The sequence below is a fragment of the Ipomoea nil genome, unplaced genomic scaffold, assembly GCF_001879475.1.
Source record: "Ipomoea nil cultivar Tokyo-kokei standard unplaced genomic scaffold, Asagao_1.1 scaffold3199, whole genome shotgun sequence".
NCBI classification, from domain to species: Eukaryota; Viridiplantae; Streptophyta; class Magnoliopsida; order Solanales; family Convolvulaceae; genus Ipomoea; species Ipomoea nil.
In genome coordinates, this window is record NW_017619627.1 from 228,386 (window position 1) to 284,294 (window position 55,909).

Below are 55,909 nucleotides of genomic sequence, written 5' to 3' on the forward strand. Positions count from 1 at the left end.
TGCTGAGTAAATGTTTCCGTTATGTGGCCGTTGGTCTCTTTTGGGTGGTTCCGCGTCAGGTGCCTGTCCCATTATTCTGTCAATAATAATAATAATAATAATAAGTTTTGTCCATGGCAGCAGCATGCAGCTTCCAACATGCATTCGATCTGCTCCTTAAATTATATTATTGATAACGTTGTTGGTTTCATATTTCAAGGCGGAGTTTGATGAACATTAAATTAAATAATAATATATAGAATCTAGGGATGGATTAGGTAGCTAGGAAAGATTTGGGTGGATTATAATATTTTTGGAGTGGAATAAGAAAATTCCAAGAGGGAATGGGATGGGATATGTTATCCCCTAAAGAAGAGGAGCTGCTCTGCTCTCATCTTTGATTGCCTCTGCTACTAGCCGACAGTTTCCCCCAACCATTATCCTAATTTTGGTCGTAAAACATCGGCCAAACGGCCTTTTGAAAAGTCTATTGTCGAGAGAGAGAGAGGGGTTTCAAAAAGCTACTCCGTAGTAGTGAACAAATTAAAAGCATGGCTAGTAGCCCATCAAGTGTTTTAAAAAGTCAAGATAAAAATGTCACTCTTTCTCTCTCTCTCCATCAAGGGAACTTGTATGGCAGAGGGCTTAGTGGTCCACACTAGGGTAATTGTCAGATCAACATCTTTTGGTAGAATATAGTTTTTCAAACCAGCTATACTAGTTTTGAAATAATCATGAGTAATACTAATAATAATCGACGGGAAAAATAGTTCACACCGACGGTGCATTAGCTTTACCATAATGTTAAAAAAGCAAAAGAGAAGTGACTATCATTGCACACGCGTTGTTTCGTAAAATGTGGCTGCACCATGCTCTGAGGAGACCCAAGGCCATTTGCTATCATTGATTCATTGCAAAAATAAAAAATAAAAAAAAAATACATAAAATAAATTATTTTAAAAAAAATCATGTTACTATCCATTAACTTCTACCTTTTGACAATCAAGTTTCAACTAATTAAGCAGTCATTTATATGATGCAGGCCCTATTTTTTGAATATGTTGGTCTCTAGTGCTAAGGCTCACTAATGTCATTTCGACATGGAAAAGGAAAGATGGAAAAGACTCCTAATCTTTTTTTTTTGGATGACAAGAGAAACTCATGTACTATCTAAGATTATGTTTTGGATAAATTCTATACCTGTGTAATAGCTAGTAAACTACACATGATGACACGAAAGGTAAACCGCTAACTCTAATAATATTTAAAAGCCCATTTGGACATCAACAAGTTTCACATTCTAGGAACGTGGGGGATACCCATACAATCTACGCCTACACTAAGGCTCAAAACCTAGACCTCATATATAAGGGAGCAACTGGATACCAGTAGACCACAAGCCACTTGGTATTCTGGTAACTAGTTAAAGTGTAGGCTAACTTTATTCTCTCAATTAATTCCTTTTAATTTGTCCTAATGGAGTAGGTACATGGCACAAGATTCATGGATAAACTAGGTTTTATGAGCATACAAAACGGCTTTTAGCCAAGTCACATCTCAGCCTTAGGAGCCCCACTGCTTACTCATCTAAAGGATTAAGGATTAATTAAGATCATGCAGCATCATTAGCATGCTTTTAATTTAGTTAACAGGAAAGATAAACATCACCTCTTACACAGTTTTAAGCACAATAACAAGAATTATTGGGGGGTTTAATGATGGCATTTTGTCATTTGCATATACATTAACTAATATAAATACAAGTTAAGCATTTGTTTAGGGTTAGTGGAGAATTGATTGGCCGAAAATTTCGGACTTTAGTGCTAGGGTAACTCCCTCCACATTCCCTTTCTCTAATCACCCTAAACAAAAAGGCTAAATCACTTTCTATTTCCATCATATGATATCAATTCACACACGTGTCCCCCTAGAAGATTTACTTGGCTTGTAAATCGAGTTTAATCAATAGTTTTACTTTTACATCAATCAACAACCCACTAAAAAAGACAGTAACTTTTACACAATCGTCAAAATTCCTGTATCACTATTGCTATGGCTGTTGTTAATAAAGAGCCTTCTCTGCTGTAATTCATTGAAATTTGTCCATTCACAAAAGAAGCTTTATTCAGAGCCACAACAGAAAATTTTCTTTTAATACTCTACTCTCAGAAGTCAGAAGGCAAGCCATGAAATATATTTGCAGAACTTACTTACATCACTTGGAGCCACCTGATATACTGTATTGTACTATTGAATAAGTAGTATTCATTCTATAGTCCATCTTAGAACTACATTTCACCTTTTTGGTATATAAGGGAACTTTTAAACAACTCTCAGGAGATACTTAAGCCTCCAGGCTCGAACAACCTGTAGTTTGTCTGTAGATCAAGCCTTTGAGCTCAAACTTTTAACCAGTCAAGTTGATTGAGGCTGAACCACAACCGACTTCAAGCCAGCTTCAAACTCCTCAGTATCAAAAACCTCCAAGTATAAAAGGCTGAACCCTGCTGAGAGTTTAGACACTAATTCTAAAAATAAGTCCTCTGGGCTCCATAAACTAAGTCCAAACTTGGAAGTATAGAAGCCCATTAAAGATTGTTCTTTCTTCTGCCTAGGATAATCCAAAATCTGAATCTGAACAGGATTAAGGAACCAAAACCAGATTTTTCCAACCAAAAATCCAAAACATAAAAAGCTCATACGATGTATAGTTCAGATATTCATCATAATATTCACTCAAAATAATTTATAGATAGATTTCAAATAGTAAGAGTTTCTCCTATACCTTTTACTACAATGTTTTTTGGCACAAAATGAAAAAGAAGCGGCGCCACTTTTTTTTTTCTTTTCCCAACCTAGTTGATATGACCAAAATTCTCTTTACTTTTTTCCTTTTGGGAAAGAGACAAGGTAGTAAAAGACATTTAAGAAAGTTACATTTTAATATATCTAGTAATACATCATGTTTAAAGCCCAACATTTTACGCTTTAACCTAGGCTAAGCCCAACTCAAACATTCAATGAATACCAATCCAACTTGGAACAAGCCAATCTGAAAAACACCCAACTTGAACAACCCAAACCATATTTCAGTTCAGATTTCAGGTGTCAAAATACAACATTTTGTTTGGATATCCAAAATATATATCATAATCAATCCAAACTGATGCCGCCTCAGACCTAGGGACTTTGTTGGATGTGTTGGAGTTGAACTTAAATCTTAATTTGCCCAGTCAACCCCATTTCAAGAATGACTATTTTGTAATATAACCTTTGTGAATCCAAAACCTCTTTGCAATTTGAAGCATAAGACCAAGCCAATTTATTGAGATCTTAGTTTAATCCATGTACCTATAATGCTACATACTACAGTCAGAAATTCTTTTGATTTTTCAATTCCCTTTGAGAAAACCAGAAGATAGTCCTTAGTGATGGTACCATGAATCCATGATAGAATACTATTCTTCCAATATACAATGTACATAGAGAATAAATATTTCTCTCAACAGCTTAGCATGAAAAGAAAGAACTGAGAGCTCCTTTTCCATCAGGGAAAAAATAATAATCGAATTATACCATATTTATATATCACCTGAATACAATGCTAAAGTGGAGGGTAATACCATGTATTCTGTAGTTTCTCATAACAGTGAAGATAACATCTAAAGTAATTCTTTTCCCAACGAAACAAAACTTACAATACAGTAACAAAAAATTTCCTACTGTTAGGGAACCTACCTCCTGCTTAATAGTTTTACTTATAAAGATGTGTATGGGTCACCAACAAAGAGAGGTAAGAAGCATACCATCCTCCAAAGAAGAGTCTGGTAAGTGATCTTCTACTTCATGTTTCTAGAAATCCAGCTGAGTATAATGGAAACTGGAAAGTGATGTTCCAGTAGGTAAGAGTGTTGCATTTGCAGCGGGCCTGATGAAAATGTTCACATGGACAAAGGTAACAACCTTACTCTCTTCCTTGCATTTGCCTGTCGCAAAATTCTCAGACGCACTGGAAGAGAGACACTGATACATAAAATGATAAGAGAAATCCAGTAATGCTTTGAGCGAAGGGTCAAGTATGATGATATTACAAAAACACAAAATAGAAGGGCCCAAACAATGGCCACAGCAACATCAGCCCTGCACAAGTAATAAGAAATTGGTATTAATTGAATATGAAGTGCCTAAATATAAATAATACGGAGTAGTTTTTAAAGGTCATACTAACTTCAGACTATGAACAAAAGCATATACCGGGAAATGAAAAAATTTCATGCACTATTATAACAAGGGGAATATAAAGTCCAAGGAGGTAGCATCTGATGCTGCCATAACAAGGCAGGCAGCACAATACAACAGAGCAGGCTTATCAATTCAGAAATGAAGAATTTCCACAAATACAATAGTGATTAAATAGGAACTCAAAATTATCAGAAAAACAGTTGGTTAAGGCAATAAAATGTAAATGTTGTAACAAGAATAACTAAGAAGGATGCTGAAAGATAAATAAAAAATAAAAAATAAAAAAAAATGTATGCATTCCTTTATAGTTTATAACACAAACAGAAAGCCATGATTCCCTGAATCAAGAGTACTCATTAACCTTGTTAACTAAGCACCAGAGTTATGAATCAAATTGTGCAAAGGCATGAGTAAACAGGAGGTAATTACAATACAACCTGATTCATTTACATTTTTCCACAATATAATCCCTCCAAGACCACTTCTAATCCCCAAATAACCTCATTACCGAGTACTGAACAATAATCATGCTTCATTCAAATCATATCCTTTACTTTTTAACCCTAATTCTGAATTCAGTATTCCTGAAATGTTCTGGAATTCCAGGTACCAATGCATTCAAAATGAACAAAAAAAGGCACCCTCATAGCCAAAACATTAATTTAATGTTTTAGCAAACACCAAATCAAAACAAAACAATATCAACAAAATCACTGCAGAATCTTCTCCTGGCAAATCATCATATACAAAATACATCCAAAGATACATAAAAACCGCGCCATGTTACCCATATACCCAAATAAATAACTATGCTTCACATCAAGTATGCCTATAGAAAGAAATTTTCGTATGCATACATTGAGAGAGAAATACCATGTAGTGAGGAAAGGTTTAGGGGAGAAGATAGCAAGAGCAGGGCACTTGTGCTGAGATCGGATCTGGTAATCTCTGAGTTGCTCAACGAGTTTAGACTGAGTTATCATGATCCCGCCCACCGGAGATGGTTTTCTGGTATCTCCGACCTAACGATTGAATTGAACCGAGATTCGCAACATTCTGCTGATTAGCTACTACTTTATTTAGGGGTGTATATGTAGTTTTAGAAACTAGAGGGGTTCAAGTGTTGTTATTGAAAATCTTGAGGACTACAACTGAAACTATCCCAAAAATAAATGCGAGTATAAATCAACACTTTGGCATCACGTTTGGTTCACGGAATGAATTTTGAGGTAATAGGAATATTATTCCATAAGGAATGGAATATGCAATGAATAGAATAGGAATTATATTCTATTGTTTAGTTCGCGGAAGGAATAGACTTTAGGATTACATTACAGTGTTTGGTTGATTTAAGGAATAGAAATGAAATATGTTTTAAAAGATATAAATACCCTTATAAAATATGTGGTGGTGGCGATGGTGGTGGTGGTGGCGATGGTGGTGGCGGCGGCGGCGGCGGCGGTGGTGGTGGCGGCGGCGGCGGATGTGGCGGTGGTGGGCGATGGCTGTGTTGCTGTTGGGGTGGTGGTGCTGGTGGCGGCGACGATGATAGCGATGGCGGTGGTGATGGTGGTGGCGGTGGTAGGGTGGAGGTGCTGGTGGTGGTAGCGGCGGTGGCGACGACGGAGCCAGTGGCGATGGTGGTGGTGGTGGCGGTGGCGGTGGTGAAATTGGAAATAAATTTAATTGGGGGATAAAATAGGAAATAGAAACTTTAGGCTATTCCCGAGAACTCAGGAATAGCCTAATACCAGGGGCCCCCCAGAAATCTCTATTCCTCTTACAAGGGGAATAGGTCATTCCCGGGAACAATGTTCCTGGGAATACAAGGGGTTACCAAACAGAGGAATAGGTCTATTACTAGGAATGCTATGTCATTCCAGGCCTATTCCGTGAACCAAACAGCCCATCAGAGTTTTTTATTGGGAGGAGGGAATTATGAAAAAAAATAAAATAAAATGAAATTTTAAATTATGGTAGGCATTAATATAGTGATTGAGAATTGAAAGGGATGAAGTGAATAAATACTAAAATGTTTTTATATAATAATAATATAATAAGAAAAATAAGGTTCAAATTGACCACTGAACCTAACCTAAAAATGCAAGTAGGCCACTGAATAAAAAAAAAAAAGTGTAATTAGGTCACTGAACACTCTAATCAAACCATGGAATTGCAATTCCATGGAGTTCGGTAGGAATGGAATTACAATTCCATCTTACCAAACACTCCATTTTTTTACGATAGAAACACGCAGTTACTATATGAAGATGTGTATTGGGTAAATATTGTTTCTCTAGGCGCTAAATTACACAATAGAGGTAAACCTCACTATGAAGCACATTTTCTTTACTGCATGGTTATAACAAGGAAAATACTACTTCCACTCTTCCTTACAAAATTTTGATGTTGACATTTTCTTTGAGAACTACTAGATGACGATAACTATCATCAATTGCCACGTCAATGAGTAAAAGTGAGAGAGTAGAAATACTTTCCAAAAGGTTGAACCCCAACCCTAAAGGTCTCCCACACCCCGGCTCGACAGAGCATCTGGGAGGATGTAAATCATGGTAACTCAACTAAACATGAATCATAGAGGCTAGACCTTTGCTTACTGCGCACAAAGAGCTCTCCTCACTTTGAGATGTTGCTCCCACACTACCGCTGAGAGAATAGAAATAAAAAGTACATGTGGTTGAACTCTTATAACAATTTAGTAAATTACATTTTTAAAAAACTTTATATTTTGTAATCTTAATCCCCTAAGCTAGTTTCTAATTTTTATTGTCACTTTTAAAAAATATATTTGGTGCATTCACTCCAAATGGCAGATTTCATTGGCTTGATCATCCGCCAAAATTATTGATTTTATTTTAATTTTTTAAATACTATATTTGTACTATTTTATGTGTATATATAATTCAATTAATGGGGTTTAATTGAAATTATTTACTATTCAATTTTTCATAATATTTTTTTAAACTTAGGTGATCCCAGTTCGAATCCCTACACTGCTGCTTCCCGTCATGACCTTTAAGTCAAGCGATGAACTCAACTATGTTAAGTTCCGGGAGACAATTTTTCATACTATTAAGTTTAGTATTAGTATATAAATTTTATATGTTTATAAATTATATTAAAAGTAATATTAAATACAAATAATTAATTTAAAACTAATAAAGAAAACAATCAAAACAGATGTAATTGATTCCATCAATAAATAATAAATACGATAAATAAAATGTGTTAGAGATGAGTATTTTATTATATTTTTAGCCTCACTTTTGTCAGCTTGAGCTTTCAAGCCAAGCAAACACCCTAAAGTTTTAAACCCTTAAAAAAAAATCATGTCATCTTGAAGGGGAGAAAATTGCAGAGATAGATCCAGTCTAACCCACAATGCAACTTTGGTCCGAAAGATAGATTAGTGGTTTAGTCAAATAGATTGGTCCAATCAAAACTAGCCTACGAAGAATTATTATTGTCAATTTGGTTGTTGAAAAAATTATTATTATCAAATTAGCCATTGTTGAAATTTTTAGTATAAAATGGCATGAAAGGTGATTATTTTGTGGTATAAATATATGTAAGGTATATTTTTTATTTGGGTCGGGTCAAAGTGGATTCGGGTTCTTCGTAGTGAAACGAAGAAATTTATATATTGTATGCTCAAAACAGATAATGAGTGAATGAGAAATTGATTCTCAAAGTAGACTCATTTGAGTTTGGAAAATGAAAGGGGAAGGCTTTGTAAAAGCACTTGTCCCACATTGGTTTGGGAAGTGAGTTTGCACCACTATATATACAAGAGTATTTTTTTTTTGGAAGAATACAAGAGCCTTTTTAATATATATTGAATTCTATAGTATAGAGGTTTACCCAGTGACGGAACCATAAAAATATTCATATAAATTTGATATTAAAATGTGACTGCGTAAAGCCATATCGAAGGAGCCAAAAAAACTGTAAAACTATATTGACAACCAAAAGATTCAAACCCTTGACCTTTATTATAACCAAATATATGCTTAACCAACTAATATAACTCATTTCTTATTGACAATCAACAATTTTTTTATACTAATACTCAAACATATACTATATATACATATATACATACAAAGATTATATATGGGGTGGGGATGGAGTGAGGTGGGCAGCTGACCCCCTGCCCCCTTTTGGCTCCGTCCATGGGCTTACCACACTCCAAAAATGAACTAAAAAAACACCAAAAGACTTGTGATTTTTATGTTTTGACCAGTTTCATGTGAAAATTGTTTTGTACGGAGTATCTATTTAATTTTCACATCAAATTTATATTTTATTTTAAATTTCATGTTCAGTCATCAATCGTTATACCGTGCACCAGGGCGCACATAGCAATGTGCGTCCCGTGCCTCCCAAAACGACGTCATTTTTGTGCATTGTTAAAATAATCTCTGTTTCGAATACACATAAAATCATAATAGATCGAATACACAGAAACTCATAACTGAATACACATAATCTAACATGATACATCATACAACCTATGCCAACCTATTCAATGAGTGTATTTTTGTTGCCTAAGTCTGTGTGTACTGCTATTGAAAGGACTATGAATCGTTATTGGTGGGGTAATGGAACTGAAAATGGTATTGACTGGAGAGCATGGGATAAATTATGTGTCCCAAAGAAATATGGTGGTCTGGGTTTCAAGGATCTACGTGCCTTTAATCTAGCAATGTTGGGAAAGCAGTCATGACGTTTGCTAACTAAAACGGATTCACTTGTATCCCGTGTTTATAAAGCCAGGTATTACCCAAAGCGGCAAACCTGGGAAATAACCCTAGCTTTTGCTGGAGAAGTATTATGGCAGCCAAGGATTTAGTTTGTGGTGGTGTTAGACGGAGAATTGGGAATGGGGAAGCTACTTTGATCTGGGATCACCCGTGGCTCCAGGATGGGGATGACCCAATGATACAAACTGAAAAGCCACCTCAGTTGGCTGGAGCTAGGGTGGTGGGTTTAATTGACTAGGATACTGGAACATGGGACTAGGCAATTTTATCAGATATTTTTGACCCCATTGATATACCCGGATACTCAAAATACCTATTTCACCAGATTATGAGGATACTTGGTTTTGGCACGGGGATCCAAAAGGCTATTATTCAGTGAAAAATTGTTACAAGCTCATTGTTGGGAATTATGTGGATACAGGGAACAACTTTGGGAAATGGCCCGCTCTATGGAAGCTTAAAATCCCCCAAGTGGAGAACTTTTTTATGAAGAGCCTTAAATGATATTCTCCCCACCACAGAGAATTTGATTAAAAAGAGGGTAGAGATTGAGCCTACATGTGCTATGTGTGGTGTTGCGCAGGAAGATGTTATGCATGCTTTAGTATCTTGTGATTTTGCGAAGGCCAGGTGGAATGAATCCCGTCTACCAATCCCCACTATTATGACAAATATTTTTTACACATGGTTTGATGGGATATTAAATGTTTTGGACTCTAATGTAGTCATGTTCGCAGCTGCAATCTTATATCACATATGGAGAGCAAGAAACGATGCGGTCTAGAAAGCCTACCTACCGACACCGAGGAAACTAGTTGCGACTGCCGCGACAGCCGTGCACGCCTGGAGGCGGGTTCACCACGCTGGCAACCGAAATCCAGGACCAGCCGAGCCGGATGCGGCTTTTGTGCACCAGGCAACCGAAACGGGGCACCCTTATGCGCCACCATGTTTATGCTATGTGGACGCCGATTAATTCCCAACAACAAACAAGGCCTCGGTGGGTGCCGTCCTTCTAGACGAATCTGGAGCTTTTCTTGCAGCCTTCAATGCCGACCTCCCAAACTGTTTTCCCCCACTAATGGCTGAAGCATTTGCATGTAAGGAAGCCTTGTCCTGAATTCGGGATCGGGAGGAACGATCCTTCGTGTTACACACGGATTGCCAGACTCTACACCAATATTTATCATCTGTTACGGGCCTTCTTCGTTCGTACGCTGACTATGTCATTGATGGTTGTAGATCTCTTATGTCTTATTTCGATTACTGCTTAATTAATTTTGTCTCTAGATCGAATAATTTATTAGCTCATACATTAGCTACTTTAGCTTTTAGTCAGTCTACATCTATGTACTGGGAGAACATCCCACCTGACTCGATTTCAGCTTATCTCTAATATATGCCTAATTGGCCATTATTTCAAAAAAAAAAAAAAAAAAAAAAAAAAAACATGATACATAATACATAGAAACTCTTAACTGAATACACAGAAACTCTTAAATAAATACACAAAAACTCGTAAATGAATATACAGAAACTCTTAAATGAATGCACAGAAACTCTTAACTGGATACACATAAACTCTTAACTGAATACACATTAACTCTTAACTGAATACACAGAAACTCATAACTGAATACACATAAACTCATAACACAATACACAAACTTTTAACAAAGTAACGTCAGCAATTAAAACGCGTGCGTTTTGTGCCTTGGTGCACATTGTTATATGCGTCGTGGTGCACGATATAAATTGCCTTGAGTCATCCTTAATAAAACTAAAATATGTAGCTTAATAGTTACTCGAAAACAATACAATAATAATCAATTATTTTTGTTTTCCAAATAATTCATCCAAGAAAATATAAAATATATTTGTTGAGTAATTTTACTTCACCCTATAAAAAATCACTTCTTAATATTCATTGAGGTGCTATTATTTAAATTTCTTAAACATTTGAATATTGCATGCCCTCTTATTAAGGGTAAGATTAAATAAACACTCAAATTATTAACAAAAATGTAATTAAGTTATTGAATTAAAAAAAAAAAGTAAAAACTTTAACGGGAAACAAGCAATTTTTTATTTTTTTTTGTCTCTAGATTAAAAATGAACTTGTTTTTTTTTTTTCTTTTATTTATTTGAAAATTTTAAATGATGTCATGTAAATGTTACATGAATTGTCAAATCATTAATATTATTTTTCTAATCATTTGAAGATAAATTTTGACTCTATTTCACTTTCATTACCTTTTAATGGATAATATTATAATAATATCATGTAATGAATATTATATATTGATTTTAAATGTGAAAAATAACATTTTGGCCTTGTTTGGTAAAATAGTTACTTTATTAAGCTAATTTTGGCTTATTTGACTACTATTAGTTGTTTGACTTGGTTAAACAATCAGGTTTGATTAATTAGCTTTTTGTAATAGCTTATTGTTCCAAAACACTAACAAGGTGTTTGGTTGAAGGGAATTTAAATTCCCTTCTCACTTAATTCCCACCTAATTTCAAAGGCCACAAAATTCCCTTGTTTGGTTGAAAGGAATTGCAATTCCATGGAATTACAATTCCTCCATTTTCATGGAATTAAAATCCCATGTCCCCCTGCGATTTTAGGAAGAAAAAAAAGATAGTGATGAGTCAAAATTACCCCTTCCTTTTTAACCTAAAATTAATGCTTAACAACAAAGATGGACATTTTTGACTTTATACTACTTATTCCCTTTCAATTCCCATGTATACCAAACATTGGAATTGAAATTCCCAGTAATTCTATTCCTGTAAACCAAACACTGGAATTTAAATTCCCACTTTATTCCCAGTAATTCATCTCCCATGAAATTGCAATTCATTTCCCACGTAATTCCCCCTCTCCAACCAAACGCCCTGTAAAATTCAAAAAACTGTTCAAAATAGTTTTTTCGATCAGTTTTTTGAGAAAGTCATTTTGTATGTAATTAACTATCGGCTAACAGTTAATTTACCAAGCATCTTTATACAATTAACTAATGATATCAACTAGTCAAATTCACTAACCTAATTAGCGAACAGCTATCAGCTAACATTTATTTACCAAACACCCCTTTATATTTAATGTTGAGTCTCAAAATTAGATTAGCTCGATTCACCTCTTCTCCCAAAAGCTCGATTTACTTTTTTCATAGATTTGAATGCAGATTCATGGATTTAATATATAGTTTGACAAAACTGAAAATTTGTGATAAAAAAAAAAAAAAAAAAAAAAAAAAAAAAAGAGTAAATACCCAAAATGGTCCCTCGACTATAGCTAAATTCACAAATTGATCCTCCACTTTTAATTTCAACCAATTAAGTCCTTAACTTTGCAATTTTAACACAATTTGGTCTTTTGTCTATTTGACCGTTTGTTGACTGTGCTTTTTTTAGGATATATATGTAATTTCATGGTCCATCGTCGTTTTTTTAAGGTTCCGGTTGCATTTCTAGACCGCACTGTTACATTTGAATCCACTATCGGCGCTGCACCCCATGCCGGAGAGATTATAGCTTTTGATAGATAGATCGCCGAAGTCCCTGGAGTGGCTCTTCGAGAAAGCCGTGACTCCAAGAGATGTAGGCAAGCTGAATCGGCTCGGGATCCCCAAGCAGCAAGCGGAGAAACACTTCCCCCCTCCGAAACGGCGCTGTCACCTCCAAGAGCGTTCTCTAAGGTGAACCGGCTCGTGATCCCCAAGCAGCAAGCGGAGAAGCACTTCCCCCTCCGAAATAACGATGTCACCTCCAAGAGCGTTCTCTTGAGCTTTGCACGTGAAACTACATATATATCCTCAAAGATCGTGGTCAACAAACGGTCAAATAGATAGATGACCAAATCATGTCAAAATTGCAAAGTTAAAGACTTAATTGGTTGAAATTGAAAGTCGAGGACCAATTTGTGAATTTAGCTATAGTCGAGGGACCATTTTGGGTATTTACTCTAAAAAAATATATATATATTAGATATTGATTTTAAAAGTGGAAATAACATTTTATACTGTATTTGTTAGTCGTTTGTTACATCAAGCAATAAACATTTGTATATTACCCCATATTGAAAAGAGAAAAAAAAAATCATTTATTTGATGAATGAACCTTGGCAGTTGGCAGTAAGGCAGTGCTGTGGCTGAGCGCGGGTACTTCGGAGGAGTGGGATTGACGTAGAGGTTGTCGTTAGCGGTGGATCGCGGGAAGAGAGAAGAGAGAAATGGGAACGAGATCGGAAAATGAAAGAGAGCTCGAATGCCTCATCCCGGTGGCCGGCTCCGACTTAGATACTCCGCCTTCCGCCAAGTTTTCTGATTCCCCTGCTGCTTCTTCCTCTCACTCCGCCGGCAGGGAGGTTTGTCGTCTCTTCTCTATCTCTCACCACTCGATCAGGCGATGAATTGAGATGCAATGTGTGATTTCTTTCTTTCCTTTTGTTATCACTGAACAACGTGGAGCTTTAGCTTTCATGTTACGGATGTCGAGAATTTATCGATTTGAGTCGAAGAAGAACACGGAAACCACTACCTTGAAACGGCTTTTCATTTTAGATATTTTCATTCTCTGCAGGCATTTAGCAAAGTGATTCGTAGCTGGGCTTGGAAAAAATTTATGACTGGATGGTTAGTATTCTTCTGTTCTACTCATATACGTCATGATCTACTCTTCTCTCCTAGCTTCACTATCAAACCGATTGTTTAATTACATGGTAACTGATCGATGAGAATGTATGTCTCAATTTTGGAGTAATTTTGTGAGATCTGATGCTGTCTACGTGTTTCCATGATTCTGCATGGCATTCCCTGTTCAGTTGTTTGTCCAAATCAAAGGAGAATTTCAGGATAACCTATCAATTTAATCATGTAGAGCTGATGGATACTGGATATGCAGTTAATATTCATAGGATTTCAGTTTCATGATCAAAGCAGTCAATTTCACTATCTTTCTCAAAAGAATTATTGGTGACTTACTGATTATGGACCATACTATCATGGATTTTCATCTGATACACAACATGAATGTTCATTCAAATTCTAATGATCTTAACTTTGTGAATGCTTGATAAATTGCGAAAATTGGCTCTTTAACTTGTAGTCCTAACTTTGTGCATTCACAAAAGCACCATTTTCATGTGTATGTTTTCTTTACTTTCTATTGCACCATTAGACTATATCTTCATAAATAGTGAATAATTTTCCATCATGGTCATACTATGCCTTTGTTAATAATGATTTCACGTGGTATACTCGGTACTACTTTACATCATTTTCGAAAAGTACCTTTTGGGACTTTGGCTCTCTCCACAAGTGATAGGCTTCTAACATTGTTTTGCAGTGTCATCTTGTTTCCCATAGCCATAACCTTCTACATCACATGGTGGTTCATTTATTTTGTGGATAGCTTCTTCTCTCCAATCTACACTCACCTGGGAATCAATGTGTTCGGTTAGTATAAAGCTTCATTTGTACATGTTTATGTGGTGTTTAATTGTTGTTCAGTATGGGACTCTTAATATTTAACTTCATACCTTTTAGTATTCTTGAGAAACATTGCAATAGATCAGTTTGACTGGTATGAAGTTCCAATCTAGTTCATCTCATAAAATGCTCAATATTCAATACCAGTATGTGCACACACGAGAACTTTAGGAACAGAGGATCGTATTGATTTTTGCTAAGGAAAGGCACTGCATAATGATGAGTTATGCATACGTTTGCTGAATACACTGTTAAAGGCATGTAATTTTTCCAGGACGGACAATGTTATACATGTGTTTGTTGGGTCAAGCTGATTAGCTGAATCTTTTCATTGTTTTCAATGCGAAATATTGCCATACACTGTCATTACTTTGGAAAGAACAAGTTTATACATCTAACATTTGTAGCATTTCACAGGTCTTGGATTCGTGACATCCATCAGTTTCATCTTTTTGGTTGGGGTGTTTATGTCCTCATGGTTAGGTACCTCTCTTCTTGGAATAGGAGAATGGATGATTAAAAAGATGCCACTCGTCAGTTACGTTTACTCTGCTTCAAAACAAATCAGTGGAGCAATATCACCAGGTAAAACCTATGAATTTCCATTAACTCATGTGTTTAGTAGATTAAACGCTGGACATCACTTGTCCAGATCAGAATACAAATGCCTTCAAAGAAGTGGCTATAATAAAGCACCCCCGAGTTGGAGAATATGCATTAGGCTTCATCACATCAACTTTGATGCTACAGAAGAGTTCAGGAGCAGAGGAACTTTGCTGCGTTTATGTCCCAACTAATCACCTTTACCTTGGTGATATCTTCCTTGTCAATTCCAACAACATCATGAGGCCTAATCTCTCTGTACGGGAAGCAATAGGTAAACGGCTAAGATCAAAGCTCATAGTCATTACAATTTACATGCAAATATGCTCATAATTTATGTTCTCTAATGATGCTAATCTGTTTGAGTTCCTAAATATTGCAGAGATTGTCATCTCAGGGGGCTTGTCTATCCCAAAGGTCTTGACTATAGTGGATCTGCAATATATGCTATCAAGCAGAGTCGGGAAATTCTCAATTCCTGAAGTTTAATGATTTGGGAAATATAAACATTGATATCAAATACATGAAGCTACCCCATTTCACAGAGGGCAAGGTACCTTGATTGCTTATATTCAAACAGAGACTCAGTTACTAGTATTCTTAGCTCCTGACTTCTTCTTTTTTTTCCCTTCAGGAGTTGTGAACAAGGTGCCTGGAATCCTTTAGTTATTTTTTGGTTTGGTTAGTCAATTTCCAGTCATGATAGTCATATTGGTTCTAAAAGTTATTAGGAAATTGAGCACGATACTGTAATTGATTAATTGTACATCATAGCTGACCTACGATAAAGAATGAAACAATTCTCTTCGAGAGGCTTCCTTGGCATTCTGAACTCATCTGATTGAAAAATTACTCTTAGTAGTGTCTTATTTAAAGCACAGAAGGCTACTCAAATAACATTGAAATTCCTGCACTTTGTGTACACTCTTTACCAACTTGGAAACTAATTTCATTTCGTGTGTGCGCGTAATGCGCATTATAACTATAACTCCGTAATTCTCTATAAAGGTCGACTGACAGCAGCACTCCTCCCTATGTGGGTGGTTGGTGACGAGTGACGACAGCAGAAGCAAAAAAAAAAAATCACTTATCGTACTGATTCAAATACCATGTTACAAAAGTAAAGGGAGACTTTCTAAATATGATGTGTTAAGTTGTCTTGTAAAAAAGAGAATACAAAACCCTATAAATCATTTATCGTACTAGTTCAGATACCATGTTACAAAAATAAGGAGAGGATTTCTAAAAGAAAGAAAGAACACACACGCACACCTGACCTGACCGAACACAAGAAGTTTTAAAAATCAGCAGATTGATATTGAAAAGAAATAATAAAGTTTTTAAACACATCCAAAATTGGTGAGCAATCATCAAAGCACAAACCAGTAAACCTCCATGGGGTCCTAAGAACAGGAAATAACACAAATGAAAACCAAGTCTATTTCATGATTAACAACTTCCTTAAGCTTGCTTGGGCCATTAATCACATTCCGCAAACATCAACAGCAGCAATATTCACTGCAAATATCATTTTGACAAGTCTACATAATTAGTACTTGTATTCACCAGAGAGACCCGAGTGGTGATAATCACGATCCCTTTGTGATGATTCAGAGGTTGCGTGGTCATAAACATAATTATCCTACTCCGTTTGATCATATCAAACATTATCACGGTCAGTCTTTATAGCTCTCATCATATCCCTGCCCATCTGGATTATCATACTCACCATGATCTTTATGATGATCATAATAGTCATAATGTCCATGGTCGTGCTCCCCTTTTGAATGTTTATGTCCATGATTAGACTGTTCATACCATACCTGGTCTTCCTCGGTCTCTCCATGATCATACTTTCTGTCCCTTTCATCATGCCTGTCCCGCTCGTGATCATAGTCTCTATCATGATAATAACTATGCTCATGATCGTAGTCATAGTCCCTATCGCGAGAATAGCCATGCTCGTGCTCATCAACATCATAGTCCCTACTTCTACCTCTATCCTTCTCGCGATTATGATCGCGGTCTCTCCCACGATCACGCTCCCTACCATGGTTACGCCCTCGCGTTCGATCACGTTCTTTATCACGATCACGCCCATGGTCTCTCTCATAATCCCTGTTTCTATCACGATCCTTGTGTCTCTCATCCCTATAATCACGATCCCTTGGCCTTTCATGAGATCGCTCACGAGACTTCTCTTGTTCTCTTTCCCTATCCCTTCCCCTCTCACGGGACTTCTCCCTATCCATCAAATGTTGTATTGTTGTCAGTCAAGCACATTTTATTCCTTTGAAAAGTTGGTCAACACATTTAAGATACTACCACCACCACCACCACTCCCTCCCCTCAACCCAAAAAAAAAAAACAACAACAACAACAATAGTAGTATTAGTATAGTTAAAAACAAAATAGGCAAATGAACTGAGATGTACCGGTCTCTGTCATCTCGTATCCTTGGCTCCTCAGACTGAGCTTTTCCTCCTGACTGCACTAGGTCTCTGAACAATTGATAAGCAGAAACCTTAATTGTAATTATGTATTTTGAAACAGTTCAGACTGCAAAGTGATTTAACTTTGTTCTTTTACTTGGATTGTATTAAGATGATTAGCTTACCAGAAGGATTTATGGGAAGAAAAGATGTTGAAATCCAGAAATTAACTCTTTGTTAAAGGCTAACTAATTGAATAAAAATAACCATTTAAGTTAGAAGACACATGCAATTCAGTTCAGTTCTCACATTAAAATGGACATCAAACTTAAACCTGATTGGTAGGAAATAAAAATGAAAAAAAAAAAGGGGTTTAGATTATGTTTTGCCTACCAAAGGGAGAAAAATGGTAAAATGGCTTAAGATTATGCTGATCATCAAAGGGGAGACAACGCATTTACCAAGAAAAAAAAGGATCTAGAATGTTATATTTTTTAGGAGCTAGATGTGTAGCAAAGGTACTGGCATATGTTGTAACCACTAACAAAACTAATTAACCACCCAGCCCCACCCACCCAAATAGAATACCTCTGATTAAGATCTTCATTTCCAACCCTTGTTGTTCCAAGTCCACCACCTAGGCGACGGGGTCGCCAATTTGGGACAGTTCTACCCCGTTCAACATCAACAACCACCCTTCTATTATCAATCTTCTTTCCATCTGCTTGTTTATATGCAGCTGAAAACGCATGCATGCACACACTTAGAAAAATGTATGAGAGGGTATCAACAAAATGGAATGCCATCAAAGAATAAGATTGAAAAAAGAAACCTTTCATATCCCGAGTATGGACATACTCTATGAATGCGTACCCTCTAGGTTTATTATTAGTTTTGTCTGTAACTAGTCGAACCTGAAACACAAAAGGACTCAAAATAAGCCACTATTCACAAAAGAATAATGTATCTACTAGCCACTTAACGCAGTTAAGTTGGTTTTATTTCATGTCATTGAATATTAAATTGAGTAATTCCTATTGGCACGGCAGATGGGCACTATGCCTCCTTAGCCGTGCTCACCTTTGAACCATAGAGCTCCCTGGCAAGATGCATCACCATCACTGGTACAGTACCACAAAAACTGTCGCCAATTTATAGTTGTCAAACATTCTAACTTCCCCTTACCAGAGATTTTTGGGAAGTGGGAACAGGTAAAGTATTATGTACTCCGTATAATATATAGTACATAAAATACAGGGCTCATGAACAGCCATTAAATACAAAAACAAATCTTGGTGGCAGATACAGCACATATAAAAAGTTAAAAAGGAGAGAGAGAGACAACACTGCATTTACTTCAATTCACTGTTTACCATTTCTCCAGTTTTCCATTCTCCATTCTCTATTTTCCAGATGTACAACGTATTTTCTATTTCCAGTTTTCCATCTCTCCAAAAAATGGAGAATTTCTCCTGTTAGTAAACACATACTCCCTAAATATTTCACCCCTTACCCAGTGCAGAAAAACCATGTCTTGATTGTTGAATCATAAGGGCCAAAGGGCCACATGCACCACTGCTCTGCTCAACTTTATATTTTCAGCTTATGTTTTGCAGAATGAAGCACGGGCCTTGGGATTGAAATGGTTCCATTTTGATAAGAATGAAAGAAGACACCTTAAACAACAATCTCATCATTTCCAAGAATATTTCATTCAGAGCAGCACCTACTAACTAATGGAGTCTAAGACAACATTTAAAGCCCATACCGATTACCGACGCAGGTGTAGGAGAAGAAATTAAAACTGCAAAATGTGGGATGTACCTGAGAATAATGCATTTGACCTAGGATAAAGTCTTTTGGAATCAAGAAGAAAGAAAAAAGAAATCCAAACTTTACCCTGCCAACCTCAATATTGCGAGAGAAGGGATTGCTAACAATTCCATTTGCTTAATTTTCCAAGTGCATGACCAAAAAAGGTGCTAGCATTTTAATACGAACAGTTCACAACATATATTATGGTACAGATAAATGACAATCACTCAATTGTAATTGAAAAAAAAAATAAAATAAAAATAATAATAATAAAAAATAGAAGACAACCAATATTGACATAAAAAGGCAACAACACAAATAAACAACCTGTTTATAGATAAAGATTTGAAGTTCTCATAAAGATCTTCCATCCTAAATATGAAAGAAACAGATTTGACTATAATTTATTATAATTTTTTTTTTAAAAAGTTTGATAAATTAGTCAAAGTACATTTTTATATCTAGCTTCTAGCTTAAGTATGATTAATAAGGTTTGGAAAAAACATGATGATAGATTCTAGAGAAATTAGAATATAGGACACATGAAGAAGTGGGATGGGAGTACTAAAATAGGAACATTGCATAAAATTTATGGAACAGCAATGCAATCCCACCATAAAACTTCACCTTACCGACCCAATGTCAGAAACTTGAGCCCCACATTGGGTGCCCCTTAATACCTACCCTCTTGATAGGACCATAAGCCTCAAATTCTCTTTTGATTTTGTTTTCAGTCGTCTCATAGTTCTGAAAACGAAAACAAAAACAACACAATCAAAAAAGTCCTACAATATATAAACAGACTGTGGCTTAAATTGAACTTAATAAACATGTAATAAGCTCTACTCACAAGTCTAGCTACAAAAAGTGTCTTGTATGGATCTCCAGTAGCATTGGGGTCATTATTTGGATCATCTGCAGAATTGTAGCATGAGAACATTGAGCGTTATTCCAATAGACCTATGTATATAAACAGAGTCATGACTCGTGCGTGCATCTTAGAATAGAAGACAAAAAGTGCTTGTATACATTTCTCAAGCTCTTCAGCAACCTTTTTTGCACCCTCTTCCAGTCGTATCTTGTGGACCCTAGCTCTTCTTTGTGCCTAGATTTCACAAAAAGAGATGCAACCATATATAACAGAAAAAACAAATAGACAAATTATGCCTCTGCTTAGAGGCAAATCTATGCCCCATTAGATTAACTACCATTCACATGCGTCAATAAATAGACAATGTAATCAAAATGTCAAGCAGCTTCTACTACAGAACTAGAAGTAGAAACGGCATCTTCCAGACAGCAAAATTGTTCAGACATGTCAAGGAAAACAAAGATTGATCAAAAAGCATACTAAAAATCAGGGAAATGAAAACTACTAAAGGGCAAAGATGAATCAAGAGGAAGATAAATAACAGAGTAGACAGTAATAGGTAATACAATTAAGAGAGATTATGAATTAATATTTTGACTAATGTTTGAGTGTGTTGGAGGTGGGGAAAAGCCTTAGACAAGCAAATGTTATCTTTCAGAAAAAGCTATGTACGGAAATAGTAGCCTTAAAGACCTTGGAAAATCAATCAATATTAAGATCAGCCAAGGAATTTTTCCCCTTGCAAAACCATTAAAATGTAATAGGTTAAGTAAAAAATAAAATAAAATAAAATAAAAATCACCATAACAAAATATGAACTATTGAACTTAAAATCAACATGAAAGAAATAATTAATCAATGATGTCTATTGTCTAACCATTTAAAAACATCTGATATAGTGTTTTCCTTGAAAGAAAATCTTACCCGAGTTTCAACCTCCTCGATAGGTGGAGCATATTCTGGATCACCAGGCTCAGCCAAATTACTAACAAATTGTGCCATACCTAAACAGCAAAAGTAATAGCTCAGTAACTTTAAATGAACCAAAAGATGCAAACAAACTCATATCTCAATAGTAAATAGATAGAAACCTGTATATGGAAGGCATTTTCTCTTCTCAGGAGGTGGTTTAAATTCCAAAGGCGGGCGAGGCTCAAACAGCTTTAGCAGATTAGCTGTCAAACCAGTCGGGTGACTTTGACCAATCTGTATTAGGAAAAAATAAATAAATAAATAAACCAAAAAGAGAGTGGAAGACTATTACTTAATAGTGGCTATCACTAAAGCAGTAAATCAAAAAGGAAATCTTAACGTGCACCAAGCACATACTTTCTGTCACTATAAACAAGATTAAATCAACCAAACAGTTTAGCTATTAAGTTAGGTACGAAATAGAAACAAGAACTCGACAAAACAGGTTAGATACAAGTTGAGCATTCACCTTTCACAAGGAAAAAGAATCATATGAATCAGAACACAAATCTCTTCCTCACCATTTCCCAACAACTAAAATTTTCAGTTGAAAACAAGTGGCAAATTTTCAGTTGAAAATACATACTAAATATTAATATTTGAGATCCTAGAACATGATAACTCATTACTGAACTATAGAAGCCAGTATATAAAATTCAAACCGTACCATTAATGGATCCATATCAATGTAATTGTGTAAATGGCCCAGTTCCAGGTCCTAATCACTAAAATATATCACACAAATCTATAGCCAAAACAATCCAATGCTAACTCAAGTGAAACACAAATCCAGCTAAGCTGAAATGAGATAGAACTTAGGCTTCTGACGCGTTATAGCCAAACTACAACTATATATACTAAACTAACTTCCCATAGAGCATAAGATTATAAGTTCACCAAAAATATATATACCAGAAGTTCCAGAAAAGGGGAACCATAAATTATAGCTTACCAGCTTGAGTTGCACGATATTGACGCGGTTCTGGGCCTTGGTCCTGGCCTGAACGGCGGCGCTGTTGTTGTTACGCATGAAGGCATCGTTGTGGTCTCCCATCGTCGATTAAGCCTAGTGCCTCAAAAAGTATCGAATGCTCGCTCTTCGATTACACTGACGGGAAGGCGAAGATCACTTGCATCGATTAATTTCGAGAGATTCCCACCGTAAGTTTTCGCGAGGGCTAGTCGGCAAATGGAGAAATCAACACGGAAGAAGACGTTTTGGTTTTTTCTTCTTTTTACAATAATATTTTTAACGAGTAAATTCTATCAAGAGTATATTAATTTTTCAAAAGAGTTAATTCCAGCAATGGTCCTCCGACTATAGTGATTTTCCAAAATTAATCCCCGACTTTTAATTTGGACACTTTAGGTCCTTCGACTTTCAATTTCTTTCCAATTGAGGTCCTTTCGTTAAAATACGGTTCATTAGACTTTAAATGAAGGGGTAAACTCGTCCTTTCACCTGCCTATGTATTATTCTTCGTATTTCTCCCTTCGTATTTCGCTGTTATACCTTGTAAACATCTCATTAATAGAGGAACGCACACACGAGTAGTCAGCAAATGGGGAACGACGAGGAACATTTTAGGGTTTCAACTAAGATTATCTTCATATATATCGCGTATACAATGGAGAAATACTAAGAATAATACATAGGCAGGTGAAATGATGAGTTTACCCCTTCATTTAAAATTCAATTAACCGTATTCTGACGAAAGGACCTCAATTGGAAAGAAATTGAAAGTCAAGAGACCTAAAGTGTCCAAATTAAAAGTCAAGGACTAATTTTGGAAAATCAATATAGTCGGAGGACCATTGCTGGAATTAACTCTTTTTCAAAATTAGTCTTGACTTTTAATTTAGATATGTTATGTTTTTAACTTTTAATTTCTTTTCAATTGAGGTTCTTTTGTCATATTACAATAAATTAAATTTTGAAAGGATAAAGTAGTTATTTTATCTGCCTAATGTCGTATGTCTCCTTTGTATGTGCGACTTTGGACATCAGATTCACTTAATTGCTTAATCTCTAAATTCACTCGAAGAATAAAATTCCATTAGGGATTAAACAATTAAATGAATTTGATGTCCGAAGTCGCGTATACAAGGAAGAAATACGAAGAATTATGTATTAGGCAGATGAAAAGATTACTTTACCCTTTCATTTAAAGTTCATTTTATTGTAATCTGACGAAATGATCTCAATTGAAAAGAAATTGAAAATCAAGGGATGTAAAGTGTCCCCTTAAAAGTTGGGGACTAATTTTAGAAAATCAATATAGTTAGAGGACTATTACTGGAATTAACTCGCCTTTGGTCAGGACAAGATAACCGTAATGGACCGAAAGAAAAATTCTCACTCCCTATAATTTGTGTTTTTTTCTGGGTTGCAAGGAAAATCATAGCAAAGGTTTAAGGTTGGGCACGGAGTAAATATTGCTTTGATATAATAGTTTATGAATTTATAGTAAAGGTAAACAAAGACTAGACTAATTATGTGCATGTGATAAGTTCAACCAAGAGAGGGTTGGTTTAAAAAAAAAAAAAAATCTGTCTTACAAGGAAAATCATAGCCAAGAGTGTGCACAAGTAAACTCTACTCTTGTATTATAATATATGAAAAAATGGTCAAATAAACACTATAACTTTACAGAAAAATGCAATTAACCATATAAATTTTTTGAAAAGTGCAATTAAACACTCTAACTTAATAAAATTGATCAAATAAACTCAATTTATTGATAATCAACAGGTTACTAGTATATAAGCTATCGTTGACCGCCACTAGTTGTCGTTGACTGACATTGACCATAACAATCTGAGAAAAATTGGCGACTGACGTTCGGTCACCGGTCGCCCTCTTTGAAGAAGGCAATCATTGGTCTCCCTCTCCGGCAAAGAAGGCCCACTGTGCCTTCTCCACCACCTTCTTCAGGTGAAGGCGACCACTTTGGTCACCTTCTTCGATGAGGAGGCGACCAAGGTGGTCGCCTTTTGCTAGGATGAAGTCGACGACCGCTGACGGTCGTTGGAGTTTTCAAAATATGAATGACCTGCAAGTGATAGCTATCACAGGTCATTAATCAATTTTGAGTTTCAATGCATCAAAATAGCAAGGTGAAGTGTTTAATTGCATTTTTCAAAAGTTTAGAGGGCTAATTGTGCTTTCCTGTAAAGTTTGAAAGCTTATTTGACCATTTTTCATATAATAATATATAAATTACATAAGAGATATAAATCATACTAACAAGACCAATTATGTGAGATAAGTTTGACCCATAGAGTATTGATGTATAATCTATGTTTCATTCATAACAACAATTATGAATTAGGACCAAATAACCTCTCTAATTAGGTTATTGAACATAAAATGGTTATTGAATTGCCAACCAGAACTCGTGAAAGGGAAGCATTCGAATTGTCGACCATTGTCACTTATTAGATGCTCTAGCAGCCCAAATCGACATATGACATTCTTCCAAAGGAACCTCCTACACTGGTATTTCGTAATGGTGACAAATGACCCCACCTCGACCCATTTAGGGAAGTAGTATACGACTACTATGCAAAATATGTATCGGGCGGGTGCTCGGGGTAATGGTCCCACTTGGCGAATGGTATAGTTGTGGTGATGGGCGTATAGAAAGAGGCTGGTTGTGTCTCCCTTTGGACGAATTCTTGGCAGACAGCGCACTTAGACAATTTTTCAATGTATTCCCTCATAATGGTCGGGCAATGTACCCTTGTACCACTAATTTCTTGCAAGGGTATGGGCTCCCTGATGCACAACGCATATCCCTCTATGGGCCTCCTCCATCACTCTACGCCTCTTGATCTTGGCAACTTCCACCGGATCATCTAACACCTGCTAATGTCTTCTATCCAATACATCTCTAGATGGGTTTCTAAATAAACCCCAATCAACATCAATCTTGGCCACGGCCCTGGACGGGTCGGTTTCTATGCTTGGTTTCTCTACCATTTCTTTCTGACATACTTTTAGTAAGTGGTCGGGCACCCCTCCCAATGCTACCTTTGATAGGATGTCAGCTTCCGCATTCTCGACACGGGGAACATGCTTGATTTCATAAGCTACGAAATCCTTCAGGAGTCCCTTTGTCACTTCCTTACACATCTTCAATTTCTCTCCTTTCGTTTCATAGCTACCGATCAGTTGGCTGACCACGAGACGAGAGTCGTTTCGTATGCGTAACCTCCGGATTACCAATGCTTTGGCCAATCATAATCCGCCTAGAACGGCCACATACTCGGCCTCGTTGTTTGACGCTTTGAACCCGTATTCCATGACATAATATAGTCAAAATCCCTCGGGGGTAGTCAGCATGACTCCTCCCCCACATTGTCGTTGACTAGTGGCTCCATCGACATGCATTTCCCACCACCCCTTCTTCAGGGGTAACTGGTTGACTCCGTTCCAACTACTAGGCAGTGTACTCAACTATGAAGTCTGCCAAGACCTGTGCTTTGATGGACGGTTGAGGTAGGCACTCAATCCCGAACTATGTGAGCTCCACAGCCCATTTCACCAGTCAACCCGACGAATTCGGATTTCGCAATACCCTGGCTTAGGGTTGATCCGTCAAAACTTTAATCGGGTGCGCCTGGAAGTAGAGCACCAACTTCCTTATAGTAATTACTAAGGCATACACCATTTTTTCAAGTGGGGAATACTGGGCAAGCTTTAGGGCCCAACTGACATAATAAATCGGATGATGTATTCGTTCTTTCTCTCGGATGAGCACTAAGTTGACTGCCCTTTGAGAGGTGGCCAAATATAGGGATAGTGCCTCGCCCTCCTTAGGCTTAGACAATATAGGCGGAGAAAGTAAGTACCTTTTAACTCTTCGAAGACCACTTGACATTCGTCCGTCCATGTGACAACCCAAAATTTAATTTTCTAAATTCTATTTTACAATATTCTAAAGTAGCCATTTTTCATTCTTCAAAAAATTTATTTTGAACACGGTGTTTGAATTAATTATTTTGAATTACGTTTTAAAATAAATTCAACATCGAGATTATTCTATTTCTAAAATCCTAAATTATTGGGTACCTTATGTGCCAAGTTTTGACACAAAAGTTAATCTGAGTGGAATCGGAAGAAATCTGAGAAACCTGAACCAAGTGTTTATCTAGAAAACATTTTTAGAAAAATCTATTTTTGACCCCAAAGTATTTAAGGATCTGTTTGCAAACTCGGAAAATGACTTCTGGAAAATGTTTTCCGAGTTTTCAGTGTTTGGATGCAACAGGAAAATCCAGTCAACGGAAAATATTTTCCGTTGACTGGGGAAAATGAAGCCATTTTGGCAGAAAATGACTTTCGCCAAAATTTGGGGGAAGTCATTTTCCGCCAAAATGTTTAAACATACAATTCTACTCATTTTTCCATAAAATAAACTGAACACACCGAGTTTTCCAAAATGCAACCAAACACTGGAAAGGAAAATGTTTTTTGGAAAATGACTCATTTTCCAGAAGACATTTTCCTGCTTTCCAAACGGACCCTAAGTTCACTCTTCTAGACTTTGGTCCATGAAGCAAGGTGGACCACACGCCTTTCTAAACTTTGTCTGATATTTTTGAGAACCAACCAAAAGACCACTTTGCCCTCCACCAATCATTGAGTATCCTTCTAGGGTTTTGAACCCGTATAAAAACAATAGAAAACCAACCTTTCCTCCCAATTCCATTCTTTGTCTTCCCACCCAAGAGCTCTGCAAGAAAGAAAGAAGAAACACGGTAAGTTTCTTAGGTTCATTTTCATCCTTTGTTCATCTAGCTTCTTCTCTTTAGCTTCAAATCTCTGAGGTTTTCCTCTTAAGTATTGTTGTTTGACTTGTTTGAGGTATTTATGTGGTGAAGGGGGTAGTGGTTGAGTTGGGAAGAAGGAATCCATACAAGGAAGAAGAAGCAACAAAGGTATAATCCATGGACTTCCAGCTATTTATTTGAGTCTGTGAATGCATAGTTGAGGTGCAAATGCTTACAAATGTTAGATTATTGTTGTTGTTGAGCTATTGATGAGTTATTGTTGATCTATGTTTGAGTTGTTGAGGTTTTGGGAGTGTTGGATTGCACTGAAAATGCCTATAGGTGAAGAGAAGGCCTCTGGTGCACACTGTCTGGTGCACCAGATAGCCTAACGGTACTAGCCAACGGACTTCAAGGAGGTCCGCCGGCTAGCACTGTGGAGCAACGACTCCAGGGGGCGGACCATGGCGTGATCCACCGCTTGGCGGAGTCAAGTGGCGGCCAGGCCAAATTGGTTTCTGGTCGGGCCCTCTATGGCTCAGCTATGTGTCGTTCAAACCGGGACTCGTGGGCCCTTGAGGCTCGAACGCTCGGGTTCGTTATGACGCACTAGTAGAAGTTAGTTTCGTTGAATTTGGAGTTGAAATGCTTGTTTTACAGTAGAAGTGGTGTTGAGAATTATTCTTGTTGGTTTCTGCAAATGGTTTTCAGTGAAGAAGAATAGAAGTTTTTGAGCTTAGTTGTTTAAGAAAAGAAGCATGATCATTATTTGATTGTTTTGATTGAAAAGCATGTGTAAGTATTTCTTGTTATTTATTGAGAAACTTTGCAAAGAGTGTGAGAATTTGGATAAGTCCAGTTCATGAATTTCCTAGTTACAGTAAAGAGAAATTGCTAGAATTTGAAGTATATTTTGAGCTTAAAGAGCATGATCATTACTTACTAAGTATTTGCTAAGAAGTTTTGCTAAGTGTTTGAGTTATAAGCATGAAATAGTACCTTATTCCTTGATTTACAGTTAAACAGAAATTGAGATTATTTTACAGTAAAAGAGCATGACTAGTATTTCATTATTTAAAGTGCATATTTGGCTCTTAGTAAGCCTAAGTCTTCTATCAAAAATCTATATCTATTTTGGAAAATTATTATCTAGTTGCATTGAGAAGTTTGCATGATATACGATTTCCAATTTGTGAGAAAAGAGAAGTTGTTGAGAAACTATGTGCATGAGCTTGCATAAGATAAATTGTTGCATGAGAAAGAAGTGCATGAGTTATATCTATATATAAGTATTGTGAGAAGTTTGAGGTTTGGAGGCCCGTTAGGACTATGTCCTTTCGGAGTAAAAGAGAAAGACAGAAAGTTGAGAAAGAAACGGACATTACGATCCGATATGAAGTAACAAGGTTGATATTCCTGAGTTACTAGGTTGGATACTACCCGCCAGGCTTGGAATCCCGGTTAGGGGGTGTGCACACTAACAAGTACGATACCTGATTCCACAGAGTTTGAGAAAAGAACTAAGAGAGTGGTTCTGTGGGTGAGACGAGTATTAGGCCGGCTAGATGCTGAGCCCAGATAGGTCCGTTCACATTGTGGTGAAGTTCCTACCTCGCCCACGAGTAATGAAAGTAAGAAAAAAAAAAAAAAAAAAGTGAGTCAAGAGACTCAAGTGAAAGAAGAAAAAAACGATTCATTTTGACTCAACAAGAAACCTCCACAGAACAAGTGTTCCTTGATACAAAAGAGCGAGTGTATATGTATATCTATCTATATATTTATACTTAAAGCATCATGATTATCTTGTCGCATGGTTTTCATGACTTGCATGTTTAGCATAAAAGCTTGAAAAAAAGTATGATATTGAATTGTGGTTTATTGATCAACTTGATAGCATGAGTTTGCTTGTTTAAGTTTAAGTTCCTCCTTTCTATCAGTATGAGTTATGTTTAGAAAGATATGTGAAAGCATGAGATTTATGATAAGTGGAGTACTTAAGAAAGCATGCCTATTTGTTAATTAGGTTGCAAGCATATAGAACTTATTGTTGAGTAGGCACAAGTGTCAAACAGGCCCATCAACTACTACGAAGTGCTCAATTCCCACCATGAACTAAATTAAGTGTCAAATAAGTCTATCTATCAGCTAAATTCATTCAATTGGCATTTTTTACAGGTTACCAACATGTTGCCTATTTAATTATTAAAATAAATAATTAAAATTTTTCAAAAAAAAAATAATTAAAAAAAAAAAAAAAAAAAGAGAACAGCCACCCGCTGTCCTCGCCGGATAGCCAGTGGCTGCCATTTCAAAGACAGTCGTGGCTGTCTAATATGAGGTCCAGATCTGTACCTCAAAGGCCGGGAACGAGGGCGGCCACCGCCCTCGTTCCATACGGCCATGGCCGTCTAAAAAAAAATTTGAATTTTTTTTTAGACGGCCATGGCTGTCCAGGGACGGCCATGGCCGTCCATGGCCGTATGGAACGAGGGCGGCGGCGCTCGTTCCCGTCCTTTGAGGTCCAGACCTGGACCTCAAACATGAGGTCCAGATCTGGACCTCATATTAGACAGCCGTGGCTGTCCTCGCCGGACAGCCACGGCTGTCTTTGAAATGGCAGCCACCGGCTGTCCTGCGAGTTTTTTTTTTTTTTTTTTTTTTTTTTTTTGTTTAATTTTTTAATTATTTATTTTAATAATTAATAGGCAACCTGTTGGTAACCTGTAAAAACGGCCAATTGAACAAATTTAGCTGGTAAATAGACCTATTTGACACTTAATTTAGTTTATGGTGGGAATTGAACACTTTGCAGTAGTAGATGAGCCTATTTGACACTTGTGCCTGTTGAGTATGATATGAGTTATGGTTGAAGTATGTGGAAATATTTGATTTAAGTGTGATTGCCAAATGCTTTTCCAAAAGTATATTTATAGTACTTTACAGGGTTGAGTGGCGTTATACTTAGCATTCGTGCTACGGGTTGTTTTCTATTTGCTTGTTTGTTAACCCCTTTCAGGTGGACCCAGTGTTTGAGCGCGATCGAGATAGATTAGCGCGTAGCTTAGAGTTGCTAGATGTTAGTCTAGACTCTGTTTTATTGATGGATGTTTAAAACTCAGTTGTTTAGATGTTTTATAGACTGATGAGCTTGACTCTAGACAGTACACTCCTAGCCTGTGCAGTCATCATGTGCGGTGACTGTGGTGGTGACACCTCTTTTAGAATTTGTTTTAAGTTATTAATCGTATCTTTGCCTTGTTTAGTTATCTTTTAAGTTAAGTATTCGGGAATTTAGATTAAGAAAAGTGGCATGTTACAGTCCACCTGAATCCCTCACGCTTATTCAGCGCTTCAAAGAAGGGTTGAGCTCTGTCGACCGACTTCGATAGGAATCGACTAAAAACCGTCATTCTACATGTTAAGTGTTGCAGATCTTTCAAGGATCCGTCGCAAATCACCTTTCATATTCGGTGGTTTCCTTTTCATGCTGAAATAGGAATCAGTCCTTTATGAATAACAGGTTCGCTGGCATCCAGCCTATGACCACAACTAGGGTGAGTGTGACCATGACCAAGGCATGAGCACGAATTGTTGCAAAGGTTGAGTTGGCAATTAGTTCGAATAGTGTTTGTGATATGGGTGGTCTTCATATATATTACTCGATGTCATAAGGTGAAAGCCCAACTTAAAATTGTATGATTACCAAATTAATAATCTGACCAATTTAGCTATGGGTTGTACCTTAGTACATACTATTATGACAAGAGAGAGCATTGTAGGCCAACAATTAATTCAATTATCAATTTAAAGAACATTTGGCTCGAGAGACTAGTTTAATTGATTCAATCAATTGCCTTAAACTCTCATAATATGGCATTATTAGTGAGAGATAGAGAGCAAACAAAATGGAGTTCAATAGTAATTCGGGCTCCATATGTATATGCATGCATGACAATGTATTTGATTTTTATTTTTTTTTTGGAAAGCGACAATGGATTTGATTATTTGAAGGCATTTACAGCCAATGAGAAACATTACAATGATAATTCAAATTCGAATTGTGCTTCGTTTGTCACAACAAAGACATTTTTCTTAGGTAACACAAGGATAATGAACAACTCATGTACCATGCATCTCGAAGCCATGGAAATCAGAGAACCGATAGTGCCGGCCATTACATGATCCCGTCTCTATTTATATGTTTTTCTTGTAGTGTGTTCCAGGAATAAAGGTTAGAATCTTAAAAATTGATTCCCCAAGATGATAACTCAAAGAGCTTTAGTTTTGTGTTGGAATTGGAAGCACAAATTATTGGTATATGTATATATGTATAGTGTGGTATGGTCTATATAAAATACTTTTGTTGTTGTTGATGATGTTGTTGTTGCCCCCTATGTGGCTGATAATGTTCTCCGGAGTCGCCTAAGCTTGTCGTGGAGGTGGAGGGCCGGTCGTGACCAAACTCGCCTCCATATTCACTGCTCTCATTGTTGGTCATTACCATCTGCTTGAATTTCAACATGTCTGCATTGTACGCACGGGTGTCGTACAAACTAGATTCGCTAGCCGACGAGCGCACCCCCGCCCCCCTCACGCCTTCATTCAAGTCATCCAGTGAAAAATCTCCATCCCAAGCACGCACAATCTGTTTATAGATAAAAATATATAATAGATATGTAATCTCACTAATAACACAAGTACCCAAAGAAATTGTTGTGGTAATAGATGGATGTGGATAGTACTTGGCTCATCTTGGGACGTCTTTTAGCAGAATGACGAATGGAAGCAGCTGCGCAAGCAACCATGCGACCCATCTCTTGGGAGTTATACCTGCCTTCTAGGCGCGGATCTGCCAATTGATTATAGTTCCCATCTTCAATAGCTTTAGCAAGAAGTGGCCTAGCCTGAGCACGGATAAATATTGATATTAAGTCTAAATTTTTTTGGTCAAACCACAAGATGTCCTGAGCATGTCCTAACTGTAGGAGACGCCTTTAAGCCCGTACCATTTTTAATTCCCGTTTGCATTGGGCCGACCCAATTAAGAAGCTAAGTAAAGTGCTGGTCAGATTGATTTTTCTATACAAGAGGAGGTTCGAACTCCCAACCTCTCTTAGAGACAAGAGTCCAACCTCTCTTAGAGACAAGAGTGCATGCCACTCACGCCAATCAAGATGGCTTAAAAGTCTAAATTGATAATTAGAGAGTTGAAGATGGAACAAACCCAGTCTACTAAACTGTCTTCCATGGTGATATTGGTAGGATCGAGGGGTCGACGCCCGGTTATGATTTCCAAGAGCATGACTCCAAATGAAAAAACATCAGATTTCTCTGTTAGCTTTCCACTAGATGCATATTCTGGAGCCAAGTATCTGGAAAAAAAAAAATCATGCAATTAGTGTAACATGAACACAAATTTGGATGCATGATTCAGAGGTAAAGGTAGTGATGATGATGATTAATCTGTGTACCCAAAAGTTCCCATAACACGAGTTGATACATGAGTGTTATTATCAGAAGATAGTTTTGCCAACCCAAAATCAGCAACCTGAAAAATCATCAAGAGCCATAAGTCTATCAAGGGTGCATTATATTATATTATTTACTTTGTAATATAATGCTAGTTTCATTAAAGCCTACCATGGCTTCAAATTGGTTATCAAGCAAAATGTTTGCAGATTTGATGTCACGGTGGATAATCCGAGGATGACCTACATTATGAAGGTGAACAAGGGCGAGAAATCTGACATTAAGAAATTGAAGAAAAGACACAAGTAAAAGAGAAAAGGGAACTAGTCTCATACAATCTTCATGGAGATAACTCAATCCCTTAGCCGATCCCATTGCAATTTTGAGCCTGATTGGCCACTCCATGACTGGCTGGCCCTTTCCTACAATTGTAAAATTTGTTCCTTCATTTCACAATCTCTAAATAGGTGAAATAGATGGCCATTGTTTTTTTTGTCACACCATGAGGTGTCCCAATCGTTATACCGTAGACTCTAGTTCAATACATAAAATTTGACTTCATAAAGTATATAATTCATGTTTATAATGCACAGAATTCATTATCATAATACACATACACATAAACACGATATAATGAATATGAATTCTATGTTTTATGTTAGGTGTTTATGTGTCCTCTGCTATATATTCTGTGCATTATGAACTTGAATTCTGTACTTTATGAAGTCAAATTCTGTATATTAGACTAGGATCCATAGTGCACTGTGGACCAGATATAAATTACCTAAGTGTCATGAGCAGGCCCTAACTGTAGGAGGCACATTTAAGCTCATACCATACTCAAACTAATCCTCATTCACACCGGTCCGACCCAATTAAGGGTCAAAGTGCTGGTCAGATTAGTTTTCCATACGAGAGGAGGTTCGAAATCTCGACCTCTCTTTAAGGAATGATAGTGCAAGGCCACTCACTTCAACCAAACTCGTTATAGATGGGGTTTGTTTGAAGCTTGGGGGGAGGGGGGGAGATAAGATGGTACCATGAAGGTGGAATTCCAAGGTGTTATTAGGGACAAATTCATAAACCAGCATTCTCTGGGCGTGAACAATGCAATATCCAACAAGGGAGACGAGATGACGATGATGAACTCTGCTAATGATCTCAACTTCAGCCTGAAACTCTCTTTCCCCTTGCCCGCTGTCGGATTTCAAGCTCTTGACGGCGACTTCTCGTCCGTCGGGGAGGACGCCTTTGTGAACGTAACCGAAACCGCCTTGCCCCAACAAATTATCCTGAGAAAACCCCGCCGTGGCGGCAGCTAGTTCCTCGTACGTGAATTGGCTCTGGTTGAACCCGCCCATCGGTGAAGGAGACGTCAAGGAAGTCGGCGGTGTAATTCTGCCAATCCCCCTTGGTGAATGAGGCGGCAGAGGCTGCATGGGAGTAGCATACGCAGCGGAGAAACCTGGGGGAGTGTACTCTGTGCTTCCATTCATCGGAGGCGGACCCCAACCACCACCACCGCCGCCGCCTAGTTGTGTCCCCATCATCCCTTGTGGCGGCGGAACCCTAACCACGTGCTCCCCGCCTACATTATATTATATTAATCAAAAAGCAGTGCGTAAAATCTCCATTAATTAAGCATTATATTACCTCTGTATGGATGTCCACGGTCTCTATAGTCCATGTAATAGGGCTTCTGTTTCCTTTTCCTCTTTATACACACTACCAAAATGATAGCTAAGATAAGAATCAATACTAGAGCCCCCACAGCGGCTCCAGCGATGATTGCCGCATTATTCGGTAAAGATGAATCGTCGTTGGAAGGAGACTTTGGTGATCCCGGATTCTGTTTTCGTGGCGGAGGCGGCGGAGAAAATACACCTCGCGGAGGAGAAACTCGCGTTCCATTAGGGGTAGGAGCGACCGGAGTTGGTACTGGTGGGGGATTATTAATTGGAGCCGGCGGTGGCGATGCTGCCGGTGGTGCCGGTGGAGGCGTCTTATCATGGGGCGGAGGAGAAGACGGGGGCGGAGATGATGGAGGAGGAGATGAAGGGACTGGTGACGGAGGAGGGGACTCTTTAGGTGGTGGACTTTTGGGTTCGGGTTCGGGTTCGGGTTCGGGTTCAGTTGGTGATGGAGGAGTAGAATCCGATCCGGGAGCGGTTGCAGCCATTTGGTGATCAAATTCCGGCCGCCACTAAACAATTCTCCCACTGCACAACTCGCCGCCGGCCGAGATAACAGCGCAATCATGCCAAACCAAACCAAACTAATGTCCCATGCAAACCAAAACTATCTTCTCTTTCTGTTACACTTCAGGTATTGTTACACAAAAATAACTACAACTGTAATGTCATGATATATATATATATATATATTTTTTTACTAAAAGTATATATAATACAACAAACAGATAACAATCCGGCCAGATAAATTGGAATAATGTTTCTCCGGAGAAATTGGCAAAATGGTATCTCTCTAAAGTGTACTTTTGATTTATCCCATCTTGTAAACAATGTGTTTCTCCCTCCTAGAAGAATACACCCAAGTCTCCCCCCACCCAACTGACCTCCTACAATGAAGGACATTTCTAACCTCGTATCTCTCCACATCTTTGGCTTATAGTAAGACACCTCTAATTTGTTTGGGAAGGAGGCAGTTGTGACTTTTACCAGTTCCTCTGTATATATCAAGACCCACGAAAAAAAATAATGTACAAAATATTAACCAATCAAAAATAATTTTCCCAAACAAGATTCGTACACCAAAGCAAATTTTTTTAAGTCTGGCTAAGCATGGAGTTGCAATACATCAACAAGTGAACTGAACATGCTAAAGAAACTAATGGGCATTGGTAAAAAAAGTGCGTGCCACCTTTATGGAAGAAAGGCTGGCAAGAAGCAACTTCCATATGCCCTCAAGTAACACAGGCAAGACTGTTTATGTAGGGCAGGAGCCTGGAATAGAAACTACTAACTAGACGTGGCTTGCACACTAATTCAACGTTCTGATCACTAAGGTGATAACTGAACAGCTGCCCATCCCTGGTGAGAATCAGCAAGTTATCTCCATCAACACCTGGCAGTACTTTGCACTCGGGAAAAAACGAGAGTTCAAGGTTTAGAGAAATGCTGCGCTTCAGGCTCATGTCCAATCCCCCGTAGATGTCAATTGTGGAAACATTCAAAGAATGGTTACTAACAGTAACATAGCATAGCTCATCCCCTACCAGTGTGAAAGTGCCACCTTTAGCAGCTTCAGAAGGAAGGGATATAATTCCATGTTCCTCATTCTGAACATTGAAGGCCAGAACTTGACCTGATGATGTCTCCCAGTAAGCACTACCATTCATGTAGAACCCGGCACCCTTAAGAGACGAATCTCCCAATTCAGTACAAATTGCATCAGAGCACCTCCAGGATCTTGTTGCTGAAGAGTAAATTTCAAAGTAGATGACTGGGGAATCAAACATGGAAATTGCACAGATAACCTGATAGTATGCCTCAATATTTTGCAAGGAAGGTTCAAAGGCAAGAACAACTGCTGGATCAGATCCATGATAATACCCAGGAATGGGGAGCATTTTCCAGTCATTGGTTGCAGGGTTGCAAACATAGTATGATTCTGAAGACTGGCATAGCAACAATCCGTTGCAAGAACCCAGCACCTTTTTGTCTCCAGGCAAGGACTGGAGGAAAGGGCAGGGGACTCCATATGCAGGACCATCAAGAGAAAAGAATGTACTGTAGCCATCCTCATGTTGACAGAAGTAACCAGATATTTTCTGAAATGAGAAGCTTTGCTGGTGAGCCAAAAGGGGACTGCTTATCCACCGATCCCACTCTTTCGACACGGACTTGAACTTGAGCAGTGATTTAGCTGGGAGGAATGGAAGTACATGTGTCTTAACCACATCTTTAATCAAGTCCTTTCTTTTGTTGTGAGCAGGAAATTTATAAACTTTCTCATCAAACTTCTGATTAGCAACAGTACTAAATTCACAGTTCTCAAGCTGCAATAAAAAAAAAAAATACTGTAAGAAAGGGAGTGAGGGATAGATGCTAATGCATCAAGAGGAATAAAGAAGAAATACACATTTGTGTGTGTCTCCAAAGCTTTTAACTGTTTAGTTCTGATAGTACTCATAGTCATTAGACATTTGCTGACACATGATAGAATGTATTACAGAAGTTCATCTTATTTAGTACTCTATTGGAGAAAGCAAAATGTGGTTCAGTAATGTAAAGGAAATAACCCATGAAATAGAGTGAATACTTGATACCAAAGAGGGCAAATTATCTTAATAGGTGATGTGTCCTGCATACATTAAAAGTAGTGCAGACCTGTAATGTAAGCAATGAGTAAGTCCTATAGTTAAACTAAGATTCACTAGCAATTTAGGTTATTAAATTTTAAAATAACAGCACTTAAGGTACACAACGTACATCCATTGGCATCCGAATAGGTTCCATGCAAGGCCATGTTCCCTTCCCCTGTGATTCACTTTCCATGAGCAATGCATTAAAATCATTGAACGAATCATCAGACATGTCCATTTCATCATCAACGTCCATCCTGATCAAGTTTCAAAAAGTAAGACCAGTCTGAAAAGAATTGAGCTTTATCTAACAAAAGACGTTAAGGACAACCAAGACACATAATCATATGATATTTAAAAATCATGGCAGAAATGGTGCAAATAAACACTTGTCTCTGTTCCAGTACCTGAATGCCTTTATTTATATTGCAAGAGGTTGTCCTGAAAAATAATTAGAAGTTAAGGCATAAATACTTAGATATAGAGGAAATGCAACAACTTGAAAAAAATAACTCATACAGAATATGAATATCTCAGACTCAGAGCATGGAATTTATGGGATTCTTAACACATACGAAATAGAAATTCAAGCACATCACTCAACACCTCTTAACAAATATTGCATTCTTAAACTATTTATACAAACAATCTTGAGCGAAATATATTCAAAGCAAACATAGTTTAATCATGGTATACAAGCTGTGCACAATGAACATTTTAAATGAAACCCTATAAGAAGAAGAGAGAATGAAATTTCACAGAACAGTCCACGAAGAAAAATTAGAGACAATCTTAAACCATGACACCACACTAGATACATGCCACAAACGAAGCAGTAGCGATAAGTGAAAACACAAAGAAGAATTAGTTTTCCTATATCCCTTTCTTTCTTTAGCAACACCCTGTAATTAATTCAATACGAAGGAAAAATTCTCACGTAAAATCTTTAAAACTAGTAAACAAGTAAAATCTTTAAAACTAAATATCAAATTGGGGAAGAAACTATCTAGAATCCGGTCAATATAGCAAATTTCATGCCCTTTGATGGTAATTTAGTTAAACCTTCCATGCAGGAGAGTCTAAATACACGGAACTCATACACATATTATATGTATGTACGTGTATCGGTGTATAGCATTTCTCGCTTCAGAGACGAGAAAGCAACACTTCACACAACAGAAGACGAGTTCACATGAATCGCAACTGTTGATGTAAAGTCAACGCAGGCCTGATCGGATAATTCGACGCAAGGAATAGAGGAAATCAAAACTCGGAAACGGAGAAGAGGAAGTCATCGTCAAGAACAGTGTAAGTCGTCAAAGGAGCGATCGAGAGAGGGAGTTACCGGAAAATCAGTCGGAGAGAACCGAAAACAGCCGCGACGGAAACTAAAACGATGAATGAGAGAGAATCATGCGAGAGAAAGTCGGGAGGCCGAAGTGAAGGGAGTGACTATTCGTCGGAGAGGGCTTCGAGCTTTCCGTTATTGCCAATTTGCCAGTGTTCGTGTCAATACTATAAGCGTTATTTGCGTTAACTTCACGGAAACCGTCAAAACGTGTCGACCCATGATTGGGTTAACCAAGTCAACGTCAAGTCGTTGCGGAATTTTCCTTGCAATTTCTTGTTTGACTCGCTGCTTTTTTTTTTTTTTTTTTTTTTTTTTAATGCTCTCGCTGCTTTTTTAGGCTTCTTTACTTTCTTTAAAAAAAATTAATAAACTATAATATGAGCTATATGCTTATATATGGTCATTGTTTTATTTGCTTAGAAAATACGTTTATTAGTCTTTTTTTGTTTTTTTTTAAATCAGTTAGTAAATTATTACGGAGTATATACAATAAATATTTCTTGCCATATTTGATTTCCTTATTTCGTTTGTTTTTTTTCTCATTCTTGCTTGACAAGGTTCTTTCCTCCTTTCTCACAATATCAGACTTTCTTTTTTCTTTCTTAACTTCATTCCTTGATATATATATTATTAATAATGCATTTCAAGAAACTTGGCTATGTACATATAACATTGCAACAAAAATAATGGAACTCACTTTGACTTGACACCGGCTTACAAAAAAAATGTAATTTATTTTTTCAAATTTCAACATGAAAATTTTGAAGTTTAATCTTTCAGGGGGCATTTGGTTCACGAAATCTTGAATTACCCCGAGTAATAGGATTACTTCCAGAAAGATAATGTAATATTTCGGAAATGTAAGATTACCTTATGTGTTTGGTTAGGATTGTGTAATATAATATTACTTTGTTTGGTTAAATGTTATATTTTAGGTTATATGGATCAATTTACTATAATCTTTTATATATATATATATATATATATATATATATATATATATATATTCTACAATTTTAATAAGAGGCCAATAATGTTATACCCTTAATTGGAACAAAAAAATGTTGGTAATATTGTTTCTTAAAATGAATGATTCATATTACTTTGATTTTAGTATTTTTTTTAATGATTTCCTTATTTACCCTCTATTATATTATTTTTTTCCTTAAATAACCTAAATTCTGTTAGTATAAACTTTAGTAACGGAATATTCCGTTAACTATTTATTATTTTTAACTTACTCATTCATTTATATAAGAAAGGTCTTAGGTTCGAACCTCATCCCAATTAGAGATGGCATAATTGTTAAACATATACTACAAATATGTTAAAATGCATTAAAAAATGTATAATATAAATTTTAACATAAACTTTGATCAAATAATTAGTCCGACTAAATACATAGCATTCAAAGTTAAGCATCAAAGATTATAAATCAAGAACTTTAAAAATCATTTGATTTTCTTGATTTTTTTTTTTTTTGTCAAAAATTATGTTAAGTATTTTTTTTTTTTAATTTTAATGTTTGTTTGGTTCACGGAATCTTGAATTACCCCGGATAATAGGATTACCTCCAGAAAGGTAATGTAATATTTCGGGAATGTAAGATTACCTTATGTGTTTGGTTTGGATTGTGTAATATAATATTACCTTGTTTGGTTAAATGTTATATTTTAGGTTATATGGATCAATTTACTATAATCTCTTTTATATAAAATATTGTGTTGAGAATGGTTATGGTGCTGTGTTGATCATCGATAAGGGCCACACTACTGGACTCGCCTATTTGGCAATCTTCTCCGTCGTTCTCTCCCTCCTCCGGACCAACCGCCTCCCGGTCCACCGGCCAGACGTTCTCAAATCAGGAGCTCATCAACGAAGCGATCTATTACGGCATCGAGTCACAACTCATATATGTTCTTGCTCCGATTCAACTCAGCGAAATTGACGATTCACTGTTTACCACATTAAACCGTCCTCCAACGGTGTCGTATCGGACTTCAACGCCATCAACTCCTATGGATCAGTTTGGATTGCTCAAGGTGGTCGGATATTGCAGCGATGGGGTCAGAATTTGAACACTGGGTATAGCCCAGGAACATTTCAGTGTTCATAATCCAAGCCCAAATGTGCTGCCCTTCTCAGAAACAGGCCAATGAAAAAAGATGAAAATGCTTCTACATTTGGCTCGGACATCCGTCGCCGTCGTGTGCCACTTCTCGGCGGCTGCGACGAAGCCCACGACTGCAGGAGGCGACAGCGGAAGTCCCACAACCACGAGTAAGGGCGGCAGAGACACTCTGGGTGGAGGCTTCTAAGTCTCGTGTACGCTAAGCGTAGTGCAGTCATTACTATACGGGAGTGGAAGGAAGAGGGCCACGCCGTCCACAAATACAAGCTCAACCGCGTAGTAAGGAAGCTCCAGCGCTACAAACAGGTCGTCGAGGTATTGCTTCTGTAACCCAAACATAAATTCAAAATTTTTTTAAAAATTCTTTAAATTTGGATCGTTACTCTCTTTGTTAATTCATCGATATATGCATTTCTGTTGCTCAATATGTTATATAATGCTTCATTTCGGCTGAATGCAAAGGATTTTTGTGGACTCGATTTGCTGGTGATCTTGGAGTAGATGAAGAATGAATCTGCATTTTATGTGTTTGCTGTTTTGTTTCAACGAAGAAATATTGATGAAGACAATACTGTAACTCAGCCAATATGGGGTAATACCAATGAAGAATTGACATGAAAGGACAAAATTGTCCTTCTATTTCACAGATGCTTAACGCCAAACGTAACGGTGGATTAAAAGTGTCCAACTTTTATTAAGTTTGGACAAAATGTGGCAAAATTAATAAAAACGGACAAAATGTGTCCAATGCGCAATAAACGTAGGACCAAAAGTGAGTTTAACTCTAAAAAAATTTATAATATAAATTTTAACATAAACTTTGGTCAAATAATTAGTCCGACTAAATACATAACATTCAAAGTTAAGCATCAAAGATTATAAATCAAGAACATTAAAAATCATTTGATTTTCTTGAATTTTTTTTTTTTAAATTATGTTAAGCTTTTTTTTTTTTTTAATGTTTAATTAATCTTCTTTTGATTATTTATAACAAAACTTAATATTCAATTATGCTTTTGCATTATTGGAATGATTTATGTCATTATGGTATTAATATTTTTTATATTTTTTTTATAATGGTACAATTGTACATTACTTTACAAATATTATACTATTATTTTTTTAATCGGACAAAATTGTTCTTACATCATTGTCAGACATGCTCGGCCTAACTACAAAGTTGTTGATCATAAATACAATTACATATGGACTCTAAAACGTAAGGACCATTTTCCAAATAATTGACAATGTTAACATCCTACTAGCTCCAATTGAACAAGTTTACACATCAGAATTTTATCAATGCATGAAAACATCTAAAGAAATTTGTAAGTTAATTTTTACGATATCATTATAACAATAACTATTGTAACCATATATTTTGAATTATTTATTATGATCCTCTATTGACAGCAATTGTAGCAATTGTCATTGACAAACTCACAAAACAATTTGTCTCAACAAGGAATGAAATTTTTTAAAAATCATTGATTTCATTATTGTTGATGAAAAGTATGTACGACACTTTATTACTCTTATTAAATTAAAAAAATAAATCAGTAGCTACAACAAAAATAATACATATGCATTTAATTAATTTAAAATTAGATGCATTCAAAAAAAATTTAAAATTAGATGTCTATAATGCTTTATTTAAAAAAAATTATTCATTATAAAAAAATAAAAGAAATATAATTTCATTAGTTATATTATCTTTATTTTTTTACAATTCAAAGATTTCTTACCTTCAAATTTATTATTTTATTATATTCACTACATTGTCCATTGTCTTCTTTTTACATTATCTTGTAATTAAATATCAAAATTATAATACAAAATATGTTATATATATATATATATATATATATATATATATATATATATTTATTTATTTATTTATTTGCCAAGTATTTTATACAAATATAATAAATATTAATATTTTGTTCAATACTTTCACATGATAACCTACGACACACATCTCACAACACATGAAACATGTAGGGGAAAAACTATCACTACTAAATATCAATAGGTGTTTGTAAATAAAGAGTTCATATTACAACTAAAATCTCAGTCATTTCACAACAAGACAAATCTAAAGCTTCCTAACAATAATCTCATTGCATGATGAATCCCTCTATGCTGCCACCAGTAACCTAATTGCATATGACACAGTACCAATTAAAAAAAAAAAAAAAAAGAGATGACATGTACTGAAGATGAAAACAATGATAATGCTACCCAAAAGAGAATTAAGAAGAATTAGAGAAATTTAAACCAAAAGTAGTATTTATTTAAACGACTATCGCTTTAAAACTAAGTATTTAGATTAGCGTTATTACAAAGTTGCAAACATTTATTTCAGTGACAATTATAATCAATCTCTCATATACTATCTTGAATTTATATATTTTAAATTACCGATTTAAATAAACAAATTCAACATTTATTTATGATTTATCTATGCATAAACATCACCTATATAATATTATATTGATATACTTTGAAATACTTATTTAAAAATAATCATTGAGCATTATTTCATTCGTGCAAAGCGTGTAAAAAAAATTAGTATCTAAAAACATAATAAGTGTGAATGAAAGTTATACCCTTTAAAAAAAAAACTATATATATATAAATATACACACATGTATATTTAATTTTATATATATATATATATATATATATATATATATATATATATTTATTTATTTATTTATTTATTATTATTATTATATTATTATTATTATTGTTATTAACAAGGACAAAGTTGGAATAATTCAGGGTAATTTAAAATTACCTAAGAAAACAGGATATTCACATTACCTTTGAAACATTATCGCCACATCAACTTTCAGGTAATATAACATTACCATGTAATCTCATAACTTAACCAAACAAGGTAATAACATTACCGGATTCAGATTACCTAAATAATTTTAAATGACTTGAACCAAACATCCCCTTAAAATAATATCTTTTTTTTTTACTATCATTATTTGAATGTGTATATTGAGTAAACCTCGCCCAACTGCCCTTGAAGAGTCCTTTACAACAAATTTAACCAAATAAGTATTAACAAAAATTAGGTTTATTATCTTATTGTACACAAATTATATTATACTCAACCATCCCATTTTAGGTTAGTAATGGACAACTTTTCAATTTGGAAAGTTGTGGCTTCGTGCTTTTGCTTTAACTAATTTATTTCCCATGCATGGCATCAACAAACCACTACTAGAAGACTAAAGTGCATTTATTTCCCTGTTCATAGTATGACATCAACAATCCACTAATAAAAGACTAAAGTGTATTTGGGACTGTTATTAATTAGAGGCTTGTTTGGATAATCAATTAAAACAATAAGAGTAGCTTAATAGTTTGATTACAATCATTCCAATTAAAAGATTAAGAATTTGACAATAGTGCAATCAGACTAAGTAAATATTATATTTAACATTCTTCTGCCAAGACTTTATGGTCTAATGGTACCAAGGTTGGATTCCTATATTTGACTCTTTGTGCTTTAATAGGTTGAGAAAGTAGTTATGAACCAATCGTTATAACGTGCACCATGGCGCACAATGCATTGTGCGTTCCGCCTAACCCAAAACGATGTCGTTTTGGTGCATTGTCAAAAAAAAAATATTTTCTGTTTCGAATATACATAAGCTCATAATAGAATACACAGAAACTCATAACTGAGTACACATAATCTAACATGATACATAATAAAAGAAACTCTTAACTGAATACATAGATACTCATAACGCAATACACAAAAACTTTTAATTGAATACACACAATCGAGTTTGGACGGACGGAGTGACGTCAGCAATTGAAACACACGCGTTTTGTGTCTAGGCGCACATTGTTATGTGCGTCGTGGTGCACGATATAAATTGCCGTTATGAACATTGTAATAGAGTCAGTAGCATTCAAAAAAAATTGTTCTTCCAATTAAAATATTATGTAGAATTATCTAGCATTTGAGTGAGCCTTTATAGAGTTTCAAATGTGGTTGTTAACGAATTGAACATGAACGAACAGAGGTTGTTTATGTTTGTTTGTTAAAATTTTGGAGTGTTCGTGTTCGTTTGTTAAGGTTTTAAGAATTCTGTTCGTGTTCGTTTAATTTGTTAAGTGTTCATTAGTGTTCGTTAATGTTTACGAAGACGTACGTTCACGAAATACAGGCTCATGTTCATGATTACAATTCGTTCGTAAACAAGAAATAATCTATGTTCGCAAATAATAACAAAACAAACAGCACAACTATATATTTAACTGCTTGGTCATGAACATATTCGTAAACATTACTAAACGAACGCATACAAGCTTGTTCACGAGATCTTAGTAAACGATCCATACAATTATTTAGACTTTGTTAATTTATAAACCAAGCTCTAAAATTTGTTTATTTTGTTTTAAAAATTACTAGTAAGTGTCCCGTGCGCTGTACGGACTATTATTAATTTAACAAATGAGCAAATTACATTTTTGATCCTATGACTATAGGGGGCATGTTAATTTGGCTCCATGACTTTTAAAACTAACAATTTAGTCCTTTAACTATGTTTTTTTTAGCAGATTTGGTCCTTCCGACCAAATCACCAGTGAAAATTGGCTGGAAAAAACTTAAACCTTTTTAAATTTTTTATTCATGAGGGCAAAATAGTCTTTTTATGTAAGCTGCTTTTTCTTTTTAGCGTTCATGAGCTACGGCTAACAGTTGCCTCTGCTTTCAAGAAAAAACAGCTCCAAGAATCGAGCCCCAGGTTCAGAAGCAAGGTATGATTTTTATCCTCAGCTTTTTCTTCATGTCTACTGCGCAATTCTTGATTCATCTTCCCAGATCACACGGTATAAAGCTCTATAAGAGATCTAAACTCCCAGAAATATTATTCTCCCTATTCTAGCCACGACCATCCTCCCAATTCCAGCCACGACCAAAACATAATTGTAGTATTGGTTGTGGTCCTGTGGATGATGATTTATTTATAGTGTTGAAGTAGGTGTAGATGTTTATGTAAATATTGATTCTGAATTTTAAATTTATATCAAATAAATTAATGTTAGAAACATAACATAATTATTGCAATGTTAATTCTCAATTATGGATCAACAATTATTACTCAAATTAATTTTGTGAATTACTCTCATATCCACTAAAATCTTTTTTCTTATTATTCACTTTGATTTTCTTTTCATCTTTATTTAATTATTTATATGAGGTCTTCCATTAGCTTAGGCGGTGTAACCTTATGTCAAGGATACGATTGTCTTTTCATAATTGTTGAAATTATTACCCCGTTATGTATAAGGAGGTGGTGGACTGCAGATGGGCAGTGGCGCTACCGACAGAATTGGTGGCAGAGGTGGTGGTGGAAGGTACGGTAATATCATTAGCGAAGAACGACGGAACAAATACGAAAGAAGGAGCGTTTGTTCAACGGCGGATGATTATCTTTGCAACCTGCGAGTGAAATCTCCTTCGGTGCAAATCCTTGGAAGCAGTGCAAATTTTCGGACGGCTGCCTCTTTCTGGCAATTAATTCTTGGCAGTGAATTGTTCTTCACCAGCTGATTAATTCCAAGCGACAGTGCAATTTCCGTTCAACAACATAATCTGGGCGTGGTAGCAGTAAATTCCATCAAATTTCAAAGGAAATTTGGCATAAGATTCTTGCCCTTTTCTTCCACGGTCTGTTACCGCTATTATATATTTTTATTGTAATCATTGCCCAGCATTCTCAACAGATGGTGGTGATGACAGAGTATGTGGTGGTGGTGAGAGTAGAATAGGCGGTGGGGATGACGGTAGAATAAGCGATGGGGACGACAGTAGAGGTGGACATTCAGGTTGAGGAGGCGGATCGGAGGAAGATGTTGGCATTCAACACACTTGTTCTTCATGATTTTATCGAGTTTTCTTGGATTGAATCGATTGATAATTTATTTGCTGAATTTTTTTTAATTCTTCATAAATTCTATATATTTTCCAAAATCATCTCAGGTTCTTGCAAGTCAAGTCAGGTTCCAGCCCACCCGTGGAAGGTTTCTTGCTGCAGCAGTAGGAAATGGTGTATCGTTGATAGACGTTGAAACTACCCAAATCTGCAGATACCCTTTGAAGGCAAGATGAAATTTTATCACTCATATTTTGATCTTTAAATGATGTTTTCCCAAACTAAAATCTGACTAGAGCATTTAATTTGTTCTTCATCTTGATAACAAGGACATGTATCGAATGTGCAGTTCGTTTGCTGGAGCTCTTTCAGGAATTCGGGGAGTATTTAGCATCTTTGGGCGAGGATTTTGTTAAGAGTGAAAAATTGATTTTGGAGGAGACCAAAAATGCATGTACGAGTTGAGTATAACGTGGAAAAGACTCCTCACCAAGTAGAAGTATGAAAACTGATAGGGATATACCCCCGAGGTCCGAGCTCTACAACCGTAACCACCCGTACATCCGACCTCGGCTGAGACGGGCATGCCACGCCATCCCGCAAGTTGGCCCGACCGATCGGCTGAAGGTGCTTGTCCCTACCGTGTCCCTTCCCTGGCATGGATCGCTGCTAAACTGACCGGCTCGCTCTTGTCGGTCGGGCTCGATCAGGTACATGGTCCTTGAACCCAAGAAGGGTCAGGCTTTGATCGCCGCGTGGCAGCTAGACATTCGGCCCCGCCAGGGACCGGTGCATGCCCGCCATGTGCCCACCATGCCGAGAACCCGGAGATGCCTTCTCTCACCCTCTATATAAAGCGCATTAAATGCAGCTTGAAGGGGACTTTTGGAACGAGGCAAGACCGGAGCCTCCCGACCCTTCATTAGGAACCCAAGTCTCAGCCTTTATTTGTACACGTATTGTACCCCGTATATACAATACCATTTTGGCGCCGTCTGTGCGGATCGAACTAAAAGCCATTCGGCAACAACAAAACCGATCCTTTAGAATATGTTTCCGTTCATGGATTTCCACAACGATGCGGAGGCTGAGGAGAGCATTTCGAACCTCCGCTCGCAGGGGAATCCACGGGTGGATCTCAATATACCACCAGGAAGGGGACCGACCCCGGATCCTGTCAACTTCATTCAATCGGGGCTAGCATTTCCGGCCATGGCAGGATAGATGCCGTTCCGGTACCCGATGTACCCCCTGGGATGCTTGATCCTACCTTCTCGTGTTGGCAAAGCCCCCAACGGTTTTCCGGAGCTCAATACCAGTACCCCCCGGCACTGGGCGTCTATCAACCGTACGTGCCGATGCCGGTACCGAATATGCCCAAACATGAACAGTCAGTTGCATCAACGCCGACGGTGGCCCCTGAGCTCCGTCGCGCCCAGTCCGAGCAACGACCCGCCCGATCAAGGCTTGGACCGACGGGCGCACCCAAGCAGAGGGCTGAGGAAGTCCCTGCGAGGACCAGCGCATTCGTGCGCCTTCAACCGTCAGTACACCACCGAGTCGGAGCCCGACAGGAGGTGGAGGAATCTGTAAATGCCCCGCTTCCCAGCCAAAGAGAAGGGTTGCGGGAGGTCAGTAATTGCCGATCCAAAAGGCTGGCAAGACGAGCCGTTGACCGCGATGATCCGCAGAGTGAAGCTAAAGGACTGCTATGACAGGTTCGGGAGGAGTTCAACAAATGGAGACAGGAGCACGGCCATTAGTCAGCTGAACCTGAAGCGCCGCTGCTGCGCAACCTATTCACGGCCGACATTATGAGCCTGCCGTACCCTCATGACCTGAGCATCTCGGGGAACAAGGGTTACGACGGGAAAACTGACCCCGAAGCCCACATCAACTCTTACTACGGTAACATGCTGATGATGGGAGTGACCGACGCAGTGATGTGTCGAGCTTTCTATTCCACGTTAACCGGCGGGGCGGCAGATTGGTTTAAAACGCTGGAACCCGAATCGATCGCATACTTTACTAAATTGGCGAAGAAATTTGTGCACAAGTTTACAACGTCTAAAGAAGTGTGAAAGCACTTCACATATCTTGAGAAGGCTAAGCAGCTGGAAGGCGAGTCTTTGACAGACTTCTTGGTCAAATGGAAGACCGCGGTCGGGGAAGTCGAACCGTTAGACGACCGTACGGCGATAAACGTACTCCATTCCAATCTACGAGCGGGAGCTTTGTACCAGGAGTTCATCTTGCACCCACCGACCACCTATGACGAGGCCATCCGCTAGGTCACCGATTACGCCAATGCCGGCGAAGCGAACTTGGCCCAACTGCAGCAGGAGGCCGAGGGCAGTAGGAAGCCACAGGGCTGACAAGGCGGAAGTCGGCAGAGGTCGGGGTAGGTTGCCTTATTTCACACCGTTGAACAAACCGGCGGTCGATGTCCTCCGGTCGCACAGTCATGTAATATAATCCAGCTGCCCGAGCCTCAGAGAGAAGGCCGTGACAAGACAAAGTATTGCACTTATCACCGCAGTAAAGGGCACAAGACGGAAGAGTGCACCACTCTATGACAGGTGATAGAGGATTTGCTGCAATCGGGAAAGTTAACCGAGTTCACGGTCAAAAAGGAGGAGAAAAAATCTTCTTGGAAGAACCCTTTCTAGAAGTCGAACAAAAGTAGGAAGGATAAGGACCACGACCGGGATCACGACTCGCACCCCCCGTCCGGAAAGCAGGTAATCCATGTCATATTCGGAGGCCTCGAAGATGGATTGGGGTCCAGAGAACGCCTCCCGATCGGCCTCATAGGGTCGAAAACCGGGGAGAAAAGACAGATACTGGAACCGATCACGTTTACCCCGAACGACATGCCCGAGGGTGGGGACTATAATGCCGAGGCTTTAGTGGTTACGATCGACATCATGGGCACAGATGTGCAGCGAGTCATGATTGACAGAGGAAGTAGTTTGAACGCTTTGTACATGGACGTCTTCCAGAAACTTAAACTCGACCCGATCGAACTCATCCCAATCGGAACCCCCCTCTCTGGCTTCACCGGCGACACTATTCACCCTGAGGGCAAGATAGCACTACCGGTGGAGATTGGCAATCATCCCCCGGTTGTAAGGCCCATGATGGAATTTATCGTCGTCAACTTGCAATGTGTCCACAACGCAATCTTGGGGCGACCGGCCATTGTGTCCATCGAGGGAATCATCTCCATGCCCCATCTGTGCATGAAGTTCCCGACCCCAGAAGGAGTCGGTGTCGTCCAAGGTGATGTCCGGTCAGCTAGAAAGTGTTATCGGAAGGCAGTAGACCGGAAAGAAGCATGGAATTCCCAAGTAAACTCCATCTCCAAGAGATCAGAGGCCGAGAGAAAGGAACAGCCGGAACCATCCGATGAGGTAGAAAAGATACCGATCGAGGTCGATCGACCGGAGCGGACAATCAGGATCGGACGAGGGCTTCCCCTGGAACTTAAAAGCGCCATCATGAAGGTACTAAGAGAGTTCTCGGATGTCTTCGCGTGGGGCCCGGAAGATATGCCAGGTGTAGACCGATCGGTTATATGTCATCGCATGGCAGTTAGTCCGACAGCTCGTCCGGTGAAACAAAAAATGAGACACCTCTCCAGCGACCGCTGAGAGTTTGTAAAAAATGAAGTCAAGACCCTCGCGGGGATTGGTTATATTCGCCTAGTCGCCTACCCGGATTGGGTCGCGAACGTGGTCTTGGTCCCCAAGCCCCCCACCTGGTAGATGTGTATTGATTACACAGACTTGAATCGTGCCTGTCCGTTAGACCCATACCCGCTTCCGAGCATACACCAGATGGTAGATGACACCGCGGGAGCCGACCTCATGAGCTTCATGGATGCTTTTAGGGGTTATCACCAGATAATGATGGCCGAGGAAGATGAAAGCAAGACGTCTTTTGTTACCCTGGATGCCCTCTATTGTTATAGGGTCATGCCGTTCGGGCTCAAAAATGCCGGAGCAACGTACCAGAGGATGGTCAATACTTTATTCGAGGGGCAGCTGGGCCGAACAATGGAGGCATACGTTGACGACATGCTCGTCAAAAGTTCCGACCAATCTGACCACGCCCGGGACCGCCGAACTTGCTTAGAAGTAATGCGTACATATCGGCTACGCTTGAACCCGGCGAAGTGCACGTTCGCAGTACAGACTGCGAAGTTTCTAGGCTTCATGATGACGAAGCGGGGGATAGAGCCCAATCCAGCTAAGGTGAAGGCCATTCTAGAAATGCAACCGCCAACCACGGTCTCAGAGGTCCAGCAGCTAACCGGAAGGCTAGCCGCCCTCAGCCGTTTATTATCCAAGCTGGCGGAAAAAGCGTTGCCTTTCTTCAAGACCCTAAGGAAGATTAACGCGTTCACGTGGGATGCAGAGAGTCAAGCGGCATTTGCAGAACTTAAAGAATACTTGATGTCTCCAATTGTCCTCTCCAAACCCAAGTCGGGCGAGGACCTAGACGTGTACCTTGTTGTATCGGATCGGGCAGTCAGCGCCATTCTGTGCTGCACCGACCCGGAGGGAATACAACGGCCCGTTTATTATGTCAGCCATGCTCTCCAGGGTCCCAAGCTACGATACTCTCGGCTAGAAAAGGTGGTCCTGGCCTTATATGTCGTAGCAAAGAAACTCACCCCATACTTCCAGGGAAGGGTAATCAGAGTGTTTACCGACCAGCCGATAGGGGCTGTTCTCCGCACGGCCACCTACTCCGGACGATTAATAAAGTGGGCAATGATGCTCACGCAATTTTCAATAGAGTACAGACCCCGACCGGCCATCAAGGGACAGGTATTAGCAGATTTTGTTGTCTAATGCACCGCTCGGGACACCTTCACGGAGGACCCGGCGATCGGCAGATGCCGATTGCTTCCTGGTGGTAAGTTGCCACCGATGGTTCAAGCAGCAAGAGGGGGTTGGGAGGAGGAGTTGTGTTGACAAGTCCCGAAGGATTCAAAGTGTACTATGCCTTGATATACTGGTTCTCCCGACCAACAACGAGGCGGAATACGAGGCCTTCATCGCAGGACTGCAACACGCAAGAGACCTTGGGGCGGAGTACATCAAAGCTCGAACGGACTCGTCCCTGGTCGTTGGACAGGTCCTCGGGGAGTTCGAAGTTAACGGCGAGCGCCTGAGCCATTACCGAAATCTGGCACTCGAGAAGCTCAGCACCTTCAAGGCTTATGTGGTGAAGCATGTTCCCCGGCTGGATAACGCGGACGTGGATATCCTCTCTAAGCTAAGTCTGGAAGCCCTGGAGCATATCTCTAAAGTTGCTCGGGTTCTTGTCTTACCGACCCCGACAATCAACCATCACCGGGTGATGCTCGTCCAACCGCGTGAGGAGAACAAGATAACCGACATCATGGGGTATTTGGAGGATGGATGATTGCCACAACATGAAGCAAGAGCGCGCAAGGCGAAACTCCGCGCTCCAAGATTCCAAGTGATGGATGGTCGCCTCTATCGACGATCATACGGAGGGTCGTTGATGAGATACCTGACTGATTTCGAAGCCAATCTTGTCATGGACAAGTTGCACTCGGGGCTTTGCTCTTCACACCAGGGAGGAAGGTCCCTAGCACGACGAATCATGCTGATCGGATATTATTAGCCCTCCGTACAACTCAACTGCGAGAAGTTAATGAGAAAATGTGAGACCTGCCAAGTCTTTGCAAAGATGCCTAGCAGACCCGCCACGTTCTATCACCCGGCCAGCACAGCCATCCCCTTTGCAAGGTGGGGAGTAGACATCATCAGACCATTTCCGCAGCTCTCCGGGCGCCGCAAGTTCATAATTGTTGCCATTGATTATTTATCCAAGTGGGTCGAGGCGGAACCCCTGGCCACTATTACATCGCAGCAATGTGCTCGTTTCTAGGGATGACAATTGAACCCGCCCCTGACGGGGAAAACTGACCACCGCCCCGATGCGGGCGGGTTCGGGAATTTTTTTCGGAGACCAGGGGCGGGGATGGGGGCAATTTCCCATTCCCCGCCGGGGACGGGGAATGCATTCCCCGCCCTGTCCCCATCCCCGATCCCCCGCCCTGTCCCCGATTCCCCGTTAAATTATAATAATAATAATAATAACAATAATAATAATAATATATGTTATAATATATAATAGACTTAATCAGTTAACCCTAGCAGATTGCCCAAACCCTAAGTCCGCAGTCCGCTCACTCCTCTCAGTCCTATCTCATTCTACCTTCCTCTCGACCTCTCCTCTGTCGTCTATCAAGTGGCTACTCGCTAGCCCGCCGTCCGTAAAAGATCTACCGCCGTTTGCTCACCTGCTCCGGCTGCTCGTCATGTCGTCCATCTGTCTGAGTGCCTCTGGTCGTCTGCTCGTCTGTCTCTGGCCACAATAGTCCACAATCCACAGTCCATGGTCATGTGCGGTGTGACTCCGTCGACCGTCGGTAGGCACTAAGGTAGTTTCTTGACTTCTTCTGTAGTTTAATTACTTTGTTCTTTAGTTTCTTCACTTTGTTAACTTTATTCTGTAGTTTAATTAGTTTAATATTCTAATTAGTTTCTTCTTTAGTTTAATTTGTTTTTTCTTTAGTTTAATTAGTTTAATCTTCTCATTAGTTTCATTCTGGAGTTCTTGCCGCCTCTCCCTTGAACTGTGAAGGTAAATTCAACTCTGGCCAGTGTTTAGTTTAATTTTTAATCTTACTGTTTATTTTAGTGACTGAAATCTTTAGTCTGTAAATTTACTGGTTTAGTTTTACTGTTTACTGTTTAGTCTATAATTAGTGTTTATTTTTGTAATATTTACTGTTTAATTTAGTGTTTATTTTTACTGTTTAGTTTAGTTTTTAATCTTTACTGTTTAATTAGTTTGTAATCTTACTATTTAGTTACTGTTTAGTTTAGTTTCTAATCCTACTCTTTAGTTTAGTTTGTCATCTTATTGTTACTGTTTAGTGTTTAGTGTTTATTGTTACTGTTTAGTGTTTATTGTTTAATGGTTCATATTATTATTACTATTACTATTACTATTACTATTACTATTACTATTACTATTTACTATTACTATTACTATTTTTTTTTTTTTTTTTTTTTTTACTATTACTATTACTATTTACTATTACTATTACTATTACTATTACTATTACTATTACTATTACTATTACTATTACTATTACTATTACTATTACTATTACTATTACTATTACTATTACTATTACTATTACTATTACTATTACTATTACTATTACTATTACTATTACTATTACTATTACTATTACTATTACTATTACTATTACTATTACTATTACTATTACTATTACTATTACTATTTTACTATTACTATTACTATTACTATTACTATTTACTATTACTATTACTATTTTACTATTACTATTACTATTACTATTACTATTACTATTACTATTACTATTACTATTACTATTACTATTACTATTACTATTACTATTACTATTACTATTACTATTACTATTACTATTACTATTACTATTACTATTACTATTACTATTACTATTACTATTACTATTACTATTACTATTACTATTACTATTACTATTACTATTACTATTACTATTACTATTACTATTACTATTACTATTACTATTACTATTACTATTACTATTACTATTACTATTACTATTACTATTACTATTACTATTTACTATTACTATTACTATTACTATTACTATTACTATTACTATTACTATTACTATTACTATTACTATTACTATTACTATTACTATTACTATTACTATTACTATTACTATTACTTATTACTATTACTATTACTATTACTATTACTATTACTATTACTATTACTATTACTATTACTATTACTATTACTATTACTATTACTATTACTATTACTATTTTACTATTACTATTACTATTACTATTACTATTACTATTACTATTACTATTACTATAATTACTATTACTATTACTATTACTATTACTATTACTATTACTATTACTATTACTATTACTATTACTATTACTATTACTATTACTATTACTATATATTACTATTACTATTACTATTACTATTACTATTACTATTACTATTACTATTACTATTACTATTACTATTACTATTACTATTACTATTACTATTACTATTACTATTACTATTACTATTACTATTACTATTACTATTACTATTACTATTACTATTACTATTACTATTACTATTACTATTTACTATTACTATTACTATTACTATTACTATTACTATTACTATTACTATTACTATTACTATTACTATTACTATTACTATTACTATTACTATTACTATTACTATTACTATTACTATTACTATTACTATTATATTACTATTACTATTACTATTACTATTACTATTACTATTACTATTACTATTACTATTACTATTTATTCTATTACTATTACTATTTTTATTTATTACTATTACTATTACTATTACTATTACTATTACTATTACTATTACTATTACTATTACTATTACTATTATTATTATTATTATTCAGGTTATCAATGAAGAATTGAGGAAATGAGGACCACTACAGTACTTGAATGTTGAGAATTATGTTTAGTCTTTTTTTTTTCAAGGAGTTTGAACAGTTTGTAAGTTTGGATATTTGTTTTGTAAGTTTGAAGGAGTTTGAACCGTTTGTAAGTTTGGATATTTGTATGTTTGTAAGTTTGAAGGAGTTCAAACAATTTGAATATTTGTATTAATTTATGTTTAGTCTTTTTATTTTTATTTTTTGAAAAATTAGTCTTTTTATTTAATAGGCATAATTGCATAAATAAAAAACGGGCGGAGATTCTCCGTCCCCGAAAAATCCCCGCGGGGACGGGGATGGGGAATAATTACCCATCCCCGCCGGGGAACGGGGCGGGGACGGGGAATGGGGGGCAAATTCGAGGAAGGGGACGGGGACCCCATTCCCCGTCCCCGCCCCGCCCCGTTGCCATCCCTACTCGTTTCGTCTGGCGAAACGTAGTATCCCGATTCGGGGTGCCCGTGCAGATCGTCACCGACAACGAAAAACAGTTCGAGGGCCGAAACTTCCAGAACTTCCTAACAACGATAGGGACAAAGTCCATCCGATTTGTCCCTATCGTCAGTAGCCTACCCACAAGGAAACGGACAAGTTGGAAACCCCAACCGAACGATCCCCGATGGACTCAAGAAAAAGCTCCATTCCGCTGGACGATCATGGGCAGACGAACTCCCATTTGTCTTGTGGACATACCGAACTACTCCGAGAGAGGCAACCAGAGAAACGCCCTTTGCCATGGCTTACGGAGCAGAGGCCCAACTACCGATTGAGGCGTGGATCCCGACCCCTAGAGAGAAAGCTTATCAGGAGGAGGACAATGTTCACGAACGAACGTTAGACCTCGACTGTGTCGAAGAGAAGAGGGAACTCGCCGCTCGAAGAATTGCAGAATATCAGAAAAAGGTGAAGGCGAACCGAGACGTTCGCGTCCGACCCCGGTACTTCCAAGTGGGTGACTATGTGCTGAGGAAGTGTGAAGCCAGCCAGGCGCAAGAAGGGGGGAAATTAGCCCAAAATTGGGAAGGGCCCTACGTAGTCTTGGTCGTAGTGCGACCAGGAACATATAAGCTCGAATCCACAACCGTCCGCCCCACCGACCGGACTTGGAACTTGGAAAACTTGGTATTATTCCGACAATAGAGTCGCGGTTGTAATCCTATGCTTTGA

At 37.7% G+C, this 55,909-nt stretch overlaps 5 protein-coding genes across 5 annotated transcripts; 1 reads left to right on the top strand and 4 right to left on the bottom strand.

Moving 5' to 3' along the window:
- Positions 1-3,495: 3,495 nt before the first annotated feature.
- On the bottom strand, positions 3,496-5,294 carry LOC109168398. The gene is made up of 2 exons (XM_019317410.1): positions 5,095-5,294; positions 3,496-4,119 (listed from the first exon to the last, which is right to left on the bottom strand). The coding sequence occupies exons 1-2, from the start codon at positions 5,202-5,204 to the stop codon at positions 3,921-3,923; spliced, it is 309 nt and encodes a 102-aa protein (XP_019172955.1). The 5' UTR covers positions 5,205-5,294; the 3' UTR covers positions 3,496-3,920.
- A 7,850-nt stretch (positions 5,295-13,144) lies between these two features.
- On the top strand, positions 13,145-16,101 carry LOC109168467 (protein LIKE COV 1-like). The gene is made up of 6 exons (XM_019317492.1): positions 13,145-13,377; positions 13,593-13,645; positions 14,358-14,467; positions 14,918-15,085; positions 15,153-15,377; positions 15,486-16,101. Exons 1-6 carry the CDS (start codon positions 13,243-13,245, stop codon positions 15,590-15,592), a joined length of 798 nt encoding a protein of 265 aa, XP_019173037.1. The 5' UTR covers positions 13,145-13,242; the 3' UTR covers positions 15,593-16,101.
- A 295-nt stretch (positions 16,102-16,396) lies between these two features.
- LOC109168525 (U1 small nuclear ribonucleoprotein 70 kDa-like) lies at positions 16,397-22,438 on the bottom strand. The gene is made up of 10 exons (XM_019317573.1): positions 22,146-22,438; positions 21,313-21,427; positions 21,146-21,225; positions 20,380-20,455; positions 20,201-20,265; positions 20,035-20,097; positions 18,368-18,449; positions 18,124-18,274; positions 17,539-17,604; positions 16,397-17,347 (listed from the first exon to the last, which is right to left on the bottom strand). Exons 1-10 carry the CDS (start codon positions 22,245-22,247, stop codon positions 16,780-16,782), a joined length of 1,368 nt encoding a protein of 455 aa, XP_019173118.1. The 5' UTR covers positions 22,248-22,438; the 3' UTR covers positions 16,397-16,779.
- An 8,517-nt stretch (positions 22,439-30,955) lies between these two features.
- On the bottom strand, positions 30,956-34,776 carry LOC109168541 (proline-rich receptor-like protein kinase PERK4). The gene is made up of 8 exons (XM_019317596.1): positions 34,091-34,776; positions 33,477-34,025; positions 32,773-32,859; positions 32,609-32,679; positions 32,440-32,516; positions 32,193-32,340; positions 31,711-31,872; positions 30,956-31,613 (listed from the first exon to the last, which is right to left on the bottom strand). The coding sequence occupies exons 1-8, from the start codon at positions 34,614-34,616 to the stop codon at positions 31,314-31,316; spliced, it is 1,920 nt and encodes a 639-aa protein (XP_019173141.1). The 5' UTR covers positions 34,617-34,776; the 3' UTR covers positions 30,956-31,313.
- Positions 34,777-35,166: 390 nt separating this feature from the next.
- On the bottom strand, positions 35,167-38,204 carry LOC109168542 (F-box protein At5g07610-like). The gene is made up of 5 exons (XM_019317597.1): positions 38,107-38,204; positions 37,169-37,202; positions 36,889-37,018; positions 35,318-36,455; positions 35,167-35,284 (listed from the first exon to the last, which is right to left on the bottom strand). Exons 3-4 carry the CDS (start codon positions 37,015-37,017, stop codon positions 35,361-35,363), a joined length of 1,224 nt encoding a protein of 407 aa, XP_019173142.1. The 5' UTR covers position 37,018; positions 37,169-37,202; positions 38,107-38,204; the 3' UTR covers positions 35,167-35,284; positions 35,318-35,360.
- Between the last annotated feature and the right edge of the window lie 17,705 nt (positions 38,205-55,909).

Coding starts and splice junctions, on each gene's coding strand:
- LOC109168467 (XM_019317492.1), top strand. CDS start 13,243: ATGGGAACGAGATCGGAAAATGAAAGAGAGCTCGAATGCCTCATCCCG. Junction 13,646..14,357: donor AAAAAATTTATGACTGGATG/GTTAGTATTCTT, acceptor ATTGTTTTGCAG/TGTCATCTTGTTTCCCATAG. Junction 14,468..14,917: donor CCTGGGAATCAATGTGTTCG/GTTAGTATAAAG, acceptor AGCATTTCACAG/GTCTTGGATTCGTGACATCC.
- LOC109168525 (XM_019317573.1), bottom strand. CDS start 22,247: ATGGGAGACCACAACGATGCCTTCATGCGTAACAACAACAGCGCCGCC. Junction 21,428..22,145: donor ATATCGTGCAACTCAAGCTG/GTAAGCTATAAT, acceptor TTCCTAATACAG/ATTGGTCAAAGTCACCCGAC. Junction 18,275..18,367: donor CCATACTCGGGATATGAAAG/GTTTCTTTTTTC, acceptor ATGCGTTTTCAG/CTGCATATAAACAAGCAGAT.
- LOC109168542 (XM_019317597.1), bottom strand. CDS start 37,017: ATGGACGTTGATGATGAAATGGACATGTCTGATGATTCGTTCAATGAT. Junction 36,456..36,888: donor CTATTCGGATGCCAATGGAT/GTACGTTGTGTA, acceptor TTTTTATTGCAG/CTTGAGAACTGTGAATTTAG.
- LOC109168398 (XM_019317410.1), bottom strand. CDS start 5,204: ATGATAACTCAGTCTAAACTCGTTGAGCAACTCAGAGATTACCAGATC. Junction 4,120..5,094: donor AAACCTTTCCTCACTACATG/GTATTTCTCTCT, acceptor TTACTTGTGCAG/GGCTGATGTTGCTGTGGCCA.
- LOC109168541 (XM_019317596.1), bottom strand. CDS start 34,616: ATGGCTGCAACCGCTCCCGGATCGGATTCTACTCCTCCATCACCAACT. Junction 32,860..33,476: donor CTTGGAATTCCACCTTCATG/GTACCATCTTAT, acceptor TTACAATTGTAG/GAAAGGGCCAGCCAGTCATG. Junction 31,614..31,710: donor GACGTCCCAAGATGAGCCAA/GTACTATCCACA, acceptor ATCTATAAACAG/ATTGTGCGTGCTTGGGATGG.